This window comes from Castor canadensis, chromosome 2 (genome assembly GCF_047511655.1).
Source record: "Castor canadensis chromosome 2, mCasCan1.hap1v2, whole genome shotgun sequence".
NCBI lineage: Eukaryota > Metazoa > Chordata > Mammalia > Rodentia > Castoridae > Castor > Castor canadensis.
This window is the reverse complement of record NC_133387.1, coordinates 112,012,226-112,084,314: the sequence shown is the minus strand read 5'-3', so window position 1 is coordinate 112,084,314 and position 72,089 is coordinate 112,012,226.

Here is a 72,089-nt window from a genome sequence, read left to right as displayed (position 1 = left end):
ATGTCAGTGAGAGCTAAACTCGGACCTTTTTTTTGCGCAGGAGAAAAGACAGTAAATTCTGTTCCTTTGATGGCTGACAACTTAGGGCCCATGGATCCCATTTCAGATATGTTGATAGTTGGTTGAGGATTTTCAACATTGCCAAGGAAACATCCGTTCCTATTTCTAGAGTCGAATTTTGGCCTGTTTGGTTGCTATGGGAAAGATAGGCATGTCAGTTATACATTGGTATTTCCTCAACATAAAATTTCAAGAAAATCCAGCAAGTAAGAGAGGGAGGTTAGAACAGTAACATTAACGGTGAAAGTACAGTAAGTTGTCACATTAGACATGGAACAAGCAGAGTGTGGTGTCCACACACCTAGAACCCTGTACACAGGAGGCTGAGGAGTGATCATGGGGCGATCCAGCCAGCCGTTTGAATTACAATATATTTTAGGCCATAATGAGAAAGGTAATCTTTCTATATTAATTATTGTTCTGTTTAATAAAAAGCACTTTCTCATCGGCTTCTGGGGAGCTCATTGGATAATGGTAATGAAGGGTGGTAACATGACTATTGAGGTTTTATTTTCCTGAAATTTTATATTCTTACATGTAAGTGGGTTTGATTTCGAGGCGTTAGATGAAATCACTTCCCATGTCCTCACTTGCACATCATTGAAGACAGAAGTAAGTACACACATGAAAAGTAAGGAAAAGCAAAGTGTGGCCCTGCTAAGTACACAAAGTGGCCTTCTAATAGTCAGATGGGGATGTGGAATATAACATTTATTCACAGAGGAAATGGAAGATGGCTAAGAGAAGGCAAACACCAGGGATGCCAGGGAGAGACTCACCCTCAAATCATCACAGGACTCTGTCACATTTGTCCAGTTGTACACCTACCTCCCTTGGCGGTTTCTGGGAAATTTCTGGACCAGCGCCTTCCTCGGCTGCTCCTTTTGCCTGAGGAAGAAACAATGTTAAGTGGCTATGCCCTGATTATGCATGACACGGACAGAAATGTTTCTGGGTTCCATGCTATTGGGTGTTTCTTTTGACTGAGGCAGGGCATCACCATGACCTGTACTGAGTCTGCCCCATCCCTCAGCCTCCCCATAATTTCTGACCTTTCCCTTATTTCTCAAAGTAAGGTTCAAGCAGATTCCAGTCTTTTGTGTGTCTTCCTAGACCCCTGCCACTTACTGTGTGAATGTGGACTTATTTCTGTGGTACTGAAGGACGGGCAGATGGGGTCTATTTGTTTGAATGTTCTCTATTATCTAATTTGCCTGGGCAGAGCTTTACAAATGGTGGAGGCATGGAGAGACACCTTGTGCTCAGCCTTAGCACCTGAAGTTTAGTTTACAGCTGCCCCATTTCTCACCCCGCTCCCTGCTCCTTTTGTCTATCAGCCTGTTGAAATGCCCCCGCCTTCTGACAATATGGGGGCTTCCAGGATTGCTGCTTCTCTTTTTGCTTCTTTGTGTTCATGGGCAGTGGGACCATGGTCCCGGCCCAGCACTTGATGGGACATCTCCTGCTTCTTGCAGTGTGCCCAAAGGCTCCACATTCCTTGCACTTCACCTGCATGTGGAAAAGGAGAACTGCTATTGACCTGAAAAATTTCCTCAGAAGTCTCAAATGACAATAAAAAAAGAGATTTTCAAATCTTACTTTCTTACTGAATTCAGACAAGACACAGTGGTGTTTGGCCTATTTACTGCTAGATTTTAAAACGATAATATGGTCTTCCCAAAGTCCTTGTTAGGAAGGATATAGGAAGGGGGTTTGCAGCCTGAAAATGTGATAATGATCCAGAAGTAAGCAATAGGAATAATGTTTCTGAAAGATGACCTGCCATAAAAGGGAAAATTGCCCCTCAAGGTTTCTGTATGTTTCTGTCTCCCTGTGAGGAGTTTCCAAGTAGGGAAACTGGACATAAGAAGGAAGAACTGATTCAAGAGACAATCACCTATGACCCCACCCAAGCTGTGTGATTTATGGAGCCCCATGGTTGCAGAGACACCCAAGCCTCCACTTACTCTCGGATCTTCCTCTTCTGGTGGGGGAACCCTAGGCCTGTCTAGTCCCCTCAGCTCCTCCTTCCCATTCATTGCTGGAGAGAGTCTGTGGGGCTCACTGGTAGGGAAAAGATCTGCCACCTTCCTTGTCTCCTTACAGTCAGCTCAGACATCCTCAGTTTCTGATTTTGGATTTCCTGAAGCACGAGAAAAAATATGTGCTCTACAATTTAAATGAACAATAAAATAATACAAGCTTTCAGATACCATTGCAAAATCTCTAGGTTTCAAACCAGCTCATCACTACCCTAGAAAGATCACAGCATTCTAGAACATTTCTTTGCAATTTGAACCATCCTGACTCAGAAAGATTGCTTTTCTGGGTCTCCCTTCATGGAATTCCCACTGAAGTTGAAATGATCATTTCTTTTCTTTCAGTGTTGAGGTAGAACAGCAGATCTTGTCTACATTAGGCAAGAGCTCTACAAATGAACTTTACCTACTCCCTTTTTTATTTTTTGTCATTTTTGGTGTGTTTGTTTTCATAGAGGGTCTCCATTATGAACAACAATGTTTTTGTGCAGTCCCTACAGAGCACAGGTGTATCTGTCCCTCTCTCCTCTACCTGCCACAATCTCTTTGGAACTGGAATTTCAGCCTTGCACTATCAAGCAGAAAGAGTATAATTTTTGCCTAAGACCCAAATATGCTTTCCTCCATGTTTCTTAAATGGTAGTAATTTCTGAACCACAATCTGAACAACAAATGGGAAATAGAAACAAACCTGAAATTCAGTTGTCTTCACTTTGAGTGTCACAAAGTTTCCACACACATGGGTCTAGGACAACAGCCCTTGGCGTGATGCAGCTTCCAGGATGCTCCTAGAAGGGCAAGTGAGAAGGGTTGGCTCCCAAAGGCGTTTTGTGTAGACGCCAACGTCACGTGATTGCACACGTCACGTAATCCAATTACTTTCACCCAATCACAGCAAATCTCATAATGTCTCAGCAGGAAAGCTGTGGGACTACTTCCTGTTTTCTGTTTTCTAGACACACCACTGCCCCCTATTACATTGCGTTTGCAAGATCACATTCTTGCTTTCACTGTTTCTGTTTTGGTAAACCTAAAATGAGACAACTGGACAAAATTACTTTCAAGTATATTTGGTTTCTTAAAGGTTTGAACACTTTACCACTATTTTTTTGTGAAGTCCCTATAGAGCCCAGGTGCACCTGCCCCTCTCCTCCACCTGCGACAAAATCCTTGAAGATGGGATCCTAGCCTTGCACTATCAGGCATAATAGTGTAATTTTTCCCTAATACTCAAACAGGCAATTTTGTGTCATTTTCCTTCCAGAGTTGCAATGTCTAAACAACAGTCTGTACAACACATTGGAAACAGAATCAGACTTAAAATTCAGTTGTCTTCCTTTTGTGTGTGAGAATGTTTCTACAAGGATTAGTCGAGAGCAACAGCCCAGGAACTGAGGCAGTATCCAGGACACTGGAGAAAGGGCAGGGAGGAAATGTCTCTCCCAAAACCTGGTATATAGAAGCCAAGGTCAGGTGATTGCACACGTCACTTAATCCAATTATTTTAGCCCAATCACACTGAATCACATAATCTCTCAAAAGGAAAGTTCAGAGACTGATTCCTAGCCACTTGCAACCATTTGATGAAATTTATCTACTTCCAATCTTTCGCAATACTCTTTTTTGGAGAATGAATACCACAGACCGCATTTTTAGAAACACACTTAAATAGTAACACATGAATCATACATTACACATATCTCCCAAGGAGAGCAAATGCTAATGGGCAGACGATCCATAAATTGTTTAGACCAATAAAAGCACCTATGAAGGGTATGAAATTTCTCAAGATAAAACTTACTTACCGATATCCCTGAGGATAAAGAACCGGGGAGGGGGTTTGGAGGTTTAGCTCAAGAAAAAGGGTATAATGAAGCCATGAGATGAATCTCCAGTTGTGCAAAAGAAATCCCAAGACAAATCATCTATTACTACCTATTTTGAAATCGTTGATGCATAGGAGAATTATACATACCCTTGCACTATTTTTGCTTTTGATTTAATTTAAATATACAAATAATAATTATACATATTCCTGGGCTCCTTGATAACATACCTGTGTCTAATATCCACTGGGCAAAAGATATCTGGATAATCATCCTTTCTACCTTAAAGATTTACACTTTCCTTGTGGTAATGGTATTGAAGATCCTTTCTTCTTTTTGTTCTGAAATATACAATACATGACGATTCAGTGCCAGGGATCTCGATGGAATTGGAGACCACTATGCTCAATGAAATAAATCAAGCACTGAAACTGTTCTCATTCTTGTGAAAGAGTGCCTCAGCACGTGGATTCAGTGCACAGGTCATTCCCAGAGAAGTCCAGGAGCAGAATCAATGATGTCTGCGGCTTGTAGTGAAGGCGAAAAGAAATGAAACCTCTTTGACTTGTTGTTGGCCATGTGTACTTGTATGTAGCATCTTGCTTGTGTCATGTTTCAGATTATTGGCTCAATGCTGAAAATGAATCAAAAAGTAGGATACATTTTCATGGTCTGATCCACAGAGAGATTGATGAGAGTCCATAACCTTCTCACTCAATTCCTTCATAAGGGAGACCAGTGTCAATGAGAGATGCTCCATGGAGAGGAGACCCTCTGAGGGTGTCCAGCTCAGTTTCTGGTAAGAAGCACTGGAGGTCACCACTGCCAGGTCTTTCTGCTATTGGTAGTATGCACACATTCCCTTCTGATCCCCATGCAGTGGTCCCTTTGGGAGGTGGGTTCTGCTTCCTTTAGGCCACTGGCTGGGTTTCCCCTGTCCTTGAATCCTCCATGCCTTGGTCCACTGCTGGGAGCTTCCTTCTATCCTGAATCTCCCAGGACCTGATCCTGCTGCACCTCTGCTTCTCCTTCAGTGTCATTCTCAGGAAGGCCTCTGACAGCACACACCTGGGAGATCACCAGCAATTGCCCTGTTCTCATTCCTGTACCACCAGCTGTGCTTGCCTGCTCTGTTCACCTTCATGGTGCTGAACAGAAGGAGTAGCAGGCCCAGCAGGAGGCAGGAGTAAGAGAGTGGTTGTGTGGGGAGCCAGGGACTCGGATTTCTTCCCTTGCCCCATTGAGTATCCTCATGCCTTTGGAGGGATCCCTCAGCTTATCTGTATGTCCAAGACCCTGCCTTGCACCTCTGTAACTTCCCAAGCCTTCCCTCTTGTTCTTTGAACTCCTATCAGAGTATCTTCATTTTGTATGGAGCACAGCAAACATGCAACAGGAATCCATAGAGACACAATAAATAAAGGGAGTCTGGTGGTTTCTCTTTCCATTTTATTCAGCATCTCACCCGATTCATATGGAAAAGCCTTGAGCAAACATGTGTGACACTTGTTAGACAGCATTGCATTCTTTGACCCATTCTGTGTTGCACATAAAATATTCAGGAATTTTTTGGAAGAGAGAATTAAGTAGGGTGACTCAGGAAAAGGTTAAATATATTCTTAATGTTTCTATAATTTTGTGTAACATCTTACCACCAACCCAATACTGAAAACAGAAAAAGGCCTTAACTCACACATTTTGTGGATAAGGAATTGAAGGAAAGGCTGCCAGTGTCCACTGCACAACCTCCACAGGTTGCAATGCAGGTGCTCACCTGGGCTTTGAATCTCAGAAGAGGCTTTTGGGGGATTGAGTTACTTCAAGATGATATGTCTCTGACCCTCTGTTTAAACACCATGATGACTATTTCCTCTCGCAAGTCATTTCAAATCTCTGAAACTTTACTACATCAACACTTATAGGAATCCATCTTGGACTTCTGATTTGTGCCTTGAGTCTTCTTATCACTATGAGCAATTTATGAGGAGGAGATGATTTGATCTATATATTCCTCAGAAGTGGATTGTTCAAAGAAGTGAAAGGCTCAGTGTGTGGATTAGAATGTAAGACAAGGAACTGAAAGTAGCACAGCATATTGCTGGGGAACTGGTCCACCCAGGAGGACCCACCATCCTTTGAGAGCTGCTAATTCAGGTGCTAGGTGGTGGTGACTCATGCCTATAAGGAGGCTGCTCCCAGGAGGATTGTGGTTCAAAGCCAGCCCAGGCAAAGAGTCAAAAGGACCCCATGTCAAAAAGAAAAAAAAAATCAAATTAAAGGCTAGTTGGAATGGCTCAAGGTGTAGGCTCTGATTTCAACTCAAAGTGCCACCAAAAACAAAAAAACAAAAACAAAACCACAAAACAAAAAGATGCAGAGGTTTGAGAAGCACCAATCCAGGCAACAAAAGTTGTTTGGGCCTTAAGAGTGGTGGGGGATCTTCTTTTTTTCTTTTATTATTCACATGTGCATACAAGGATTGGGTCATTTCTCACGTCTGCACCCACCCGCTACCTTACCACATAATCTGTCCCCACCCTCTGCCCCCCACACCCTCCATACCCAGCAGAAACTATTTTGCCCTTATCTCTAATTTTGTTGTAGAGAGAATATAAGCTATAATAGGAAGGAACAAGGGTTTTTGCTGGTTGAGATAAGGATAGCTATACTGGGCATTGACTCACATTGATTTCCTGTGCATGTGTGTTACCTTCTAGGTTAATTCTTTTTGATCTAAGCTTTTCTCTAGTTCCTGGTCCCCTTTTCCTATTGGCCTCAGTTGCTTTTATGGTATCTGCTTTATTTTGTCTACATTAAGGGCAACAAATGCTAGCTCATTTTTTACGTGTCTTACCTATCCTCACCCCTCCCTTGTGTGCTCTCGCTTTTATCATGTGCTCAGTATAAAAGCATCAAGAGTTAGCGTCTTATTGTCAAATTCCAGGATGAGCAAAATGTCCTAGAATATCCCTACTGAGTGACCACTTAATCCTCCAAATGCTGAGGATTCAAGAAGTAGAAACTGAAAGGCAAACTAAGGGCAAGGAATCACTGCCCTTTGGGGTTATGGAAACATAGCCTAATGGACATGTTTGAGATAGCTGATTTGCATTGCTAGTTAGAAATTAAAATGTGCATCCACCTTGTTATGTTTAAAAGTATCTTATTGGTATTGAAAGAAAATTATCAGTACACTTAATGATGTTTGAAAAGAACAAAGACATGTCAAGTAGATCATGTGTCACAGTGATTGCTGTTGACATCATTGGAGTCACACAATTAAATCTCATGTAGGTCAAAGGAAAACTGCACATGTCGGGGACTGAGTAGACTTTTCCTGTAATATTGTCCTTTAGATACCAAGCACAGATTCATTTTTAATTACCTTATAATGTAAACTATTCACAGGTGTGCCAATCCTATTTCCTGTAACATTGAGTAGGTAGAAACACTTCATATTGCACATAGTCAATTCCTTTTTATGTATAACTTAAGGTTACGTCCTCTAAACCATCCGTGCCTGCCTGTGTTTCAGCAGCACTATAGAGACATCCCTCACAAAAACTCTGGATTTTCCGAGTGCAGTTCACTGGAGGACATGTAAATGAAATGTGTACAAGTAAGGAAGTTGTAGCCACCAGGTATACTCAGCTTTAGCATCAGCAGGAAACTGCTTTCTGGTGAGAGACAGAGAGAACAGATGTTGTGGGTCCTACTGGGAGGGCACTAAGCCTATTTTTGCTCTGTACCCTGGGTACTCGGAAACCTTTCTGCCCTTCTGCCCCGTGAACATGACTCTCCACAAAGACTTCCTTGGGAACAAGTTGTGTGTCATATTTATCTTGGCCATATGGCACAGGCTGGAAGTCAAAGAACTCACAGAGTTGGAAGTAAGACTTTAGAGTAGTTAAGACACCTACATTTCGTTAGAAATGAATTTTAATAATTACACATTTAAATGAATATGTGTATAATTTAAAAATATGATTCTTATTGGCATTGAAAAATCACCTAATGTTCACGGGATGTTAGAAAGGGAAAACAAGCACATAGTTTAGTGAATACCCAGGGGTGTCCACTTTAGCTCCAATGAAATTGTCTTGGTGGAAATGTCTTCCTGTGGTACTCTATTAAAGTCCATTTTAACTTCAACTTGAGGATGCATCATTTAGACACTCAGTGTCTGTGTGACTGCTCCCAGAAGTCTCTTGAGAGCAATCATTGCACAAGTTTCACCCAAGGTGAGGTGATTAAGCAAAAAGAGCCTGTACCCTTGACCAGCCCTGCTCAGTTCAGCAATCCCCTCAAAGTCACTGACACTGGACGTGAGTCTTCCCTTCAGGAGTTGTCTCACTCCAAATCACTCTCCTCAGAGGAAGAGGAGACCCATAGATCCTCATAGAGGACACTCAGTGGCACATGGCTGCCATGACACTCAGGCATCTCTGGGCTGGCAGGCCTGGTGTCAGGAAGGCTTGTCTTCTCAGGAGTTTGGGATGACAGAGGTGTCACCAACCTGGAGCTCCAGTTGTCACTGTACAACCTCTTGAAGATCATTCTGAGGGGTTGGCCTGGAACATGGCTTGACAGTGGGTTATTGGACTCAGTGTAGGACATGGCAAAATCCATCCGAGCTTGGTTGTTTGCAGCCTGTAGGTCATCACTGGGTCCCTGTGCTGATATTTTCTCAGTCTCTTGACATGATACTTTCAAACCACGTCTATTTTTATTTTGTGGAGGAGGCACAGCCTGGAGATGTTTCAGGACAGCTTTTCCAGGGTGCGCCTGGGTGATATCAGAGGGTTTGAGTCTTGCTTTCTTTGGGGGATTCTGGTCATTGTGCACAGGGACGTGGGCAGGTCTCTTGTTTGATGCCCTAAAGCTGATTTGGGACTTCTGCACAGATGTATGAGATGCAACTCGCAAGCAGGACTGCTTCTTTGCATCAGTTAACTGTGTTGGTAGCAGAAGTTTGAGCATTTGGCCAGTGCCATGCCTTGTAGAGACAGCCTCGTAAAAACTGGGGGAGCCATCATCTGGACATCGGAGGGTGTTCTTCATAAGGAGGGCACTGTCTTGAAGAGAGTTTCTCAATGCCGGCCTGGTGATGTCAGTGAGAGCTAAACTCGGACCTTTATTTTGCGCAGGAGAAAAGACAGTAAATTCTGTTCCTTTGATGGCTGACAACTTAGGGCCCATGGATCCCATTTCAGATATGTTGATAGTTGGTTGAGGATTTTCAACATTGCCAAGGAAACATCCGTTCCTATTTCTAGAGTCGAATTTTGGCCTGTTTGGTTGCTATGGGAAAGATAGGCATGTCAGTTATACATTGGTATTTCCTCAACATAAAATTTCAAGAAAATACAGCAAGTAAGAGAGGGAGGTTAGAACACTAACATTAATGGTGAAAGTACACTAAGTTGTCACGTTAGACATGGAACAAGCAGAGTGTGGTGTCCACGCACCTAGAACCCTGTACACAGGAGGCTGAGGAGTGATCATGGGGCGATCCAGCCAGCCCTTCGAATTACATTATATTTTAGGCCATAATGAGAAAGGTAATTTTTCTACATTAATTATTGTTCTGTTTAATAAAAAGCACTTTCTCATCGGCTTCTGGGGAGCTCATTGGGTAATGCTAATGAAGGGTGGTAACGTGACTATTGAGGTTTTATTTTCCTGAAATTTTATATTCTTCCATGTAACTGGGTTTGATTTTGAGGCGTTAGATGAAATCACTTCCCATGTCCTCACTTGCACATCATTGAAGACAGAAGTAAGTACACACATGAAAAGTAAAGAAAAGCAAAGTGTGGCCCTGCTAAGTACACAAAGTGGCCTTCTAGTAGTCAGATGGGGATGTGGAATATAACATTTATTCACAGAGGAAATGGAAGATGGCTAAGAGAAGGCAAACAGCAGGGACGCCAGGGAGAGACTCACCCTCAAATCATCACAGGACTCTGCCACATTTGTCCAGTTGTACACCTGCCTCCCTTGGCGATTTCTGGGAAATTTCTGGACCAGCGCCTTCCTCGGCTGCTCCTTTTGCCTGAGGAAGAAACAATGTTAAGTGGCTATGCCCTGATTATGCATGACACGGACAGAAATGTTTCTGGGTTCCATGCTATTGGGTGTTTCTTTTGACTGAGGCAGGGCATCACCATGACCTGTACTGAGTCTGCCCCATCCCTCAGCCTCCCCATAATTTCTGACATTTCCCTTATTTCTCAAAGTAAGGTTCAAGCAGATTCCAGTCTTTTGTGTGTCTTCCTAGACCCCTGCCACTTACTGTGTGAATGTGGACTTATTTCTGTGGTACTGAAGGACGGGCAGATGGGGTCTATTTGTTTGAATGTTCTCTATTATCTAATTTGCCTGGGCAGAGCTTTACAAATGGTGGAGGCATGGACAGACACCATGTGCTCAGCCTTAGCACCTGAAGTTTAGTTTACAGCTGCCCCATTTCTCACCCCGCTCCCTGCTCCTTTTGTCTATCAGCCTGTTGAAATGCCCCGGCCTTCTGACAATATGGGGGCTTCCAGGATTGCTGCTTCTCTTTCTGCTTTTTTGTGTTCATGGGCAGTGGGACCATGGTCCCGACCCAGCACTTGATGGGACATCTCCTGCTTCTTGCAGTGTGCCCAAAGGCTCCACATTCCTTGCACTTCACCTGCATGTGGAAAAGGAGAACTGCTATTGACCTGAAAAATTTCCTCAGAAGTCTCAAATGACAATAAAAAAAGAGATTTTCAAGTCTTACTTTCTTAGTGTATTCAGACAAGACCCAGTGGTGTTTGGCCTATTTACTTCTAGATTTTTAAACGATAATATGGTCTTCCCAATGTCCTTGTTAGGAAGGATATAGGAAGGGGGTTTGCAACCTGAAAATGTGATAATGCTCCAGAGGTAAGCAACAGGAATAATGTTTCTGAAAGATGACCTGCCATAAAAGGGAAAATTGGCCCTCAAGGTGTCTGTATGTTTCTGTCTCCCTGTGAGGAGTTTCCAAGTAGGGAAACTGGACATAAGAAGGAAGAATTGATTCAAGACACAATCACCTATGACCCCACCCAAGCTGTGTGATTTATGGAGCCCCCTGGTTGCAGAGACACCCAAGCCTCCACTTACTCTCGGATCTTCCTCTTCTGGTGGGGGAACCCTAGGCCTGTCTCGTCCCCTCAGCTCCTTCTTCCCATTCATTGCTGGAGAGAGTCTGTGGGGCTCACTGGTAGGGAAAAGACCTGCCACCTTCCTTGTCTCCTTACAGTCAGCTCAGACGTCCTCAGTTTCTGATTTTGGATTTCCTGAAGCATGAGAAAAAAATATGTGCTCTACAATTTAAATGAACAATAAAATAATACAAGCTTTCAGTTACCATTGCAAAATCTCTAGGTTTCAAACCAGCTCATCACTACCCTAGAAGGATCACAGCATTCTAGAACATTTCCTTGCAATTTGAACCATCTTGACTAAGAATGACTGCTTTTCTGGGTCTCCCTTCACGGAATTCCCACTGAAGTTGAAATGATCCCTTCTTTTCTTTCAGTGCTTTGGTAGAACAGCACATCTTGTCTACATTTGGTAAGAGCTCTACAAATGAACTTTACCTACTCCCTTTTTTATTTTTTGTCATTTTTGGTGTGTTTGTTTTCATAGAGAGTCTCCATTATGAACAACAATGTTTTTGTGCAGTCCCTATAGAGCACAGTGGTATCTGTCCCTCTCTCCTCTACCTGCCACAATCTCCTTGGAACTGGAATTTCAGCCTTGCACTATCAAGCAGAAAGAGTATAATTTTTGCCTGAGACCCAAATATGCTTTCCTCCATGTTTCTTAAATTGTAGTAATTTCTGAACCACAATCTGAACAACAAATGGGAAATAGAAACAAACCTGAAATTCAGTTGTCTTCACTTTGAGTGTCACAAAGTTTCCACACACATGGGTCTAGGACAACAGCCCTTGGCGTGATGCAGCTTCCAGGATGCTCCTAGAAGGGCAAGTGAGAAGGGTTGGCTCCCAAAGGCGTTTTGTGTAGACGCCAACGTCACGTGATTGCACACGTCACGTAATCCAATTACTTTCACCCAATCACAGCAAATCTCATAATGTCTCAGCAGGAAAGCTGTGGGACTACTTCCTGTTTTCTGTTTTCTAGACACACCACTGCCCCCTATTACATGGCGTTTGCAAGATCTCTTTCTTGCTTTCACTGATTCTGTTTTGGTAAACCTAAAATGAGACAACTGGACAAAATTACTTTCAAGTATATTTGGTTTCTTAAAGGGTTTGAACAATTTACTACTATTTTTTTGTGAAGTCCCTATAGAGCCCAGGTGCACCTGCCCCTCTCCTCCACCTGCGACAAAATCCTTGAAGATGGGATCCTAGCCTTGCACTATCAGGCATAATAGTGTAATGTTTCCCTAATACTCAAACAGGCATTTTGGGGTCATTTTCCTTCCAGAGTTGCAATGTCTAAACAACAGTCTGTACAACACATTGGAAACAGAATCAGACTTAAAACTCAGTTGTCTTCCTTTTGTGTGTGAGAATGTTTCTACAAGGATTAGTCGAGAGCAACAGCCCAGGAACTGAGGCAGTATCCAGGACACTGGAGAAAGGGCAGGGAGGAAATGTCTCTTCCAAAACCTGGTATATAGATGCCAAGGTCAGGTGATTGCACACGTCACTTAATCCAATTATTTTAGCCCAATCACACTGAATCACATAATCTCTCAAAAGGAAAGTTCAGTGACTGATTCCTAGCCACTTGCAACCATTTGATGAAATTTATCTACTTCCAATCTTTCGCAATACTCTTTTTTGGAGAATGAATACCACAGACCGCATTTTTAGAAACACACTTAAATAGTAACACATGAATCATACATTACACATATCTCCCAAGGAGAGCAAATGCTAATGGGCAGATGATCCATAAATTGTTTAGACCAATAAAAGCACCTATGAAGGGTATGAAATTTCTCAAGATAAAACTTACTTACCGATATCCCTGAGGATAAAGAACCGGGGTGGGGGTTTGGAGGTTTAGCTCAAGAAAAGGGGTATAATGAAGCCATGAGATGAATCTCCAGTTCTGCAAAAGAAATCCCAAGACCAATCATCTATTACTACCTATTTTGAAATCGTTGATGCACAGGAGAATTATACATACCCTTGCACTATTTTTGCTTTTGATTTAATTTAAATTTACAAATAATAATTATACATATTCCTGGGCTCCGTGATTCCATACCTGTGTCTACCATCCACTGGGCAAAAGATATCTGGATAATCAACCTTTCTACCTCAAAGATTTACACTTTCCTTGTGGTAATGGTATTGAAGATCCTTTCTTCTTTTTGTTCTGAAATATAAAATACATGACGATTTAGTGCCAGGGATCTGGATGGAATTGGAGACCACTATGCTCAATGAAATAAATCAAGCACTGAAACTGTTCTCATTCTTGTGAAAGAGTGCCTCAGCACGTGGATTCAGTGCACAGGTCATTCCCAGAGAAGTCCAGGAGCAGAATCAATGATGTCTGCGGCTTGTAGTGAAGGCGAAAGAAATGAAACCTCTTTGACTTGTTGTTGGCCGTGTGTACTTGTATGTAGCATCTTGCTTGTGTCATGTTTCAGATTATTGGCTCAATGCTGAAAATGAATCAAAAAGTAGGATACGTTTTCATGGTCTGATCCACAGAGAGATTGATGAGAGTCCATAACCTTCCCACTCAGTTCCTTCATAAGGGAGACCAGTGTCAATGAGTGATGTGCCACAGAGAGGAGACCCTCTGAGGGTGTCCAGCTCAGTTTCTGGTAAGAAACACTGGAGGTCACCACCGCCAGGTCTTTCTGCTATTGGTAGTATGCACACATTCCCTTCTGATCCCCATGCAGTGGTCCCTTTGGGAGGTGGGTTCTGCTCCCTTTAGGCCACTGGCTGGGTCTACCCTGTCCTTGAATCCTCCATGCCTTAGTCCACTGTTGGGAGCTTCCTTCTATCCTGAATCTCCCAGGACCTGATCCTGCTGCACCTCTGCTTCTCCTTCAGTGTCATTCTCAGGAAGGCCTCTGACAGCACACACCTGGGAGATCACCAGCAATTGCCCTGTTCTCATTCCCGTACCACTAGCTGTGCTTGCCTGGTCTGTTCACCTTCATGGTGCTGAACAGAAGGAGTAGCAGGCCCAGCAGGAGGCAGGAGTAAGAGAGTGGTTGTGTGGGGAGCCAGGGACTCGGATTTCTTCCCTTGCCCCATTGAGTATCCTCATGCCTTTGGAGGGATCCCTCAGCTTATCTGTATGTCCAAGACCCTGCCTTGCACCTCTGTAACTTCCCAAGCCTTACCTCTTGTTCTTTGAACTCCTATCAGAGTATCTTCATTTTGTATGGAGCACAGCAAACATGCAACAGGAATCCATAGAGACACAATAAATAAAGGGAGTCTGGTGGTTTCTCTTTCCATTTTATTCAGCATCTCACCCGATTCATATGGAAAAGCCTTGAGCAAACATGTGTGACACTTGTTAGACAGCATTGCATTCTTTGACCCATTCTGTGTTGCACATAAAATATTCAGGAATTTTTTGGAGGAGAAAATTAGGTAGGGCGACTCAGGAAATGGTTAAATATATTCTTAATGTTTCTATAATTTTGTGTAACATCTTACCACCAACCCAATACTGAAAACAGAAAAAGGCCTTAACTCAAACATCTTGTGGATCAGGAATTGAAGGAAAGGCTGCCAGTGTCCACTGCACAACCTCCACAGGTGGCAATGCAGGTACTCACCTGGGCTTTGAATCTCAGAAGAGGCTTTTGGGGGATTGAGTTACTTCAAGATGATATGTCTCTGACCCTCTGTTTAAACACCATGATGACTATTTCCTCTCGCAAGTCATTTCAAATCTCTGAAACTTTACTACATCAACACTTATAGGAATCCATCTTGGACTTCTGATTTGTGCCTTGAGTCTTCTTATCACTATGAGCAATTTATGAGGAGGAGATGATTTGATCTATATATTCCTCAGAAGTGGATTGTTCAAAGAAGTGAAAGGCTCAGTGTGTGGATTAGAATGTAAGACAAGGAACTGAAAGTAGCACAGCATATTGCTGGGGAACTGGTCCACCCAGGAGGACCCACCATCCTTTGAGAGCTGCTAATTCAGGTGCTGGGTGGTGGTGACTCATGCCTATAAGGAGGCTGCTCCCAGGAGGATTGTGGTTCAAAGCCAGCCCAGGCAAAGAGTCAAAAGGACCCCATGTCAAAAAGAAAAAAAATATCAAATTAAAGGCTAGTTGGAATGGCTCAAGGTGTAGGCTCTGATTTCAACTCAAAGTGCCACCAGAAACAAAAAAACAAAAACAAAACCACAAAACAAAAAGATGCAGAGGTTTGAGAAGCACCAATCCAGGCAACAAAAGTTGTGTGGGCCTTAAGAGTGGTGGGGGATCTTCTTTTTTTCTTTTATTATTCACATGTGCATACAAGGATTGGGTCATTTCTCACGTCTGCACCCACCCCCTACCTTACCACATAATCCGTCCCCACTCTCTGCCCCCCACCGCCTCCATACCCAGCAGAAGCTACTTTGCCCTTATCTCTAATTTTGTTTTAGAGAGAATATAAGCTGTAATAGGAAGGAACAAGGGTTTTTGCTGGTTGAGATAAGGATAGCTATACTGGGCATTGACTCACATTGATTTCCTGTGCATGTGTGTTACCTTCTAGGTTAATTCTTTTTGATCTAAGCTTTTCTCTAGTTCCTGGTCCCCTTTTCCTATTGGCCTCGGTTGCTTTTATGGTATCTGCTTTATTTTGTCTACATTAAGGGCAACAAATGCTAGCTCATTTTTTACGTGTCTTACCTATCCTCACCCCTCCCTTGTGTGCTCTCACTTTTATCATGTGCTCAGTATAAAAGCATCAAGAGTTAGCGTCTTATTGTCAAATTCCAGGATGAGCAAAATGTCCTAGAATATCCCTACTGAGTGACCACTTCATCCTCCAAATGCTGAGGATTCAAGAAGTAGAAACTGAAAGGCAAACTAAGGGCAAGGAATCCCTGCCCTTTGGGGTTATGGAAACATAGCCTAATGGACATGTTTGAGATAGCTGATTTGCATTGCTAGTTAGAAATTAAAATGTGCATCCACCTTGTTATGTTTAAAAGTATCTTATTGGTATTGAAAGAAAATTATCAGTACACTTAATGATGTTTGAAAAGAACAAAGACATGTCAAGTAGATCATGTGTCACTGTGATTGCTGTTGACATCATTGGAGTCACACAATTAAATCTCATGTAGGTCAAAGGAAAACTGCACATGTCAGGGACTGAGTAGACTTTTCCTGTAATATTGTCCTTTAGATACCAAGCACAGATTCATTTTTAATTACCTTATAATGTAAACTATTCACAGGTGTGCCAATCCTATTTCCTGTAACATTGAGTAGGTAGAAACACTTCATATTGCACATAGTCAATTCCTTTTTATGTATAACTTAAGGTTCCGTCCTCTAAACCATCAGTGCCTGCCTGTGTTTCAGCAGCACTATAGAGACATCCCTCACAAAAACTCTGGATTTTCCGAGTGCAGTTCACTGGAGGACATGTAAATGAAATGTGTACAAGAAGTAAGGAAGTTGTAGCCACCAGGTATACTCAGCTTTAGCATCAGCAGGAAACTGCTTTCTGGTGAGAGACAGAGAGAACAGATGTTGTGGGTCGTACTGGGAGGGCACTAAGCCTATTTTTGCTCTGTACCCTGGGTACTCGGAAACCTTTCTGCCCTTCTGCCCCGTGAACATGACTCTCCACAAAGACTTCCTTGGGAACAAGTTCTGTGTCATATTTATCTTGGCCATATGGCACAGGCTGGAAGTCAAAGACCTCACAGAGTTGGAAGTAAGAGTTTAGAGTAGTTAAGACACCTACATTTCGTTAGAAAGGAATTTTAATAATTACACATTTAAATGAATATGTGTATAATTTAAAAATATGATTCTTATTGGCATTGAAAAATCACCTAATGTTCACGGGATGTTAGAAAGGGAAAACAAGCACATAGTTTAGTGAATACCCAGGGGTGTCCACTTTAGCTCCAATGAAATTGTCTTGGTGGAAATGTCTTCCTGTGGTACTCTATTAAAGTCCATTTTAACTTCAACTTGAGGATGCATCATTTAGACACTCAGTGTCTGTGTGACTGCTCCCAGAAGTCTCTTGAGAGCAATCATTGCACAAGTTTCACCCAAGGTGAGGTGATTAAGCAAAAAGAGCCTGTACCCTTGACCAGCCCTGCTCAGTTCAGCAATCCCCTCAAAGTCACTGACACTGGACGTGAGTCTTCCCTTCAGGAGTTGTCTCACTCCAAATCACTCTCCTCAGAGGAAGAGGAGACCCATAGATCCTCATAGAGGACACTCAGTGGCACATGGCTGCCATGACACTCAGGCATCTCTGGGCTGGCAGGCCTGTTGTCAGGAAGGCTTGTCTTCTCAGGAGTTTGGGATGACAGAGGTGTCACCAACCTGGAGCTCCAGTTGTCACTGTACAACCTCTTGAAGATCATTCTGAGGGGTTGGCCTGGAACATGGCTTGACAGTGGGTTATTGGACTCAGTGTAGGACATGGCAAAATCCATCCGAGCTTGGTTGTTTGCAGCCTGTAGGTCATCACTGGGTCCCTGTGCTGATATTTTCTCAGTCTCTTGACATGATACTTTCAAACCACGTCTATTTTTATTTTTGGAGGAGGCACAGCCTGGAGATGTTTCAGGACAGCTTTTCCAGGGTGCGCCTGGGTGATATCAGAGGGTTTGAGTCTTGCTTTCTTTGGGGGATTCTGGTCATTGTGCACAGGGACGTGGGCAGGTCTCTTGTTTGATGCTCTAAAGCTGATTTGGGACTTCTGCACAGATGTATGAGATGCAACTCGCAAGCAGGACTGCTTCTTTGCATCAGTTAACTGTGTTGGTAGCAGAAGTTTGAGCATTTGGCCAGTGCCATGCCTTGTAGAGACAGCCTCGTAAAATCTGGGGGAGCCATCATCTGGACATCGGAGGGTGTTCTTCATAAGGAGGGCACTGTCTTGAAGAGAGTTTCTCAATGCCGGCCTGGTGATGTCAGTGAGAGCTAAACTCGGACCTTTATTTTGCGCAGGAGAAAAGACAGTAAATTCTGTTCCTTTGATGGCTGACAACTTAGGGCCCATGGATCCCATTTCAGATATGTTGATAGTTGGTTGAGGATTTTCAACATTGCAAAGGAAACATCCGTTCCTATTTCTAGAGTCGAATTTTGGCCTGTTTGGTTGCTATGGGAAAGATAGGCATGTCAGTTATACATTGGTATTTCCTCAACATAAAATTTCAAGAAAATCCAGCAAGTAAGAGAGGGAGGTTAGAACACTAACATTAATGGTGAAAGTACAGTAAGTTGTCACGTTAGACATGGAACAAGCAGAGTGTGGTGTCCACGCACCTAGAACCCTGTACACAGGAGGCTGAGGAGTGATCATGGGGTGATCCAGCCAGCCCTTCGAATTACATTATATTTTAGGCCATAATGAGAAAGGTAATTTTTCTACATTAATTATTGTTCTGTTTAATAAAAAGCACTTTCTCATCGGCTTCTGGGGAGCTCATTGGGTAATGCTAATGAAGGGTGGTAACGTGACTATTGAGGTTTTATTTTCCTGAAATTTTATATTCTTCCATGTAACTGGGTTTGATTTCGAGGCGTTAGATGAAATCACTTCCCATGTCCTCACTTGCACATCATTGAAGACAGAAGTAAGTACACACATGAAAAGTAAAGAAAAGCAAAGTGTGGCCCTGCTAAGTACACAAAGTGGCCTTCTAGTAGTCAGATGGGGATGTGGAATATAACATTTATTCACAGAGGAAATGGAAGATGGCTAAGAGAAGGCAAACAGCAGGGACGCCAGGGAGAGACTCACCCTCAAATCATCACAGGACTCTGCCACATTTGTCCAGTTGTACACCTGCCTCCCTTGGCGATTTCTGGGAAATTTCTGGACCAGCGCCTTCCTCGGCTGCTCCTTTTGCCTGAGGAAGAAACAATGTTAAGTGGCTATGCCCTGATTATGCATGACACGGACAGAAATGTTTCTGGGTTCCATGCTATTGGGTGTTTCTTTTGACTGAGGCAGGGCATCACCATGACCTGTACTGAGTCTGCCCCATCCCTCAGCCTCCCCATAATTTCTGACCTTTCCCTTATTTCTCAAAGTAAGGTTCAAGCAGATTCCAGTCTTTTGTGTGTCTTCCTAGACCCCTGCCACTTACTGTGTGAATGTGGACTTATTTCTGTGGTACTGAAGGACAGGCAGATGGGGTCTATTTGTTTGAATGTTCTCTGTTATCTAATTTGCCTGGGCAGAGCTTTACAAATGGTGGAGGCATGGACAGACACCATGTGCTCAGCCTTAGCACCTGAAGTTTAGTTTACAGCTGCCCCATTTCTCACCCCGCTCCCTGCTCCTTTTGTCTATCAGCCTGTTGAAACGCCCCGGCCTTCTGACAATATGGGGGCTTCCAGGATTGCTGCTTCTCTTTCTGCTTTTTTGTGTTCATGGGCAGTGGGACCATGGTCCCGACCCAGCACTTGATGGGACATCTCCTGCTTCTTGCAGTGTGCCCAAAGGCTCCACATTCCTTGCACTTCACCTGCATGTGGAAAAGGAGAACTGCTATTGACCTGAAAAATTTCCTCAGAAGTCTCAAATGACAATAAAAAAAGAGATTTTCAAGTCTTACTTTCTTAGTGTATTCAGACAAGACCCAGTGGTGTTTGGCCTATTTACTTCTAGATTTTTAAACGATAATATGGTCTTCCCAATGTCCTTGTTAGGAAGGATATAGGAAGGGGGTTTGCAGCCTGAAAATGTGATAATGCTCCAGAGGTAAGCAATAGGAATAATGTTTCTGAAAGATGACCTGCCATAAAAGGGAAAATTGCCCCTCAAGGTGTCTGTATGTTTCTGTCTCCCTGTGAGGAGTTTCCAAGTAGGGAAACTGGACATAAGAAGGAAGAATTGATTCAAGACACAATCACCTATGACCCCAACCAAGCTGTGTGATTTATGGAGCCCCCTGGTTGCAGAGACACCCAAGCCTCCACTTACTCTCGGATCTTCCTCTTCTGGTGGGGGAACACTAGTCCTGTCTCGTCCCCTCAGCTCCTTCTTCCCATTCATTGCTGGAGAGAGTCTGTGGGGCTCACTGGTAGGGAAAAGACCTGCCACCTTCCTTGTCTCCTTACAGTCAGCTCAGACGTCCTCAGTTTCTCATTTTGGATTTCCTGAAGCATGAGAAAAAAATATGTGCTCTACAATTTAAATGAACAATAAAATAATACAAGCTTTCAGTTACCATTGCAAAATCTCTAGGTTTCAAACCAGCTCATCACTACCCTAGAAGGATCACAGCATTCTAGAACATTTCCTTGCAATTTGAACCATCTTGACTAAGAATGACTGCTTTTCTGGGTCTCCCTTCACGGAATTCCCACTGAAGTTGAAATGATCCCTTCTTTTCTTTCAGTGCTGTGGTAGAACAGCACATCTTGTCTACATTTGGTAAGAGCTCTACAAATGAACTTTACCTACTCCCTTTTTTATTTTTTGTCATTTTTGGTGTGTTTGTTTTCATAGAGAGTCTCCATTATGAACAACAATGTTTTTGTGCAGTCCCTATAGAGCACAGGGGTATCTTTCCCTCTCTCCTCTACCTGCCACAATCTCCTTGGAACTGGAATTTCAGCCTTGCACTATCAAGCAGAAAGAGTATAATTTTTGCCTGAGACCCAAATATGCTTTCCTCCATGTTTCTTAAATTGTAGTAATTTCTGAACCACAATCTGAACAACAAATGGGAAATAGAAACAAACCTGAAATTCAGTTGTCTTCACTTTGAGTGTCACAAAGTTTCCACACACATGGGTCTAGGACAACAGCCCTTGGCGTGATGCAGCTTCCAGGATGCTCCTAGAAGGGCAAGTGAGAAGGGTTGGCTCCCAAAGGCGTTTTGTGTAGACGCCAACGTCACGTGATTGCACACGTCACGTAATCCAATTACTTTCACCCAATCACAGCAAATCTCATAATGTCTCAGCAGGAAAGCTGTGGGACTACTTCCTGTTTTCTGTTTTCTAGACACACCACTGCCCCCTATTACATGGCGTTTGCAAGATCTCTTTCTTGCTTTCACTGATTCTGTTTTGGTAAACCTAAAATGAGACAACTGGACAAAATTACTTTCAAGTATATTTGGTTTCTTAAAGGGTTTGAACAATTTACTACTATTTTTTTGTGAAGTCCCTATAGAGCCCAGGTGCACCTGCCCCTCTCCTCCACCTGCGACAAAATCCTTGAAGATGGGATCCTAGCCTTGCACTATCAGGCATAATAGTGTAATGTTTCCCTAATACTCAAACAGGCATTTTGGGGTCATTTTCCTTCCAGAGTTGCAATGTCTAAACAACAGTCTGTACAACACATTGGAAACAGAATCAGACTTAAAACTCAGTTGTCTTCCTTTTGTGTGTGAGAATGTTTCTACAAGGATTAGTCGAGAGCAACAGCCCAGGAACTGAGGCAGTATCCAGGACACTGGAGAAAGGGCAGGGAGGAAATGTCTCTTCCAAAACCTGGTATATAGATGCCAAGGTCAGGTGATTGCACACGTCACTTAATCCAATTATTTTAGCCCAATCACACTGAATCACATAATCTCTCAAAAGGAAAGTTCAGTGACTGATTCCTAGCCACTTGCAACCATTTGATGAAATTTATCTACTTCCAATCTTTCGAAATACTCTTTTTTGGAGAATGAATACCACAGACCGCATTTTTAGAAACACACTTAAATAGTAACACATGAATCATACATTACACATATCTCCCAAGGAGAGCAAATGCTAATGGGCAGATGATCCATAAATTGTTTAGACCAATAAAAGCACCTATGAAGGGTATGAAATTTCTCAAGATAAAACTTACTTACCGATATCCCTGAGGATAAAGAACCGGGGTGGGGGTTTGGAGGTTTAGCTCAAGAAAAGGGGTATAATGAAGCCATGAGATGAATCTCCAGTTCTGCAAAAGAAATCCCAAGACCAATCATCTATTACTACCTATTTTGAAATCGTTGATGCACAGGAGAATTATACATACCCTTGCACTATTTTTGCTTTTGATTTAATTTAAATTTACAAATAATAATTATACATATTCCTGGACTCCGTGATTCCATACCTGTGTCTACCATCCACTGGGCAAAAGATATCTGGATAATCAACCTTTCTACCTCAAAGATTTACACTTTCCTTGTGGTAATGGTATTGAAGATCCTTTCTTCTTTTTGTTCTCAAATATAAAATACATGACGATTTAGTGCCAGGGATCTGGATGGAATTGGAGACCACTATGCTCAATGAAATAAATCAAGCACTGAAACTGTTCTCATTCTTGTGAAAGAGTGCCTCAGCACGTGGATTCAGTGCACAGGTCATTCCCAGAGAAGTCCAGGAGCAGAATCAATGATGTCTGCGGCTTGTAGTGAAGGCGAAAAGAAATGAAACCTCTTTGACTTGTTGTTGGCCGTGTGTACTTGTATGTAGCATCTTGCTTGTGTCATGTTTCAGATTATTGGCTCAATGCTGAAAATGAATCAAAAAGTAGGATACGTTTTCATGGTCTGATCCACAGAGAGATTGATGAGAGTCCATAACCTTCCCACTCAGTTCCTTCATAAGGGAGACCAGTGTCAATGAGTGATGTGCCACAGAGAGGAGACCCTCTGAGGGTGTCCAGCTCAGATTCTGGTAAGAAGCACTGGAGGTCACCACCGCCAGGTCTTTCTGCTATTGGTAGTATGCACACATTCCCTTCTGATCCCCATGCAGTGGTCCCTTTGGGAGGTGGGTTCTGCTCCCTTTAGGCCACTGGCTGGGTCTCCCCTGTCCTTGAATCCTCCATGCCTTAGTCCACTGTTGGGAGCTTCCTTCTATCCTGAATCTCCCAGGACCTGATCCTGCTGCACCTCTGCTTCTCCTTCAGTGTCATTCTCAGGAAGGCCTCTGACAGCACACAACTGGGAGATCACCAGCAATTGCCCTGTTCTCATTCCCGTACCACTAGCTGTGCTTGCCTGGTCTGTTCACCTTCATGGTGCTGAACAGAAGGAGTAGCAGGCCCAGCAGGAGGCAGGAGTAAGAGAGTGGTTGTGTGGGGAGCCAGGGACTCGGATTTCTTCCCTTGCCCCATTGAGTATCCTCATGCCTTTGGAGAGATCCCTCAGCTTATCTGTATGTCCAAGACCCTGCCTTGCACCTCTGTAACTTCCCAAGCCTTACCTCTTGTTCTTTGAACTCCTATCAGAGTATCTTCATTTTGTAAGGAGCACAGCAAACATGCAACAGGAATCCATAGAGACACAATAAATAAAGGGAGTCTGGTGGTTTCTCTTTCCATTTTATTCAGCATCTCACCCGATTCATATGGAAAAGCCTTGAGCAAACATGTGTGACACTTGTTAGACAGCATTGCATTCTTTGACCCATTCTGTGTTGCACATAAAATATTCAGGAATTTTTTGGAGGAGAAATTTAAGTAGGGCGACTCAGGAAAAGGTTAAATATATTCTTAATGTTTCTATAATTTTGTGTAACATCTTACCACCAACCCAATACTGAAAACAGAAAAAGGCCTTAACTCAAACATCTTGTGGATCAGGAATTGAAGGAAAGGCTGCCAGTGTCCACTGCACAACCTCCACAGGTGGCAATGCAGGTACTCACCTGGGCTTTGAATCACAGAAGAGGCTTTTGGGGGATTGAGTTACTTCAAGATGATATGTCTCTGACCCTCTGTTTAAACACCATGATGACTATTTCCTCTCGCAAGTCATTTCAAATCTCTGAAACTTTACTACATCAACACTTATAGGAATCCATCTTGGACTTCTGATTTGTGCCTTGAGTCTTCTTATCACTATGAGCAATTTATGAGGAGGAGATGATTTGATCTATATATTCCTCAGAAGTGGATTGTTCAAAGAGGTGAAAGGCTCAGTGTGTGGATTAGAATGTAAGACATGGAACTGAAAGTAGCACAGCATATTGCTGGGGAACTGGTCCACCCAGGAGGACCCACCATCCTTTGAGAGCTGCTAATTCAGGTGCTGGGTGGTGGTGACTCATGCCTATAAGGAGGCTGCTCCCAGGAGGATTGTGGTTCAAAGCCAGCCCAGGCAAAGAGTCAAAAGGCCCCCATGTCAAAAAGAAAAAAAAATATCAAATTAAAGGCTAGTTGGAATGGCTCAAGGTGTAGGCTCTGATTTCAACTCAAAGTGCCACCAAAAACAAAAAAACAAAAACAAAACCACAAAACAAAAAGATGCAGAGGTTTGAGAAGCACCAATCCAGGCAACAAAAGTTGTGTGGGCCTTAAGAGTGGTGGGGGATCTTCTTTTTTTCTTTTATTATTCACATGTGCATACAAGGATTGGGTCATTTCTCACGTCTGCAACCACCCCCTACCTTACCACATAATCCGTCCCCACCCTCTGCCCCCCACCGCCTCCATACCCACCAGAAGCTATTTTGCCCTTATCTCTAATTTTGTTGTAGAGAGAATATAAGCTGTAATAGGAAGGAACAAGGGTTTTTGCTGGTTGAGATAAGGATAGCTATACTGGGCATTGACTCACATTGATTTCCTGTGCATGTGTGTTACCTTCTAGGTTAATTCTTTTTGATCTAAGCTTTTCTCTAGTTCCTGGTCCCCTTTTCCTATTGGCCTCGGTTGCTTTTATGGTATCTGCTTTATTTTGTCTACATTAAGGGCAACAAATGCTAGCTCATTTTTTACGTGTCTTACCTATCCTCACCCCTCCCTTGTGTGCTCTCACTTTTATCATGTACTCAGTATAAAAGCATCAAGAGTTAGCGTCTTATTGTCAAATTCCAGGATGAGCAAAATGTCCTAGAATATCCCTCCTGAGTGACCACTTCATCCTCCAAATGCTGAGGATTCAAGAAGTAGAAACTGAAAGGCAAACTAAGGGCAAGGAATCCCTGCCCTTTGGGGTTATGGAAACATAGGCTAATGGACATGTTTGAGATAGCTGATTTGCATTGCTAGTTAGAAATTAAAATGTGCATCCACCTTGTTATGTTTAAAAGTATCTTATTGGTATTGAAAGAAAATTATCAGTACACTTAATGATGTTTGAAAAGAACAAAGACATGTCAAGTAGATCATGTGTCACTGTGATTGCTGTTGACATCATTGGAGTCACACAATTAAATCTCATGTAGGTCAAAGGAAAACTGCACATGTCGGGGACTGAGTAGACTTTTCCTATAATATTGTCCTTTAGATACCAAGCACAGATTCATTTTTAATTACCTTATAATGTAAACTATTCACAGGTGTGCCAATCCTATTTCCTGTAACATTGAGTAGGTAGAAACACTTCATATTGCACATAGTCAATTCCTTTTTATGTATAACTTAAGGTTCCGTCCTCTAAACCATCAGTGCCTGCCTGTGTTTCAGCAGCACTATAGAGACATCCCTCACAAAATCTCTGGATTTTCCGAGTGCAGTTCACTGGAGGACATGTAAACGAAATGTGTACAAGAAGTAAGGAAGTTGTAGCCACCAGGTATACTCAGCTTTAGCATCAGCAGGAAACTGCTTTCTGGTGAGAGACAGAGAGAACAGATGTTGTGGGTCCTACTGGGAGGGCACTAAGCCTATTTTTGCTCTGTACCCTGGGTACTCGGAAACCTTTCTGCCCTTCTGCCCCGTGAACATGACTCTCCACAAAGACTTCCTTGGGAACAAGTTGTGTGTCATATTTATCTTGGCCATATGGCACAGGCTGGAAGTCAAAGACCTCACAGAGTTGGAAGTAAGAGTTTAGAGTAGTTAAGACACCTACATTTCGTTAGAAATGAATTTTAATAATTACACATTTAAATGAATATGTGTATAATTTAAAAATATGATTCTTATTGGCATTGAAAAATCACCTAATGTTCACGGGATGTTAGAAAGGGAAAACAAGCACATAGTTTAGTGAATACCCAGGGGTGTCCACTTTAGCTCCAATGAAATTGTCTTGGTGGAAATGTCTTCCTGTGGTACTCTATTAAAGTCCATTTTAACTTCAACTTGAGGATGCATCATGTAGACACTCAGTGTCTGTGTGACTGCTCCCAGAAGTCTCTTGAGAGCAATCATTGCACAAGTTTCACCCAAGGTGAGGTGATTAAGCAAAAAGAGCCTGTACCATTGACCAGCCCTGCTCAGTTCAGCAATCCCCTCAAAGTCACTGACACTGGACGTGAGTCTTCCCTTCAGGAGTTGTCTCACTCCAAATCACTCTCCTCAGAGGAAGAGGAGACCCATAGATCCTCATAGAGGACACTCAGTGGCACATGGCTGCCATGACACTCAGGCATCTCTGGGCTGGCAGGCCTGGTGTCAGGAAGGCTTGTCTTCTCAGGAGTTTGGGATGACAGAGGTGTCACCAACCTGGAGCTCCAGTTGTCACTGTACAACCTCTTGAAGATCATTCTGAGGGGTTGGCCTGGAACATGGCTTGACAGTGGGTTATTGGACTCAGTGTAGGACATGGCAAAATCCATCCGAGCTTGGTTGTTTGCAGCCTGTAGGTCATCACTGGGTCCCTGTGCTGATATTTTCTCAGTCTCTTGACATGATACTTTCAAACCACGTCTATTTTTATTTTGTGGAGGAGGCACAGCCTGGAGATGTTTCAGGACAGCTTTTCCAGGGTGCGCCTGGGTGATATCAGAGGGTTTGAGTCTTGCTTTCTTTGGGGGATTCTGGTCATTGTGCACAGGGACGTGGGCAGGTCTCTTGTTTGATGCCCTAAAGCTGATTTGGGACTTCTGCACAGATGTATGAGATGCAACTCGCAAGCAGGACTGCTTCTTTGCATCAGTTAACTGTGTTGGTAGCAGAAGTTTGAGCATTTGGCCAGTGCCATGCCTTGTAGAGACAGCCTCGTAAAATCTGGGGGAGCCATCATCTGGACATCGGAGGGTGTTCTTCATAAGGAGGGCACTGTCTTGAAGAGAGTTTCTCAATGCCGGCCTGGTGATGTCAGTGAGAGCTAAACTCGGACCTTTATTTTGCGCAGGAGAAAAGACAGTAAATTCTGTTCCTTTGATGGCTGACAACTTAGGGCCCATGGATCCCATTTCAGATATGTTGATAGTTGGTTGAGGATTTTCAACATTGCAAAGGAAACATCCGTTCCTATTTCTAGAGTCGAATTTTGGCCTGTTTGGTTGCTATGGGAAAGATAGGCATGTCAGTTATACATTGGTATTTCCTCAACATAAAATTTCAAGAAAATCCAGCAAGTAAGAGAGGGAGGTTAGAACACTAACATTAATGGTGAAAGTACAGTAAGTTGTCACGTTAGACATGGAACAAGCAGAGTGTGGTGTCCACGCACCTAGAACCCTGTACACAGGAGGCTGAGGAGTGATCATGGGGTGATCCAGCCAGCCCTTCGAATTACATTATATTTTAGGCCATAATGAGAAAGGTAATTTTTCTACATTAATTATTGTTCTGTTTAATAAAAAGCACTTTCTCATCGGCTTCTGGGGAGCTCATTGGGTAATGCTAATGAAGGGTGGTAACGTGACTATTGAGGTTTTATTTTCCTGAAATTTTATATTCTTCCATGTAACTGGGTTTGATTTCGAGGCGTTAGATGAAATCACTTCCCATGTCCTCACTTGCACATCATTGAAGACAGAAGTAAGTACACACATGAAAAGTAAAGAAAAGCAAAGTGTGGCCCTGCTAAGTACACAAAGTGGCCTTCTAGTAGTCAGATGGGGATGTGGAATATAACATTTATTCACAGAGGAAATGGAAGATGGCTAAGAGAAGGCAAACAGCAGGGACGCCAGGGAGAGACTCACCCTCAAATCATCACAGGACTCTGCCACATTTGTCCAGTTGTACACCTGCCTCCCTTGGCGATTTCTGGGAAATTTCTGGACCAGCGCCTTCCTCGGCTGCTCCTTTTGCCTGAGGAAGAAACAATGTTAAGTGGCTATGCCCTGATTATGCATGACACGGACAGAAATGTTTCTGGGTTCCATGCTATTGGGTGTTTCTTTTGACTGAGGCAGGGCATCACCATGACCTGTACTGAGTCTGCCCCATCCCTCAGCCTCCCCATAATTTCTGACCTTTCCCTTATTTCTCAAAGTAAGGTTCAAGCAGATTCCAGTCTTTTGTGTGTCTTCCTAGACCCCTGCCACTTACTGTGTGAATGTGGACTTATTTCTGTGGTACTGAAGGACGGGCAGATGGGGTCTATTTGTTTGAATGTTCTCTGTTATCTAATTTGCCTGGGCAGAGCTTTACAAATGGTGGAGGCATGGACAGACACCATGTGCTCAGCCTTAGCACCTGAAGTTTAGTTTACAGCTGCCCCATTTCTCACCCCGCTCCCTGCTCCTTTTGTCTATCAGCCTGTTGAAATGCCCCGGCCTTCTGACAATATGGGGGCTTCCAGGATTGCTGCTTCTCTTTCTGCTTTTTTGTGTTCATGGGCAGTGGGACCATGGTCCCTACCCAGCACTTGATGGGACATCTCCTGCTTCTTGCAGTGTGCCCAAAGGCTCCACATTCCTTGCACTTCACCTGCATGTGGAAAAGGAGAACTGCTATTGACCTGAAAAATTTCCTCAGAAGTCTCAAATGACAATAAAAAAGAGATTTTCAAGTCTTACTTTCTTAGTGTATTCAGACAAGACCCAGTGGTGTTTGGCCTATTTACTTCTAGATTTTTAAACGATAATATGGTCTTCCCAATGTCCTTGTTAGGAAGGATATAGGAAGGGGGTTTGCAGCCTGAAAATGTGATAATGCTCCAGAGGTAAGCAATAGGAATAATGTTTCTGAAAGATGACCTGCCATAAAAGGGAAAATTGCCCCTCAAGGTGTCTGTATGTTTCTGTCTCCCTGTGAGGAGTTTCCAAGTAGGGAAACTGGACATAAGAAGGAAGAATTGATTCAAGACACAATCACCTATGACCCCAACCAAGCTGTGTGATTTATGGAGCCCCCTGGTTGCAGAGACACCCAAGCCTCCACTTACTCTCGGATCTTCCTCTTCTGGTGGGGGAACCCTAGGCCTGTCTCGTCCCCTCAGCTCCTTCTTCCCATTCATTGCTGGAGAGAGTCTGTGGGGCTCACTGGTAGGGAAAAGACCTGCCACCTTCCTTGTCTCCTTACAGTCAGCTCAGACGTCCTCAGTTTCTCATTTTGGATTTCCTGAAGCATGAGAAAAAAATATGTGCTCTACAATTTAAATGAACAATAAAATAATACAAGCTTTCAGTTACCATTGCAAAATCTCTAGGTTTCAAACCAGCTCATCACTACCCTAGAAGGATCACAGCATTCTAGAACATTTCCTTGCAATTTGAACCATCTTGACTAAGAATGACTGCTTTTCTGGGTCTCCCTTCACGGAATTCCCACTGAAGTTGAAATGATCACTTCTTTTCTTTCAGTGCTGTGGTAAAACAGCAGATCTTGTCTACATTAGGCAAGAGCTCTACAAATGAACTTTACCTACTCCCTTTTTTATTTTTTGTCATTTTTGGTGCGTTTGTTTTCATAGAGGGTCTCCATTATGAATAACAATGTTTTTGTGCAGTCCCTATAGAGCACAGGTGTATCTGTCCCTCTCTCCTCTACCTGCCACAATCTCCTTGGAACTGGAATTTCAGCCTTGCACTATCAAGCAGAAAGAGTATAATTTTTGCCTGAGACCCAAATATGCTTTCCTCCATGTTTCTTAAATTGTAGTAATTTCTGAACCACAATCTGAACAACAAATGGGAAATAGAAACAAACCTGAAATTCAGTTGTCTTCACTTTGAGTGTCACAAAGTTTCCACACACATGGGTCTAGGACAACAGCCCTTGGCGTGATGCAGCTTCCAGGATGCTCCTAGAAGGGCAAGTGAGAAGGGTTGGCTCCCAAAGGCGTTTTGTGTAGACGCCAACGTCACGTGATTGCACACGTCGCGTAATCCAATTACTTTCACCCAATCACAGCAAATCTCATAATGTCTCAGCAGGAAAGCTGTGGGACTACTTCCTGTTTTCTGTTTTCTAGACACACCACTGCCCCCTATTACATGGCGTTTGCAAGATCTCTTTCTTGCTTTCACTGATTCTGTTTTGGTAAACCTAAAATGAGACAACTGGACAAAATTACTTTCAAGGATATTTGGTTTCTTAAAGGGTTTGAACAATTTACTACTATTTTTTTGTGAAGTCCCTATAGAGCCCAGGTGCACCTGCCCCTCTCCTCCACCTGCGACAAAATCCTTGAAGATGGGATCCTAGCCTTGCACTATCAGGCATAATAGTGTAATGTTTCCCTAATACTCAAACAGGCATTTTGGGGTCATTTTCCTTCCAGAGTTGCAATGTCTAAACAACAGTCTGTACAACACATTGGAAACAGAATCAGACTTAAAACTCAGTTGTCTTCCTTTTGTGTGTGAGAATGTTTCTACAAGGATTAGTCGAGAGCAACAGCCCAGGAACTGAGGCAGTATCCAGGACACTGGAGAAAGGGCAGGGAGGAAATGTCTCTTCCAAAACCTGGTATATAGATGCCAAGGTCTGTTGATTGCACACGTCACTTAATCCAATTATTTTAGCCCAATCACACTGAATCACATAATCTCTCAAAAGGAAAGTTCAGTGACTGATTCCTAGCCACTTGCAACCATTTGATGAAATTTATCTACTTCCAATCTTTCGCAATACTCTTTTTTGGAGAATGAATACCACAGACCGCATTTTTAGAAACACACTTAAATAGTAACACATGAATCATACATTACACATATCTCCCAAGGAGAGCAAATGCTAATGGGCAGATGATCCATAAATTGTTTAGACCAATAAAAGCACCTATGAAGGGTATGAAATTTCTCAAGATAAAACTTACTTACCGATATCCCTGAGGATAAAGAACCGGGGTGGGGGTTTGGAGGTTTAGCTCAAGAAAAGGGGTATAATGAAGCCATGAGATGAATCTCCAGTTCTGCAAAAGAAATCCCAAGACCAATCATCTATTACTACCTATTTTGAAATCGTTGATGCACAGGAGAATTATACATACCCTTGCACTATTTTTGCTTTTGATTTAATTTAAATTTACAAATAATAATTATACATATTCCTGGGCTCCGTGATTCCATACCTGTGTCTACCATCCACTGGGCAAAAGATATCTGGATAATCAACCTTTCTACCTCAAAGATTTACACTTTCCTTGTGGTAATGGTATTGAAGATCCTTTCTTCTTTTTGTTCTGAAATATAAAATACATGACGATTTAGTGCCAGGGATCTGGATGGAATTGGAGACCACTATGCTCAATGAAATAAATCAAGCACTGAAACTGTTCTCATTCTTGTGAAAGAGTGCCTCAGCACGTGGATTCAGTGCACAGGTCATTCCCAGAGAAGTCCAGGAGCAGAATCAATGATGTCTGCGGCTTGTAGTGAAGGCGAAAGAAATGAAACCTCTTTGACTTGTTGTTGGCCGTGTGTACTTGTATGTAGCATCTTGCTTGTGTCATGTTTCAGATTATTGGCTCAATGCTGAAAATGAATCAAAAAGTAGGATACGTTTTCATGGTCTGATCCACAGAGAGATTGATGAGAGTCCATAACCTTCCCACTCAGTTCCTTCATAAGGGAGACCAGTGTCAATGAGTGATGTGCCACAGAGAGGAGACCCTCTGAGGGTGTCCAGCTCAGTTTCTGGTAAGAAGCACTGGAGGTCACCACCGCCAGGTCTTTCTGCTATTGGTAGTATGCACACATTCCCTTCTGATCCCCATGCAGTGGTCCCTTTGGGAGGTGGGTTCTGCTCCCTTTAGGCCACTGGCTGGGTCTCCCCTGTCCTTGAATCCTCCATGCCTTAGTCCACTGTTGGGAGCTTCCTTCTATCCTGAATCTCCCAGGACCTGATCCTGCTGCACCTCTGCTTCTCCTTCAGTGTCATTCTCAGGAAGGCCTCTGACAGCACACACCTGGGAGATCACCAGCAATTGCCCTGTTCTCATTCCCGTACTACTAGCTGTGCTTGCCTGGTCTGTTCACCTTCATGGTGCTGAACAGAAGGAGTAGCAGGCCCAGCAGGAGGCAGGAGTAAGAGAGTGGTTGTGTGGGGAGCCAGGGACTCGGATTTCTTCCCTTGCCCCATTGAGTATCCTCATGCCTTTGGAGGGATCCCTCAGCTTATCTGTATTTCCAAGACCCTGCCTTGCACCTCTGTAACTTCCCAAGCCTTACCTCTTGTTCTTTGAACTCCTATCAGAGTATCTTCATTTTGTATGGAGCACAGCAAACATGCAACAGGAATCCATAGAGACACAATAAATAAAGGGAGTCTGGTGGTTTCTCTTTCCATTTTATTCAGCATCTCACCCGATTCATATGGAAAAGCCTTGAGCAAACATGTGTGACACTTGTTAGACAGCATTGCATTCTTTGGCCCATTCTGTGTTGCACATAAAATATTCAGGAATTTTTTGGAGGAGAAAATTAAGTAGGGCGACTCAGGAAAAGGTTAAATATATTCTTAATGTTTCTATAATTTTGTGTAACATCTTACCACCAACCCAATACTGAAAACAGAAAAAGGCCTTAACTCAAACATCTTGTGGATCAGGAATTGAAGGAAAGGCTGCCAGTGTCCACTGCACAACCTCCACAGGTGGCAATGCAGGTACTCACCTGGGCTTTGAATCACAGAAGAGGCTTTTGGGGCATTGAGTTACTTCAAGATGATATGTCTCTGACCCTCTGTTTAAACACCATGATGACTATTTCCTCTCGCAAGTCATTTCAAATCTCTGAAACTTTACTACATCAACACTTATAGGAATCCATCTTGGACTTCTGATTTGTGCCTTGAGTCTTCTTATCACTATGAGCAATTTATGAGGAGGAGATGATTTGATCTATATATTCCTCAGAAGTGGATTGTTCAAAGAGGTGAAAGGCTCAGTGTGTGGATTAGAATGTAAGACATGGAACTGAAAGTAGCACAGCATATTGCTGGGGAACTGGTCCACCCAGGAGGACCCACCATCCTTTGAGAGCTGCTAATTCAGGTGCTGGGTGGTGGTGACTCATGCCTATAAGGAGGCTGCTCCCAGGAGGATTGTGGTTCAAAGCCAGCCCAGGCAAAGAGTCAAAAGGACCCCATGTCAAAAAGAAAAAAAATATCAAATTAAAGGCTAGTTGGAATGGCTCAAGGTGTAGGCTCTGATTTCAACTCAAAGTGCCACCAAAAACAAAAAAACAAAAACAAAACCACAAAACAAAAAGATGCAGAGGTTTGAGAAGCACCAATCCAGGCAACAAAAGTTGTGTGGGCCTTAAGAGTGGTGGGGGATCTTCTTTTTTTCTTTTATTATTCACATGTGCATACAAGGATTGGGTCATTTCTCACGTCTGCAACCACCCCCTACCTTACCACATAATCCGTCCCCACCCTCTGCCCCCCACTGCCTCCATACCCAGCAGAAGCTATTTTGCCCTTATCTCTAATTTTGTTGTAGAGAGAATATAAGCTGTAATAGGAAGGAACAAGGGTTTTTGCTGGTTGAGATAAGGATAGCTATACTGGGCATTGACTCACATTGATTTCCTGTGCATGTGTGTTACCTTCTAGGTTAATTCTTTTTGATCTAAGCTTTTCTCTAGTTCCTGGTCCCCTTTTCCTATTGGCCTCGGTTGCTTTTATGGTATCTGCTTTATTTTGTCTACATTAAGGGCAACAAATGCTAGCTCATTTTTTACGTGTCTTACCTATCCTCACCCCTCCCTTGTGTGCTCTCGCTTTTATCATGTACTCAGTATAAAAGCATCAAGAGTTAGCGTCTTATTGTCAAATTCCAGGATGAGCAAAATGTCCTAGAATATCCCTACTGAGTGACCACTTCATCCTCCAAATGCTGAGGATTCAAGAAGTAGAAACTGAAAGGCAAACTAAGGGCAAGGAATCCCTGCCCTTTGGGGTTATGGAAACATAGGCTAATGGACATGTTTGAGATAGCTGATTTGCATTGCTAGTTAGAAATTAAAATGTGCATCCACCTTGTTATGTTTAAAAGTATCTTATTGGTATTGAAAGAAAATTATCAGTACACTTAATGATGTTTGAAAAGAACAAAGACATGTCAAGTAGATCATGTGTCACTGTGATTGCTGTTGACATCATTGGAGTCACACAATTAAATCTCATGTAGGTCAAAGGAAAACTGCACATGTCGGGGACTGAGTAGACTTTTCCTGTAATATTGTCCTTTAGATACCAAGCACAGATTCATTTTTAATTACCTTATAATGTAAACTATTCACAGGTGTGCCAATCCTATTTCCTGTAACATTGAGTAGGTAGAAACACTTCATATTGCACATAGTCAATTCCTTTTTATGTATAACTTAAGGTTCCGTCCTCTAAACCATCAGTGCCTGCCTGTGTTTCAGCAGCACTATAGAGACATCCCTCACAAAAACTCTGGATTTTCCGAGTGCAGTTTACTGGAGGACATGTAAATGAAATGTGTACAAGAAGTAAGGAAGTTGTAGCCACCAGGTATACTCAGCTTTAGCATCAGCAGGAAACTGCTTTCTGGTGAGAGACAGAGAGAACAGATGTTGTGGGTCCTACTGGGAGGGCACTAAGCCTATTTTTGCTCTGTACCCTGGGTACTCGGAAACCTTTCTGCCCTTCTGCCCCGTGAACATGACTCTCCACAAAGACTTCCTTGGGAACAAGTTGTGTGTCATATTTATCTTGGCCATATGGCACAGGCTGGAAGTCAAAGACCTCACAGAGTTGGAAGTAAGAGTTTAGAGTAGTTAAGACACCTACATTTCGTTAGAAATGAATTTTAATAATTACACATTTAAATGAATATGTGTATAATTTAAAAATATGATTCTTATTGGCATTGAAAAATCACCTAATGTTCACGGGATGTTAGAAAGGGAAAACAAGCACATAGTTTAGTGAATACCCAGGGGTGTCCACTTTAGCTCCAATGAAATTGTCTTGGTGGAAATGTCTTCCTGTGGTACTCTATTAAAGTCCATTTTAACTTCAACTTGAGGATGCATCATGTAGACACTCAGTGTCTGTGTGACTGCTCCCAGAAGTCTCTTGAGAGCAATCATTGCACAAGTTTCACCCAAGGTGAGGTGATTAAGCAAAAAGAGCCTGTACCCTTGACCAGCCCTGCTCAGTTCAGCAATCCCCTCAAAGTCACTGACACTGGACGTGAGTCTTCCCTTCAGGAGTTGTCTCACTCCAAATCACTCTCCTCAGAGGAAGAGGAGACCCATAGATCCTCATAGAGGACACTCAGTGGCACATGGCTGCCATGACACTCAGGCATCTCTGGGCTGGCAGGCCTGGTGTCAGGAAGGCTTGTCTTCTCAGGAGTTTGGGATGACAGAGGTGTCACCAACCTGGAGCTCCAGTTGTCACTGTACAACCTCTTGAAGATCATTCTGAGGGGTTGGCCTGGAACATGGCTTGACAGTGGGTTATTGGACTCAGTGTAGGACATGGCAAAATCCATCCGAGCTTGGTTGTTTGCAGCCTGTAGGTCATCACTGGGTCCCTGTGCTGATATTTTCTCAGTCTCTTGACATGATACTTTCAAACCACGTCTATTTTTATTTTGTGGAGGAGGCACAGCCTGGAGATGTTTCAGGACAGCTTTTCCAGGGTGCGCCTGGGTGATATCAGAGGGTTTGAGTCTTGCTTTCTTTGGGGGATTCTGGTCATTGTGCACAGGGACGTGGGCAGGTCTCTTGTTTGATGCCCTAAAGCTGATTTGGGACTTCTGCACAGATGTATGAGATGCAACTCGCAAGCAGGACTGCTTCTTTGCATCAGTTAACTGTGTTGGTAGCAGAAGTTTGAGCATTTGGCCAGTGCCATGCCTTGTAGAGACAGCCTCGTAAAATCTGGGGGAGCCATCATCTGGACATCGGAGGGTGTTCTTCATAAGGAGGGCACTGTCTTGAAGAGAGTTTCTCAATGCCGGCCTGGTGATGTCAGTGAGAGCTAAACTCGGACCTTTATTTTGCGCAGGAGAAAAGACAGTAAATTCTGTTCCTTTGATGGCTGACAACTTAGGGCCCATGGATCCCATTTCAGATATGTTGATAGTTGGTTGAGGATTTTCAACATTGCAAAGGAAACATTCGTTCCTATTTCTAGAGTCGAATTTTGGCCTGTTTGGTTGCTATGGGAAAGATAGGCATGTCAGTTATACATTGGTATTTCCTCAACATAAAATTTCAAGAAAATCCAGCAAGTAAGAGAGGGAGGTTAGAACACTAACATTAATGGTGAAAGTACAGTAAGTTGTCACGTTAGACATGGAACAAGCAGAGTGTGGTGTCCACGCACCTAGAACCCTGTACACAGGAGGCTGAGGAGTGATCATGGGGTGATCCAGCCAGCCCTTCGAATTACATTATATTTTAGGCCATAATGAGAAAGGTAATTTTTCTACATTAATTATTGTTCTGTTTAATAAAAAGCACTTTCTCATCGGCTTCTGGGGAGCTCATTGGGTAATGCTAATGAAGGGTGGTAACGTGACTATTGAGGTTTTATTTTCCTGAAATTTTATATTCTTCCATGTAACTGGGTTTGATTTCGAGGCGTTAGATGAAATCACTTCCCATGTCCTCACTTGCACATCATTGAAGACAGAAGTAAGTACACACATGAAAAGTAAAGAAAAGCAAAGTGTGGCCCTGCTAAGTACACAAAGTGGCCTTCTAGTAGTCAGATGGGGATGTGGAATATAACATTTATTCACAGAGGAAATGGAAGATGGCTAAGAGAAGGCAAACAGCAGGGACGCCAGGGAGAGACTCACCCTCAAATCATCACAGGACTCTGCCACATTTGTCCAGTTGTACACCTGCCTCCCTTGGCGATTTCTGGGAAATTTCTGGACCAGCGCCTTCCTCGGCTGCTCCTTTTGCCTGAGGAAGAAACAATGTTAAGTGGCTATGCCCTGATTATGCATGACACGGACAGAAATGTTTCTGGGTTCCATGCTATTGGGTGTTTCTTTTGACTGAGGCAGGGCATCACCATGACCTGTACTGAGTCTGCCCCATCCCTCAGCCTCCCCATAATTTCTGACCTTTCCCTTATTTCTCAAAGTAAGGTTCAAGCAGATTCCAGTCTTTTGTGTGTCTTCCTAGACCCCTGCCACTTACTGTGTGAATGTGGACTTATTTCTGTGGTACTGAAGGACGGGCAGATGGGGTCTATTTGTTTGAATGTTCTCTATTATCTAATTTGCCTGGGCAGAGCTTTACAAATGGTGGAGGCATGGACAGACACCATGTGCTCAGCCTTAGCACCTGAAGTTTAGTTTACAGCTGCCCCATTTCTCACCCCGCTCCCTGCTCCTTTTGTCTATCAGCCTGTTGAAACGCCCCGGCCTTCTGACAATATGGGGGCTTCCAGGATTGCTGCTTCTCTTTCTGCTTTTTTGTGTTCATGGGCAGTGGGACCATGGTCCCGACCCAGCACTTGATGGGACATCTCCTGCTTCTTGCAGTGTGCCCAAAGGCTCCACATTCCTTGCACTTCACCTGCATGTGGAAAAGGAGAACTGCTATTGACCTGAAAAATTTCCTCAGAAGTCTCAAATGACAATAAAAAAAGAGATTTTCAAGTCTTACTTTCTTAGTGTATTCAGACAAGACCCAGTGGTGTTTGGCCTATTTACTTCTAGATTTTTAAACGATAATATGGTCTTCCCAATGTCCTTGTTAGGAAGGATATAGGAAGGGGGTTTGCAGCCTGAAAATGTGATAATGCTCCAGAGGTAAGCAATAGGAATAATGTTTCTGAAAGATGACCTGCCATAAAAGGGAAAATTGCCCCTCAAGGTGTCTGTATGTTTCTGTCTCCCTGTGAGGAGTTTCCAAGTAGGGAAACTGGACATAAGAAGGAAGAATTGATTCAAGACACAATCACCTATGACCCCAACCAAGCTGTGTGATTTATGGAGCCCCCTTTTTGCAGAGACACCCAAGCCTCCACTTACTCTCGGATCTTCCTCTTCTGGTGGGGGAACACTAGGCCTGTCTCGTCCCCTCAGCTCCTTCTTCCCATTCATTGCTGGAGAGAGTCTGTGGGGCTCACTGGTAGGGAAAAGACCTGCCACCTTCCTTGTCTCCTTACAGTCAGCTCAGACGTCCTCAGTTTCTCATTTTGGATTTCCTGAAGCATGAGAAAAAAATATGTGCTCTACAATTTAAATGAACAATAAAATAATACAAGCTTTCAGTTACCATTGCAAAATCTCTAGGTTTCAAACCAGCTCATCACTACCCTAGAAGGATCACAGCATTCTAGAACATTTCCTTGCAATTTGAACCATCTTGACTAAGAATGACTGCTTTTCTGGGTCTCCCTTCACGGAATTCCCACTGAAGTTGAAATGATCCCTTCTTTTCTTTCAGTGCTGTGGTAGAACAGCACATCTTGTCTACATTTGGTAAGAGCTCTACAAATGAACTTTACCTACTCCCTTTTTTATTTTTTGTCATTTTTGGTGTGTTTGTTTTCATAGAGAGTCTCCATTATGAACAACAATGTTTTTGTGCAGTCCCTATAGAGCACAGTGGTATCTGTCCCTCTCTCCTCTACCTGCCACAATCTCCTTGGAACTGGAATTTCAGCCTTGCACTATCAAGCAGAAAGAGTATAATTTTTGCCTGAGACCCAAATATGCTTTCCTCCATGTTTCTTAAATTGTAGTAATTTCTGAACCACAATCTGAACAACAAATGGGAAATAGAAACAAACCTGAAATTCAGTTGTCTTCACTTTGAGTGTCGCAAAGTTTCCACACACATGGGTCTAGGACAACAGCCCTTGGCGTGATGCAGCTTCCAGGATGCTCCTAGAAGGGCAAGTGAGAAGGGTTGGCTCCCAAAGGCGTTTTGTGTAGACGCCAACGTCACGTGATTGCACACGTCACGTAATCCAATTACTTTCACCCAATCACAGCAAATCTCATAATGTCTCAGCAGGAAAGCTGTGGGACTACTTCCTGTTTTCTGTTTTCTAGACACACCACTGCCCCCTATTACATGGCGTTTGCAAGATCTCTTTCTTGCTTTCACTGATTCTGTTTTGGTAAACCTAAAATGAGACAACTGGACAAAATTACTTTCAAGTATATTTGGTTTCTTAAAGGGTTTGAACAATTTACTACTATTTTTTTGTGAAGTCCCTATAGAGCCCAGGTGCACCTGCCCCTCTCCTCCACCTGCGACAAAATCCTTGAAGATGGGATCCTAGCCTTGCACTATCAGGCATAATAGTGTAATGTTTCCCTAATACTCAAACAGGCATTTTGGGGTCATTTTCCTTCCAGAGTTGCAATGTCTAAACAACAGTCTGTACAACACATTGGAAACAGAATCAGACTTAAAACTCAGTTGTCTTCCTTTTGTGTGTGAGAATGTTTCTACAAGGATTAGTCGAGAGCAACAGCCCAGGAACTGAGGCAGTATCCAGGACACTGGAGAAAGGGCAGGGAGGAAATGTCTCTTCCAAAACCTGGTATATAGATGCCAAGGTCAGGTGATTGCACACGTCACTTAATCCAATTATTTTAGCCCAATCACACTGAATCACATAATCTCTCAAAAGGAAAGTTCAGTGACTGATTCCTAGCCACTTGCAACCATTTGATGAAATTTATCTACTTCCAATCTTTCGCAATACTCTTTTTTGGAGAATGAATACCACAGACCGCATTTTTAGAAACACACTTAAATAGTAACACATGAATCATACATTACACATATCTCCCAAGGAGAGCAAATGCTAATGGGCAGATGATCCATAAATTGTTTAGACCAATAAAAGCACCTATGAAGGGTATGAAATTTCTCAAGATAAAACTTACTTACCGATATCCCTGAGGATAAAGAACCGGGGTGGGGGTTTGGAGGTTTAGCTCAAGAAAAGGGGTATAATGAAGCCATGAGATGAATCTCCAGTTCTGCAAAAGAAATCCCAAGACCAATCATCTATTACTACCTATTTTGAAATCGTTGATGCACAGGAGAATTATACATACCCTTGCACTATTTTTGCTTTTGATTTAATTTAAATTTACAAATAATAATTATACATATTCCTGGACTCCGTGATTCCATACCTGTGTCTACCATCCACTGGGCAAAAGATATCTGGATAATCAACCTTTCTACCTCAAAGATTTACACTTTCCTTGTGGTAATGGTATTGAAGATCCTTTCTTCTTTTTGTTCTGAAATATAAAATACATGACGATTTAGTGCCAGGGATCTCGATGGAATTGGAGACCACTATGCTCAATGAAATAAATCAAGCACTGAAACTGTTCTCATTCTTGTGAAAGAGTGCCTCAGCACGTGGATTCAGTGCACAGGTCATTCCCAGAGAAGTCCAGGAGCAGAATCAATGATGTCTGCGGCTTGTAGTGAAGGCGAAAAGAAATGAAACCTCTTTGACTTGTTGTTGGCCGTGTGTACTTGTATGTAGCATCTTGCTTGTGTCATGTTTCAGATTATTGGCTCAATGCTGAAAATGAATCAAAAAGTAGGATACGTTTTCATGGTCTGATCCACAGAGAGATTGATGAGAGTCCATAACCTTCCCACTCAGTTCCTTCATAAGGGAGACCAGTGTCAATGAGTGATGTGCCACAGAGAGGAGAACCTCTGAGGGTGTCCAGCTCAGTTTCTGGTAAGAAGCACTGGAGGTCACCACTGCCAGGTCTTTCTGCTATTGGTAGTATGCACACATTCCCTTCTGATCCCCATGCAGTGGTCCCTTTGGGAGGTGGGTTCTGCTCCCTTTAGGCCACTGGCTGGGTCTCCCCTGTCCTTGAATCCTCCATGCCTTAGTCCACTGTTGGGAGCTTCCTTCTATCCTGAATCTCCCAGGACCTGATCCTGCTGCACCTCTGCTTCTCCTTCAGTGTCATTCTCAGGAAGGCCTCTGACAGCACACACCTGGGAGATCACCAGCAATTGCCCTGTTCTCATTCCCGTACCACTAGCTGTGCTTGCCTGGTCTGTTCACCTTCATGGTGCTGAACAGAAGGAGTAGCAGGCCCAGCAGGAGGCAGGAGTAAGAGAGTGGTTGTGTGGGGAGCCAGGGACTCGGATTTCTTCCCTTGCCCCATTGAGTATCCTCATGCCTTTGGAGGGATCCCTCAGCTTATCTGTATGTCCAAGACCCTGCCTTGCACCTCTGTAACTTCCCAAGCCTTACCTCTTGTTCTTTGAACTCCTATCAGAGTATCTTCATTTTGTATGGAGCACAGCAAACATGCAACAGGAATCCATAGAGACACAATAAATAAAGGGAGTCTGGTGGTTTCTCTTTCCATTTTATTCAGCATCTCACCCGATTCATATGGAAAAGCCTTGAGCAAACATGTGTGACACTTGTTAGACAGCATTGCATTCTTTGACCCATTCTGTGTTGCACATAAAATATTCAGGAATTTTTTGGAGGAGAAAATTAAGTAGGGCGACTCAGGAAAAGGTTAAATATATTCTTAATGTTTCTATAATTTTGTGTAACATCTTACCACCAACCCAATACTGAAAACAGAAAAAGGCCTTAACTCAAACATCTTGTGGATCAGGAATTGAAGGAAAGGCTGCCAGTGTCCACTGCACAACCTCCACAGGTGGCAATGCAGGTACTCACCTGGGCTTTGAATCACAGAAGAGGCTTTTGGGGGATTGAGTTACTTCAAGATGATATGTCTCTGACCCTCTGTTTAAACACCATGATGACTATTTCCTCTCGCAAGTCATTTCAAATCTCTGAAACTTTACTACATCAACACTTATAGGAATCCATCTTGGACTTCTGATTTGTGCCTTGAGTCTTCTTATCACTATGAGCAATTTATGAGGAGGAGATGATTTGATCTATATATTCCTCAGAAGTGGATTGTTCAAAGAGGTGAAAGGCTCAGTGTGTGGATTAGAATGTAAGACATGGAACTGAAAGTAGCACAGCATATTGCTGGGGAACTGGTCCACCCAGGAGGACCCACCATCCTTTGAGAGCTGCTAATTCAGGTGCTGGGTGGTGGTGACTCATGCCTATAAGGAGGCTGCTCCCAGGAGGATTGTGGTTCAAAGCCAGCCCAGGCAAAGAGTCAAAAGGACCCCATGTCAAAAAGAAAAAAAAATATCAAATTAAAGGCTAGTTGGAATGGCTCAAGGTGTAGGCTCTGATTTCAACTCAAAGTGCCACCAAAAACAAAAAAACAAAAACAAAACCACAAAACAAAAAGATGCAGAGGTTTGAGAAGCACCAATCCAGGCAACAAAAGTTGTGTGGGCCTTAAGAGTGGTGGGGGATCTTCTTTTTTTCTTTTATTATTCACATGTGCATACAAGGATTGGGTCATTTCTCACGTCTGCAACCACCCCCTACCTTACCACATAATCTGTCCCCACCCTCTGCCCCCCACCGCCTCCATACCCACCAGAAGCTATTTTGCCCTTATCTCTAATTTTGTTGTAGAGAGAATATAAGCTGTAATAGGAAGGAACAAGGGTTTTTGCTGGTTGAGATAAGGATAGCTATACTGGGCATTGACTCACATTGATTTCCTGTGCATGTGTGTTACCTTCTAGGTTAATTCTTTTTGATCTAAGCTTTTCTCTAGTTCCTGGTCCCCTTTTCCTATTGGCCTCGGTTGCTTTTATGGTATCTGCTTTATTTTGTCTACATTAAGGGCAACAAATGCTAGCTCATTTTTTACGTGTCTTACCTATCCTCACCCCTCCCTTGTGTGCTCTCACTTTTATCATGTACTCAGTATAAAAGCATCAAGAGTTAGCGTCTTATTGTCAAATTCCAGGATGAGCAAAATGTCCTAGAATATCCCTACTGAGTGACCACTTCATCCTCCAAATGCTGAGGATTCAAGAAGTAGAAACTGAAAGGCAAACTAAGGGCAAGGAATCCCTGCCCTTTGGGGTTATGGAAACATAGGCTAATGGACATGTTTGAGATAGCTGATTTGCATTGCTAGTTAGAAATTAAAATGTGCATCCACCTTGTTATGTTTAAAAGTATCTTATTGGTATTGAAAGAAAATTATCAGTACACTTAATGATGTTTGAAAAGAACAAAGACATGTCAAGTAGATCATGTGTCACTGTGATTGCTGTTGACATCATTGGAGTCACACAATTAAATCTCATGTAGGTCAAAGGAAAACTGCACATGTCGGGGACTGAGTAGACTTTTCCTGTAATATTGTCCTTTAGATACCAAGCACAGATTCATTTTTAATTACCTTATAATGTAAACTATTCACAGGTGTGCCAATCCTATTTCCTGTAACATTGAGTAGGTAGAAACACTTCATATTGCACATAGTCAATTCCTTTTTATGTATAACTTAAGGTTCCGTCCTCTAAACCATCAGTGCCTGCCTGTGTTTCAGCAGCACTATAGAGACATCCCTCACAAAATCTCTGGATTTTCCGAGTGCAGTTCACTGGAGGACATGTAAATGAAATGTGTACAAGAAGTAAGGAAGTTGTAGCCACCAGGTATACTCAGCTTTAGCATCAGCAGGAAACTGCTTTCTGGTGAGAGACAGAGAGAACAGATGTTGTGGGTCCTACTGGGAGGGCACTAAGCCTATTTTTGCTCTGTACCCTGGGTACTCGGAAACCTTTCTGCCCTTCTGCCCCGTGAACATGACTCTCCACAAAGACTTCCTTGGGAACAAGTTGTGTGTCATATTTATCTTGGCCATATGGCACAGGCTGGAAGTCAAAGACCTCACAGAGTTGGAAGTAAGAGTTTAGAGTAGTTAAGACACCTACATTTCGTTAGAAATGAATTTTAATAATTACACATTTAAATGAATATGTGTATAATTTAAAAATATGATTCTTATTGGCATTGAAAAATCACCTAATGTTCACGGGATGTTAGAAAGGGAAAACAAGCACATAGTTTAGTGAATACCCAGGGGTGTCCACTTTAGCTCCAATGAAATTGTCTTGGTGGAAATGTCTTCCTGTGGTACTCTATTAAAGTCCATTTTAACTTCAACTTGAGGATGCATCATGTAGACACTCAGTGTCTGTGTGACTGCTCCCAGAAGTCTCTTGAGAGCAATCATTGCACAAGTTTCACCCAAGGTGAGGTGATTAAGCAAAAAGAGCCTGTACCATTGACCAGCCCTGCTCAGTTCAGCAATCCCCTCAAAGTCACTGACACTGGACGTGAGTCTTCCCTTCAGGAGTTGTCTCACTCCAAATCACTCTCCTCAGAGGAAGAGGAGACCCATAGATCCTCATAGAGGACACTCAGTGGCACATGGCTGCCATGACACTCAGGCATCTCTGGGCTGGCAGGCCTGGTGTCAGGAAGGCTTGTCTTCTCAGGAGTTTGGGATGACAGAGGTGTCACCAACCTGGAGCTCCAGTTGTCACTGTACAACCTCTTGAAGATCATTCTGAGGGGTTGGCCTGGAACATGGCTTGACAGTGGGTTATTGGACTCAGTGTAGGACATGGCAAAATCCATCCGAGCTTGGTTGTTTGCAGCCTGTAGGTCATCACTGGGTCCCTGTGCTGATATTTTCTCAGTCTCTTGACATGATACTTTCAAACCACGTCTATTTTTATTTTGTGGAGGAGGCACAGCCTGGAGATGTTTCAGGACAGCTTTTCCAGGGTGCGCCTGGGTGATATCAGAGGGTTTGAGTCTTGCTTTCTTTGGGGGATTCTGGTCATTGTGCACAGGGACGTGGGCAGGTCTCTTGTTTGATGCCCTAAAGCTGATTTGGGACTTCTGCACAGATGTATGAGATGCAACTCGCAAGCAGGACTGCTTCTTTGCATCAGTTAACTGTGTTGGTAGCAGAAGTTTGAGCATTTGGCCAGTGCCATGCCTTGTAGAGACAGCCTCGTAAAATCTGGGGGAGCCATCATCTGGACATCGGAGGGTGTTCTTCATAAGGAGGGCACTGTCTTGAAGAGAGTTTCTCAATGCCGGCCTGGTGATGTCAGTGAGAGCTAAACTCGGACCTTTATTTTGCGCAGGAGAAAAGACAGTAAATTCTGTTCCTTTGATGGCTGACAACTTAGGGCCCATGGATCCCATTTCAGATATGTTGATAGTTGGTTGAGGATTTTCAACATTGCAAAGGAAACATCCGTTCCTATTTCTAGAGTCGAATTTTGGCCTGTTTGGTTGCTGTGGGAAAGATAGGCATGTCAGTTATACATTGGTATTTCCTCAACATAAAATTTCAAGAAAATCCAGCAAGTAAGAGAGGGAGGTTAGAACACTAACATTAATGGTGAAAGTACAGTAAGTTGTCACGTTAGACATGGAACAAGCAGAGTGTGGTGTCCACGCACCTAGAACCCTGTACACAGGAGGCTGAGGAGTGATCATGGGGTGATCCAGCCAGCCCTTCGAATTACATTATATTTTAGGCCATAATGAGAAAGGTAATTTTTCTACATTAATTATTGTTCTGTTTAATAAAAAGCACTTTCTCATCGGCTTCTGGGGAGCTCATTGGGTAATGCTAATGAAGGGTGGTAACGTGACTATTGAGGTTTTATTTTCCTGAAATTTTATATTCTTCCATGTAACTGGGTTTGATTTCGAGGCGTTAGATGAAATCACTTCCCATGTCCTCACTTGCACATCATTGAAGACAGAAGTAAGTACACACATGAAAAGTAAAGAAAAGCAAAGTGTGGCCCTGCTAAGTACACAAAGTGGCCTTCTAGTAGTCAGATGGGGATGTGGAATATAACATTTATTCACAGAGGAAATGGAAGATGGCTAAGAGAAGGCAAACAGCAGGGACGCCAGGGAGAGACTCACCCTCAAATCATCACAGGACTCTGCCACATTTGTCCAGTTGTACACCTGCCTCCCTTGGCGATTTCTGGGAAATTTCTGGACCAGCGCCTTCCTCGGCTGCTCCTTTTGCCTGAGGAAGAAACAATGTTAAGTGGCTATGCCCTGATTATGCATGACACGGACAGAAATGTTTCTGGGTTCCATGCTATTGGGTGTTTCTTTTGACTGAGGCAGGGCATCACCATGACCTGTACTGAGTCTGCCCCATCCCTCAGCCTCCCCATAATTTCTGACCTTTCCCTTATTTCTCAAAGTAAGGTTCAAGCAGATTCCAGTCTTTTGTGTGTCTTCCTAGACCCCTGCCACTTACTGTGTGAATGTGGACTTATTTCTGTGGTACTGAAGGACGGGCAGATGGGGTCTATTTGTTTGAATGTTCTCTATTATCTAATTTGCCTGGGCAGAGCTTTACAAATGGTGGAGGCATGGACAGACACCATGTGCTCAGCCTTAGCACCTGAAGTTTAGTTTACAGCTGCCCCATTTCTCACCCCGCTCCCTGCTCCTTTTGTCTATCAGCCTGTTGAAACGCCCCGGCCTTCTGACAATATGGGGGCTTCCAGGATTTCTGCTTCTCTTTCTGCTTTTTTGTGTTCATGGGCAGTGGGACCATGGTCCCGACCCAGCACTTGATGGGACATCTCCTGCTTCTTGCAGTGTGCCCAAAGGCTCCACATTCCTTGCACTTCACCTGCATGTGGAAAAGGAGAACTGCTATTGACCTGAAAAATTTCCTCAGAAGTCTCAAATGACAATAAAAAAAGAGATTTTCAAGTCTTACTTTCTTAGTGTATTCAGACAAGACCCAGTGGTGTTTGGCCTATTTACTTCTAGATTTTTAAACGATAATATGGTCTTCCCAATGTCCTTGTTAGGAAGGATATAGGAAGGGGGTTTGCAGCCTGAAAATGTGATAATGCTCCAGAGGTAAGCAATAGGAATAATGTTTCTGAAAGATGACCTGCCATAAAAGGGAAAATTGCCCCTCAAGGTGTCTGTATGTTTCTGTCTCCCTGTGAGGAGTTTCCAAGTAGGGAAACTGGACATAAGAAGGAAGAATTGATTCAAGACACAATCACCTATGACCCCAACCAAGCTGTGTGATTTATGGAGCCCCCTGTTTGCAGAGACACCCAAGCCTCCACTTACTCTCGGATCTTCCTCTTCTGGTGGGGGAACACTAGGCCTGTCTCGTCCCCTCAGCTCCTTCTTCCCATTCATTGCTGGAGAGAGTCTGTGGGGCTCACTGGTAGGGAAAAGACCTGCCACCTTCCTTGTCTCCTTACAGTCAGCTCAGACGTCCTCAGTTTCTCATTTTGGATTTCCTGAAGCATGAGAAAAAAATATGTGCTCTACAATTTAAATGAACAATAAAATAATACAAGCTTTCAGTTACCATTGCAAAATCTCTAGGTTTCAAACCAGCTCATCACTACCCTAGAAGGATCACAGCATTCTAGAACATTTCCTTGCAATTTGAACCATCTTGACTAAGAATGACTGCTTTTCTGGGTCTCCCTTCACGGAATTCCCACTGAAGTTGAAATGATCACTTCTTTTCTTTCAGTGCTGTGGTAGAACAGCACATCTTGTCTACATTTGGTAAGAGCTCTACAAATGAACTTTACCTACTCCCTTTTTTATTTTTTGTCATTTTTGGTGTGTTTGTTTTCATAGAGAGTCTCCATTATGAACAACAATGTTTTTGTGCATTCTCTATAGAGCACAGGGGTATCTGTCCCTCTCTCCTCTACCTGCCACAATCTCCTTGGAACTGGAATTTCAGCCTTGCACTATCAAGCAGAAAGAGTATAATTTTTGCCTGAGACCCAAATATGCTTTCCTCCATGTTTCTTAAATTGTAGTAATTTCTGAACCACAATCTGAACAACAAATGGGAAATAGAAACAAACCTGAAATTCAGTTGTCTTCACTTTGAGTGTCACAAAGTTTCCACACACATGGGTCTAGGACAACAGCCCTTGGCGTGATGCAGCTTCCAGGATGCTCCTAGAAGGGCAAGTGAGAAGGGTTGGCTCCCAAAGGCATTTTGTGTAGACGCCAACGTCACGTGATTGCACACGTCACGTAATCCAATTACTTTCACCCAATCACAGCAAATCTCATAATGTCTCAGCAGGAAAGCTGTGGGACTACTTCCTGTTTTCTGTTTTCTAGACACACCACTGCCCCCTATTACATGGCGTTTGCAAGATCTCTTTCTTGCTTTCACTGATTCTGTTTTGGTAAACCTAAAATGAGACAACTGGACAAAATTACTTTCAAGTATATTTGGTTTCTTAAAGGGTTTGAACAATTTACTACTATTTTTTTGTGAAGTCCCTATAGAGCCCAGGTGCACCTGCCCCTCTCCTCCACCTGCGACAAAATCCTTGAAGATGGGATCCTAGCCTTGCACTATCAGGCATAATAGTGTAATGTTTCCCTAATACTCAAACAGGCATTTTGGGGTCATTTTCCTTCCAGAGTTGCAATGTCTAAACAACAGTCTGTACAACACATTGGAAACAGAATCAGACTTAAAACTCAGTTGTCTTCCTTTTGTGTGTGAGAATGTTTCTACAAGGATTAGTCGAGAGCAACAGCCCAGGAACTGAGGCAGTATCCAGGACACTGGAGAAAGGGCAGGGAGGAAATGTCTCTTCCAAAACCTGGTATATAGATGCCAAGGTCAGGTGATTGCACACGTCACTTAATCCAATTATTTTAGCCCAATCACACTGAATCACATAATCTCTCAAAAGGAAAGTTCAGTGACTGATTCCTAGCCACTTGCAACCATTTGATGAAATTTATCTACTTCCAATCTTTCGCAATACTCTTTTTTGGAGAATGAATACCACAGACCGCATTTTTAGAAACACACTTAAATAGTAACACATGAATCATACATTACACATATCTCCCAAGGAGAGCAAATGCTAATGGGCAGATGATCCATAAATTGTTTAGACCAATAAAAGCACCTATGAAGGGTATGAAATTTCTCAAGATAAAACTTACTTACCGATATCCCTGAGGATAAAGAACCGGGGTGGGGGTTTGGAGGTTTAGCTCAAGAAAAGGGGTATAATGAAGCCATGAGATGAATCTCCAGTTCTGCAAAAGAAATCCCAAGACCAATCATCTATTACTACCTATTTTGAAATCGTTGATGCACAGGAGAATTATACATACCCTTGCACTATTTTTGCTTTTGATTTAATTTAAATTTACAAATAATAATTATACATATTCCTGGACTCCGTGATTCCATACCTGTGTCTACCATCCACTGGGCAAAAGATATCTGGATAATCAACCTTTCTACCTCAAAGATTTACACTTTCCTTGTGGTAATGGTATTGAAGATCCTTTCTTCTTTTTGTTCTGAAATATAAAATACATGACGATTTAGTGCCAGGGATCTCGATGGAATTGGAGACCACTATGCTCAATGAAATAAATCAAGCACTGAAACTGTTCTCATTCTTGTGAAAGAGTGCCTCAGCACGTGGATTCAGTGCACAGGTCATTCCCAGAGAAGTCCAGGAGCAGAATCAATGATGTCTGCGGCTTGTAGTGAAGGCGAAAAGAAATGAAACCTCTTTGACTTGTTGTTGGCCGTGTGTACTTGTATGTAGCATCTTGCTTGTGTCATGTTTCAGATTATTGGCTCAATGCTGAAAATGAATCAAAAAGTAGGATACGTTTTCATGGTCTGATCCACAGAGAGATTGATGAGAGTCCATAACCTTCCCACTCAGTTCCTTCATAAGGGAGACCAGTGTCAATGAGTGATGTGCCACAGAGAGGAGACCCTCTGAGGGTGTCTAGCTCAGTTTCTGGTAAGAAGCACTGGAGGTCACCACTGCCAGGTCTTTCTGCTATTGGTAGTATGCACACATTCCCTTCTGATCCCCATGCAGTGGTCCCTTTGGGAGGTGGGTTCTGCTCCCTTTAGGCCACTGGCTGGGTCTCCCCTGTCCTTGAATCCTCCATGCCTTAGTCCACTGTTGGGAGCTTCCTTCTATCCTGAATCTCCCAGGACCTGATCCTGCTGCACCTCTGCTTCTCCTTCAGTGTCATTCTCAGGAAGGCCTCTGACAGCACACACCTGGGAGATCACCAGCAATTGCCCTGTTCTCATTCCCGTACCACTAGCTGTGCTTGCCTGGTCTGTTCACCTTCATGGTGCTGAACAGAAGGAGTAGCAGGCCCAGCAGGAGGCAGGAGTAAGAGAGTGGTTGTGTGGGGAGCCAGGGACTCGGATTTCTTCCCTTGCCCCATTGAGTATCCTCATGCCTTTGGAGGGATCCCTCAGCTTATCTGTATGTCCAAGACCCTGCCTTGCACCTCTGTAACTTCCCAAGCCTTACCTCTTGTTCTTTGAACTCCTATCAGAGTATCTTCATTTTGTATGGAGCACAGCAAACATGCAACAGGAATCCATAGAGACACAATAAATAAAGGGAGTCTGGTGGTTTCTCTTTCCATTTTATTCAGCATCTCACCCGATTCATATGGAAAAGCCTTGAGCAAACATGTGTGACACTTGTTAGACAGCATTGCATTCTTTGACCCATTCTGTGTTGCACATAAAATATTCAGGAATTTTTTGGAGGAGAAAATTAAGTAGGGCGACTCAGGAAAAGGTTAAATATATTCTTAATGTTTCTATAATTTTGTGTAACATCTTACCACCAACCCAATACTGAAAACAGAAAAAGGCCTTAACTCAAACATCTTGTGGATCAGGAATTGAAGGAAAGGCTGCCAGTGTCCACTGCACAACCTCCACAGGTGGCAATGCAGGTACTCACCTGGGCTTTGAATCACAGAAGAGGCTTTTGGGGGATTGAGTTACTTCAAGATGATATGTCTCTGACCCTCTGTTTAAACACCATGATGACTATTTCCTCTCGCAAGTCATTTCAAATCTCTGAAACTTTACTACATCAACACTTATAGGAATCCATCTTGGACTTCTGATTTGTGCCTTGAGTCTTCTTATCACTATGAGCAATTTATGAGGAGGAGATGATTTGATCTATATATTCCTCAGAAGTGGATTGTTCAAAGAGGTGAAAGGCTCAGTGTGTGGATTAGAATGTAAGACATGGAACTGAAAGTAGCACAGCATATTGCTGGGGAACTGGTCCACCCAGGAGGACCCACCATCCTTTGAGAGCTGCTAATTCAGGTGCTGGGTGGTGGTGACTCATGCCTATAAGGAGGCTGCTCCCAGGAGGATTGTGGTTCAAAGCCAGCCCAGGCAAAGAGTCAAAAGGACCCCATGTCAAAAAGAAAAAAAAATATCAAATTAAAGGCTAGTTGGAATGGCTCAAGGTGTAGGCTCTGATTTCAACTCAAAGTGCCACCAAAAACAAAAAAACAAAAACAAAACCACAAAACAAAAAGATGCAGAGGTTTGAGAAGCACCAATCCAGGCAACAAAAGTTGTGTGGGCCTTAAGAGTGGTGGGGGATCTTCTTTTTTTCTTTTATTATTCACATGTGCATACAAGGATTGGGTCATTTCTCACGTCTGCACCCACCCCCTACCTTACCACATAATCCGTCCCCACCCTCTGCCCCCCACCGCCTCCATACCCAGCAGAAGCTATTTTGCCCTTATCTCTAATTTTGTTGTAGAGAGAATATAAGCTGTAATAGGAAGGAACAAGGGTTTTTGCTGGTTGAGATAAGGATAGCTATACTGGGCATTGACTCACATTGATTTCCTGTGCATGTGTGTTACCTTCTAGGTTAATTCTTTTTGATCTAAGCTTTTCTCTAGTTCCTGGTCCCCTTTTCCTATTGGCCTCGGTTGCTTTTATGGTATCTGCTTTATTTTGTCTACATTAAGGGCAACAAATGCTAGCTCATTTTTTACGTGTCTTACCTATCCTCACCCCTCCCTTGTGTGCTCTCACTTTTATCATGTGCTCAGTATAAAAGCATCAAGAGTTAGCGTCTTATTGTCAAATTCCAGGATGAGCAAAATGTCCTAGAATATCCCTACTGAGTGACCACTTCATCCTCCAAATGCTGAGGATTCAAGAAGTAGAAACTGAAAGGCAAACTAAGGGCAAGGAATCCCTGCCCTTTGGGGTTATGGAAACATAGGCTAATGGACATGTTTGAGATAGCTGATTTGCATTGCTAGTTAGAAATTAAAATGTGCATCCACCTTGTTATGTTTAAAAGTATCTTATTGGTATTGAAAGAAAATTATCAGTACACTTAATGATGTTTGAAAAGAACAAAGACATGTCAAGTAGATCATGTGTCACGGTGATTGCTGTTGACATCATTGGAGTCACACAATTAAATCTCATGTAGGTCAAAGGAAAACTGCACATGTCAGGGACTGAGTAGACTTTTCCTGTAATATTGTCCTTTAGATACCAAGCACAGATTCATTTTTAATTACCTTATAATGTAAACTATTCACAGGTGTGCCAATCCTATTTCCTGTAACATTGAGTAGGTAGAAACACTTCATATTGCACATAGTCAATTCCTTTTTATGTATAACTTAAGGTTCCGTCCTCTAAACCATCAGTGCCTGCCTGTGTTTCAGCAGCACTATAGAGACATCCCTCACAAAAACTCTGGATTTTCCGAGTGCAGTTCACTGGAGGACATGTAAATGAAATGTGTACAAGAAGTAAGGAAGTTGTAGCCACCAGGTATACTCAGCTTTAGCATCAGCAGGAAACTGCTTTCTGGTGAGAGACAGAGAGAACAGATGTTGTGGGTCGTACTGGGAGGGCACTAAGCCTATTTTTGCTCTGTACCCTGGGTACTCGGAAACCTTTCTGCCCTTCTGCCCCGTGAACATGACTCTCCACAAAGACTTCCTTGGGAACAAGTTGTGTGTCATATTTATCTTGGCCATATGGCACAGGCTGGAAGTCAAAGACCTCACAGAGTTGGAAGTAAGAGTTTAGAGTAGTTAAGACACCTACATTTCGTTAGAAATGAATTTTAATAATTACACATTTAAATGAATATGTGTATAATTTAAAAATATGATTCTTATTGGCATTGAAAAATCACCTAATGTTCACGGGATGTTAGAAAGGGAAAACAAGCACATAGTTTAGTGAATACCCAGGGGTGTCCACTTTAGCTCCAATGAAATTGTCTTGGTGGAAATGTCTTCCTGTGGTACTCTATTAAAGTCCATTTTAACTTCAACTTGAGGATGCATCATGTAGACACTCAGTGTCTGTGTGACTGCTCCCAGAAGTCTCTTGAGAGCAATCATTGCACAAGTTTCACCCAAGGTGAGGTGATTAAGCAAAAAGAGCCTGTACCATTGACCAGCCCTGCTCAGTTCAGCAATCCCCTCAAAGTCACTGACACTGGACGTGAGTCTTCCCTTCAGGAGTTGTCTCACTCCAAATCACTCTCCTCAGAGGAAGAGGAGACCCATAGATCCTCATAGAGGACACTCAGTGGCACATGGCTGCCATGACACTCAGGCATCTCTGGGCTGGCAGGCCTGGTGTCAGGAAGGCTTGTCTTCTCAGGAGTTTGGGATGACAGAGGTGTCACCAACCTGGAGCTCCAGTTGTCACTGTACAACCTCTTGAAGATCATTCTGAGGGGTTGGCCTGGAACATGGCTTGACAGTGGGTTATTGGACTCAGTGTAGGACATGGCAAAATCCATCCGAGCTTGGTTGTTTGCAGCCTGTAGGTCATCACTGGGTCCCTGTGCTGATATTTTCTCAGTCTCTTGACATGATACTTTCAAACCACGTCTATTTTTATTTTGTGGAGGAGGCACAGCCTGGAGATGTTTCAGGACAGCTTTTCCAGGGTGCGCCTGGGTGATATCAGAGGGTTTGAGTCTTGCTTTCTTTGGGGGATTCTGGTCATTGTGCACAGGGACGTGGGCAGGTCTCTTGTTTGATGCCCTAAAGCTGATTTGGGACTTCTGCACAGATGTATGAGATGCAACTCGCAAGCAGGACTGCTTCTTTGCATCAGTTAACTGTGTTGGTAGCAGAAGTTTGAGCATTTGGCCAGTGCCATGCCTTGTAGAGACAGCCTCGTAAAATCTGGGGGAGCCATCATCTGGACATCGGAGGGTGTTCTTCATAAGGAGGGCACTGTCTTGAAGAGAGTTTCTCAATGCCGGCCTGGTGATGTCAGTGAGAGCTAAACTCGGACCTTTATTTTGCGCAGGAGAAAAGACAGTAAATTCTGTTCCTTTGATGGCTGACAACTTAGGGCCCATGGATCCCATTTCAGATATGTTGATAGTTGGTTGAGGATTTTCAACATTGCAAAGGAAACATCCGTTCCTATTTCTAGAGTCGAATTTTGGCCTGTTTGGTTGCTATGGGAAAGATAGGCATGTCAGTTATACATTGGTATTTCCTCAACATAAAATTTCAAGAAAATCCAGCAAGTAAGAGAGGGAGGTTAGAACACTAACATTAATGGTGAAAGTACAGTAAGTTGTCACGTTAGACATGGAACAAGCAGAGTGTGGTGTCCACGCACCTAGAACCCTGTACACAGGAGGCTGAGGAGTGATCATGGGGTGATCCAGCCAGCCCTTCGAATTACATTATATTTTAGGCCATAATGAGAAAGGTAATTTTTCTACATTAATTATTGTTCTGTTTAATAAAAAGCACTTTCTCATCGGCTTCTGGGGAGCTCATTGGGTAATGCTAATGAAGGGTGGTAACGTGACTATTGAGGTTTTATTTTCCTGAAATTTTATATTCTTCCATGTAACTGGGTTTGATTTCGAGGCGTTAGATGAAATCACTTCCCATGTCCTCACTTGCACATCATTGAAGACAGAAGTAAGTACACACATGAAAAGTAAAGAAAAGCAAAGTGTGGCCCTGCTAAGTACACAAAGTGGCCTTCTAGTAGTCAGATGGGGATGTGGAATATAACATTTATTCACAGAGGAAATGGAAGATGGCTAAGAGAAGGCAAACAGCAGGGACGCCAGGGAGAGACTCACCCTCAAATCATCACAGGACTCTGCCACATTTGTCCAGTTGTACACCTGCCTCCCTTGGCGATTTCTGGGAAATTTCTGGACCAGCGCCTTCCTCGGCTGCTCCTTTTGCCTGAGGAAGAAACAATGTTAAGTGGCTATGCCCTGATTATGCATGACACGGACAGAAATGTTTCTGGGTTCCATGCTATTGGGTGTTTCTTTTGACTGAGGCAGGGCATCACCATGACCTGTACTGAGTCTGCCCCATCCCTCAGCCTCCCCATAATTTCTGACCTTTCCCTTATTTCTCAAAGTAAGGTTCAAGCAGATTCCAGTCTTTTGTGTGTCTTCCTAGACCCCTGCCACTTACTGTGTGAATGTGGACTTATTTCTGTGGTACTGAAGGACGGGCAGATGGGGTCTATTTGTTTGAATGTTCTCTATTATCTAATTTGCCTGGGCAGAGCTTTACAAATGGTGGAGGCATGGACAGACACCATGTGCTCAGCCTTAGCACCTGAAGTTTAGTTTACAGCTGCCCCATTTCTCACCCCGCTCCCTGCTCCTTTTGTCTATCAGCCTGTTGAAACGCCCCGGCCTTCTGACAATATGGGGGCTTCCAGGATTGCTGCTTCTCTTTCTGCTTTTTTGTGTTCATGGGCAGTGGGACCATGGTCCCGACCCAGCACTTGATGGGACATCTCCTGCTTCTTGCAGTGTGCCCAAAGGCTCCACATTCCTTGCACTTCACCTGCATGTGGAAAAGGAGAACTGCTATTGACCTGAAAAATTTCCTCAGAAGTCTCAAATGACAATAAAAAAAGAGATTTTCAAGTCTTACTTTCTTAGTGTATTCAGACAAGACCCAGTGGTGTTTGGCCTATTTACTTCTAGATTTTTAAACGATAATATGGTCTTCCCAATGTCCTTGTTAGGAAGGATATAGGAAGGGGGTTTGCAGCCTGAAAATGTGATAATGCTCCAGAGGTAAGCAATAGGAATAATGTTTCTGAAAGATGACCTGCCATAAAAGGGAAAATTGCCCCTCAAGGTGTCTGTATGTTTCTGTCTCCCTGTGAGGAGTTTCCAAGTAGGGAAACTGGACATAAGAAGGAAGAATTGATTCAAGACACAATCACCTATGACCCCAACCAAGCTGTGTGATTTATGGAGCCCCCTGTTTGCAGAGACACCCAAGCCTCCACTTACTCTCGGATCTTCCTCTTCTGGTGGGGGAACACTAGGCCTGTCTCGTCCCCTCAGCTCCTTCTTCCCATTCATTGCTGGAGAGAGTCTGTGGGGCTCACTGGTAGGGAAAAGACCTGCCACCTTCCTTGTCTCCTTACAGTCAGCTCAGACGTCCTCAGTTTCTCATTTTGGATTTCCTGAAGCATGAGAAAAAAATATGTGCTCTACAATTTAAATGAACAATAAAATAATACAAGCTTTCAGTTACCATTGCAAAATCTCTAGGTTTCAAACCAGCTCATCACTACCCTAGAAGGATCACAGCATTCTAGAACATTTCCTTGCAATTTGAACCATCTTGACTAAGAATGACTGCTTTTCTGGGTCTCCCTTCACGGAATTCCCACTGAAGTTGAAATGATCACTTCTTTTCTTTCAGTGCTGTGGTAGAACAGCACATCTTGTCTACATTTGGTAAGAGCTCTACAAATGAACTTTACCTACTCCCTTTTTTATTTTTTGTCATTTTTGGTGTGTTTGTTTTCATAGAGAGTCTCCATTATGAACAACAATGTTTTTGTGCATTCTCTATAGAGCACAGGGGTATCTGTCCCTCTCTCCTCTACCTGCCACAATCTCCTTGGAACTGGAATTTCAGCCTTGCACTATCAAGCAGAAAGAGTATAATTTTTGCCTGAGACCCAAATATGCTTTCCTCCATGTTTCTTAAATTGTAGTAATTTCTGAACCACAATCTGAACAACAAATGGGAAATAGAAACAAACCTGAAATTCAGTTGTCTTCACTTTGAGTGTCACAAAGTTTCCACACACATGGGTCTAGGACAACAGCCCTTGGCGTGATGCAGCTTCCAGGATGCTCCTAGAAGGGCAAGTGAGAAGGGTTGGCTCCCAAAGGCGTTTTGTGTAGACGCCAACGTCACGTGATTGCACACGTCACGTAATCCAATTACTTTCACCCAATCACAGCAAATGTCATAATGTCTCAGCAGGAAAGCTGTGGGACTACTTCCTGTTTTCTGTTTTCTAGACACACCACTGCCCCCTATTACATGGCGTTTGCAAGATCTCTTTCTTGCTTTCACTGATTCTGTTTTGGTAAACCTAAAATGAGACAACTGGACAAAATTACTTTCAAGTATATTTGGTTTCTTAAAGGGTTTGAACAATTTACTACTATTTTTTTGTGAAGTCCCTATAGAGCCCAGGTGCACCTGCCCCTCTCCTCCACCTGCGACAAAATCCTTGAAGATGGGATCCTAGCCTTGCACTATCAGGCATAATAGTGTAATGTTTCCCTAATACTCAAACAGGCATTTTGGGGTCATTTTCCTTCCAGAGTTGCAATGTCTAAACAACAGTCTGTACAACACATTGGAAACAGAATCAGACTTAAAACTCAGTTGTCTTCCTTTTGTGTGTGAGAATGTTTCTACAAGGATTAGTCGAGAGCAACAGCCCAGGAACTGAGGCAGTATCCAGGACACTGGAGAAAGGGCAGGGAGGAAATGTCTCTTCCAAAACCTGGTATATAGATGCCAAGGTCAGGTGATTGCACACGTCACTTAATCCAATTATTTTAGCCCAATCACACTGAATCACATAATCTCTCAAAAGGAAAGTTCAGTGACTGATTCCTAGCCACTTGCAACCATTTGATGAAATTTATCTACTTCCAATCTTTCGCAATACTCTTTTTTGGAGAATGAATACCACAGACCGCATTTTTAGAAACACACTTAAATAGTAACACATGAATCATACATTACACATATCTCCCAAGGAGAGCAAATGCTAATGGGCAGATGATCCATAAATTGTTTAGACCAATAAAAGCACCTATGAAGGGTATGAAATTTCTCAAGATAAAACTTACTTACCAATATCCCTGAGGATAAAGAACCGGGGTGGGGGTTTGGAGGTTTAGCTCAAGAAAAGGGGTATAATGAAGCCATGAGATGAATCTCCAGTTCTGCAAAAGAAATCCCAAGACCAATCATCTATTACTACCTATTTTGAAATCGTTGATGCACAGGAGAATTATACATACCCTTGCACTATTTTTGCTTTTGATTTAATTTAAATTTACAAATAATAATTATACATATTCCTGGACTCCGTGATTCCATACCTGTGTCTACCATCCACTGGGCAAAAGATATCTGGATAATCAACCTTTCTACCTCAAAGATTTACACTTTCCTTGTGGTAATGGTATTGAAGATCCTTTCTTCTTTTTGTTCTGAAATATAAAATACATGACGATTTAGTGCCAGGGATCTCGATGGAATTGGAGACCACTATGCTCAATGAAATAAATCAAGCACTGAAACTGTTCTCATTCTTGTGAAAGAGTGCCTCAGCACGTGGATTCAGTGCACAGGTCATTCCCAGAGAAGTCCAGGAGCAGAATCAATGATGTCTGCGGCTTGTAGTGAAGGCGAAAAGAAATGAAACCTCTTTGACTTGTTGTTGGCCGTGTGTACTTGTATGTAGCATCTTGCTTGTGTCATGTTTCAGATTATTGGCTCAATGCTGAAAATGAATCAAAAAGTAGGATACGTTTTCATGGTCTGATCCACAGAGAGATTGATGAGAGTCCATAACCTTCCCACTCAGTTCCTTCATAAGGGAGACCAGTGTCAATGAGTGATGTGCCACAGAGAGGAGAACCTCTGAGGGTGTCCAGCTCAGTTTCTGGTAAGAAGCACTGGAGGTCACCACTGCCAGGTCTTTCTGCTATTGGTAGTATGCACACATTCCCTTCTGATCCCCATGCAGTGGTCCCTTTGGGAGGTGGGTTCTGCTCCCTTTAGGCCACTGGCTGGGTCTCCCCTGTCCTTGAATCCTCCATGCCTTAGTCCACTGTTGGGAGCTTCCTTCTATCCTGAATCTCCCAGGACCTGATCCTGCTGCACCTCTGCTTCTCCTTCAGTGTCATTCTCAGGAAGGCCTCTGACAGCACACACCTGGGAGATCACCAGCAATTGCCCTGTTCTCATTCCCGTACCACTAGCTGTGCTTGCCTGGTCTGTTCACCTTCATGGTGCTGAACAGAAGGAGTAGCAGGCCCAGCAGGAGGCAGGAGTAAGAGAGTGGTTGTGTGGGGAGCCAGGGACTCGGATTTCTTCCCTTGCCCCATTGAGTATCCTCATGCCTTTGGAGGGATCCCTCAGCTTATCTGTATGTCCAAGACCCTGCCTTGCACCTCTGTAACTTCCCAAGCCTTACCTCTTGTTCTTTGAACTCCTATCAGAGTATCTTCATTTTGTATGGAGCACAGCAAACATGCAACAGGAATCCATAGAGACACAATAAATAAAGGGAGTCTGGTGGTTTCTCTTTCCATTTTATTCAGCATCTCACCCGATTCATATGGAAAAGCCTTGAGCAAACATGTGTGACACTTGTTAGACAGCATTGCATTCTTTGACCCATTCTGTGTTGCACATAAAATATTCAGGAATTTTTTGGAGGAGAAAATTAAGTAGGGCGACTCAGGAAAAGGTTAAATATATTCTTAATGTTTCTATAATTTTGTGTAACATCTTACCACCAACCCAATACTGAAAACAGAAAAAGGCCTTAACTCAAACATCTTGTGGATCAGGAATTGAAGGAAAGGCTGCCAGTGTCCACTGCACAACCTCCACAGGTGGCAATGCAGGTACTCACCTGGGCTTTGAATCACAGAAGAGGCTTTTGGGGGATTGAGTTACTTCAAGATGATATGTCTCTGACCCTCTGTTTAAACACCATGATGACTATTTCCTCTCGCAAGTCATTTCAAATCTCTGAAACTTTACTACATCAACACTTATAGGAATCCATCTTGGACTTCTGATTTGTGCCTTGAGTCTTCTTATCACTATGAGCAATTTATGAGGAGGAGATGATTTGATCTATATATTCCTCAGAAGTGGATTGTTCAAAGAGGTGAAAGGCTCAGTGTGTGGATTAGAATGTAAGACATGGAACTGAAAGTAGCACAGCATATTGCTGGGGAACTGGTCCACCCAGGAGGACCCACCATCCTTTGAGAGCTGCTAATTCAGGTGCTGGGTGGTGGTGACTCATGCCTATAAGGAGGCTGCTCCCAGGAGGATTGTGGTTCAAAGCCAGCCCAGGCAAAGAGTCAAAAGGACCCCATGTCAAAAAGAAAAAAAAATATCAAATTAAAGGCTAGTTGGAATGGCTCAAGGTGTAGGCTCTGATTTCAACTCAAAGTGCCACCAAAAACAAAAAAACAAAAACAAAACCACAAAACAAAAAGATGCAGAGGTTTGAGAAGCACCAATCCAGGCAACAAAAGTTGTGTGGGCCTTAAGAGTGGTGGGGGATCTTCTTTTTTTCTTTTATTATTCACATGTGCATACAAGGATTGGGTCATTTCTCACGTCTGCACCCACCCCCTACCTTACCACATAATCCGTCCCCACCCTCTGCCCCCCACCGCCTCCATACCCAGCAGAAGCTATTTTGCCCTTATCTCTAATTTTGTTGTAGAGAGAATATAAGCTGTAATAGGAAGGAACAAGGGTTTTTGCTGGTTGAGATAAGGATAGCTATACTGGGCATTGACTCACATTGATTTCCTGTGCATGTGTGTTACCTTCTAGGTTAATTCTTTTTGATCTAAGCTTTTCTCTAGTTCCTGGTCCCCTTTTCCTATTGGCCTCGGTTGCTTTTATGGTATCTGCTTTATTTTGTCTACATTAAGGGCAACAAATGCTAGCTCATTTTTTACGTGTCTTACCTATCCTCACCCCTCCCTTGTGTGCTCTCACTTTTATCATGTGCTCAGTATAAAAGCATCAAGAGTTAGCGTCTTATTGTCAAATTCCAGGATGAGCAAAATGTCCTAGAATATCCCTCCTGAGTGACCACTTCATCCTCCAAATGCTGAGGATTCAAGAAGTAGAAACTGAAAGGCAAACTAAGGGCAAGGAATCCCTGCCCTTTGGGGTTATGGAAACATAGCCTAATGGACATGTTTGAGATAGCTGATTTGCATTGCTAGTTAGAAATTAAAATGTGCATCCACCTTGTTATGTTTAAAAGTATCTTATTGGTATTGAAAGAAAATTATCAGTACACTTAATGATGTTTGAAAAGAACAAAGACATGTCAAGTAGATCATGTGTCACTGTGATTGCTGTTGACATCATTGGAGTCACACAATTAAATCTCATGTAGGTCAAAGGAAAACTGCACATGTCAGGGACTGAGTAGACTTTTCCTGTAATATTGTCCTTTAGATACCAAGCACAGATTCATTTTTAATTACCTTATAATGTAAACTATTCACAGGTGTGCCAATCCTATTTCCTGTAACATTGAGTAGGTAGAAACACTTCATATTGCACATAGTCAATTCCTTTTTATGTATAACTTAAGGTTCCGTCCTCTAAACCATCAGTGCCTGCCTGTGTTTCAGCAGCACTATAGAGACATCCCTCACAAAAACTCTGGATTTTCCGAGTGCAGTTCACTGGAGGACATGTAAATGAAATGTGTACAAGAAGTAAGGAAGTTGTAGCCACCAGGTATACTCAGCTTTAGCATCAGCAGGAAACTGCTTTCTGGTGAGAGACAGAGAGAACAGATGTTGTGGGTCGTACTGGGAGGGCACTAAGCCTATTTTTGCTCTGTACCCTGGGTACTCGGAAACCTTTCTGCCCTTCTGCCCCGTGAACATGACTCTCCACAAAGACTTCCTTGGGAACAAGTTGTGTGTCATATTTATCTTGGCCATATGGCACAGGCTGGAAGTCAAAGACCTCACAGAGTTGGAAGTAAGAGTTTAGAGTAGTTAAGACACCTACATTTCGTTAGAAATGAATTTTAATAATTACACATTTAAATGAATATGTGTATAATTTAAAAATATGATTCTTATTGGCATTGAAAAATCACCTAATGTTCACGGGATGTTAGAAAGGGAAAACAAGCACATAGTTTAGTGAATACCCAGGGGTGTCCACTTTAGCTCCAATGAAATTGTCTTGGTGGAAATGTCTTCCTGTGGTACTCTATTAAAGTCCATTTTAACTTCAACTTGAGGATGCATCATGTAGACACTCAGTGTCTGTGTGACTGCTCCCAGAAGTCTCTTGAGAGCAATCATTGCACAAGTTTCACCCAAGGTGAGGTGATTAAGCAAAAAGAGCCTGTACCCTTGACCAGCCCTGCTCAGTTCAGCAATCCCCTCAAAGTCATTGACACTGGACGTGAGTCTTCCCTTCAGGAGTTGTCTCACTCCAAATCACTCTCCTCAGAGGAAGAGGAGACCCATAGATCCTCATAGAGGACACTCAGTGGCACATGGCTGCCATGACACTCAGGCATCTCTGGGCTGGCAGGCCTGTTGTCAGGAAGGCTTGTCTTCTCAGGAGTTTGGGATGACAGAGGTGTCACCAACCTGGAGCTCCAGTTGTCACTGTACAACCTCTTGAAGATCATTCTGAGGGGTTGGCCTGGAACATGGCTTGACAGTGGGTTATTGGACTCAGTGTAGGACATGGCAAAATCCATCCGAGCTTGGTTGTTTGCAGCCTGTAGGTCATCACTGGGTCCCTGTGCTGATATTTTCTCAGTCTCTTGACATGATACTTTCAAACCACGTCTATTTTTATTTTTGGAGGAGGCACAGCCTGGAGATGTTTCAGGACAGCTTTTCCAGGGTGCGCCTGGGTGATATCAGAGGGTTTGAGTCTTGCTTTCTTTGGGGGATTCTGGTCATTGTGCACAGGGACGTGGGCAGGTCTCTTGTTTGATGCTCTAAAGCTGATTTGGGACTTCTGCACAGATGTATGAGATGCAACTCGCAAGCAGGACTGCTTCTTTGCATCAGTTAACTGTGTTGGTAGCAGAAGTTTGAGCATTTGGCCAGTGCCATGCCTTGTAGAGACAGCCTCGTAAAATCTGGGGGAGCCATCATCTGGACATCGGAGGGTGTTCTTCATAAGGAGGGCACCGTCTTGAAGAGAGTTTCTCAATGCCAGCCTGGTGATGTCAGTGAGAGCTAAACTCGGACCTTTATTTTGCGCAGGAGAAAAGACAGTAAATTCTGTTCCTTTGATGGCTGACAACTTAGGGCCCATGGATCCCATTTCAGATATGTTGATAGTTGGTTGAGGATTTTCAACATTGCAAAGGAAACATCCGTTCCTATTTCTAGAGTCGAATTTTGGCCTGTTTGGTTGCTATGGGAAAGATAGGCATGTCAGTTATACATTGGTATTTCCTCAACATAAAATTTCAAGAAAATCCAGCAAGTAAGAGAGGGAGGTTAGAACACTAACATTAATGGTGAAAGTACAGTAAGTTGTCACGTTAGACATGGAACAAGCAGAGTGTGGTGTCCACGCACCTAGAACCCTGTACACAGGAGGCTGAGGAGTGATCATGGGGTGATCCAGCCAGCCCTTCGAATTACATTATATTTTAGGCCATAATGAGAAAGGTAATTTTTCTACATTAATTATTGTTCTGTTTAATAAAAAGCACTTTCTCATCGGCTTCTGGGGAGCTCATTGGGTAATGCTAATGAAGGGTGGTAACGTGACTATTGAGGTTTTATTTTCCTGAAATTTTATATTCTTCCATGTAACTGGGTTTGATTTCGAGGCGTTAGATGAAATCACTTCCCATGTCCTCACTTGCACATCATTGAAGACAGAAGTAAGTACACACATGAAAAGTAAAGAAAAGCAAAGTGTGGCCCTGCTAAGTACACAAAGTGGCCTTCTAGTAGTCAGATGGGGATGTGGAATATAACATTTATTCACAGAGGAAATGGAAGATGGCTAAGAGAAGGCAAACAGCAGGGACGCCAGGGAGAGACTCACCCTCAAATCATCACAGGACTCTGCCACATTTGTCCAGTTGTACACCTGCCTCCCTTGGCGATTTCTGGGAAATTTCTGGACCAGCGCCTTCCTCGGCTGCTCCTTTTGCCTGAGGAAGAAACAATGTTAAGTGGCTATGCCCTGATTATGCATGACACGGACAGAAATGTTTCTGGGTTCCATGCTATTGGGTGTTTCTTTTGACTGAGGCAGGGCATCACCATGACCTGTACTGAGTCTGCCCCATCCCTCAGCCTCCCCATAATTTCTGACCTTTCCCTTATTTCTCAAAGTAAGGTTCAAGCAGATTCCAGTCTTTTATGTGTCTTCCTAGACCCCTGCCACTTACTGTGTGAATGTGGACTTATTTCTGTGGTACTGAAGGACAGGCAGATGGGGTCTATTTGTTTGAATGTTCTCTATTATCTAATTTGCCTGGGCAGAGCTTTACAAATGGTGGAGGCATGGACAGACACCATGTGCTCAGCCTTAGCACCTGAAGTTTAGTTTACAGCTGCCCCATTTCTCACCCCGCTCCCTGCTCCTTTTGTCTATCAGCCTGTTGAAACGCCCCGGCCTTCTGACAATATGGGGGCTTCCAGGATTGCTGCTTCTCTTTCTGCTTTTTTGTGTTCATGGGCAGTGGGACCATGGTCCCCACCCAGCACTTGATGGGACATCTCCTGCTTCTTGCAGTGTGCCCAAAGGCTCCACATTCCTTGCACTTCACCTGCATGTGGAAAAGGAGAACTGCTATTGACCTGAAAAATTTCCTCAGAAGTCTCAAATGACAATAAAAAAAGAGATTTTCAAGTCTTACTTTCTTAGTGTATTCAGACAAGACCCAGTGGTGTTTGGCCTATTTACTTCTAGATTTTTAAACGATAATATGGTCTTCCCAATGTCCTTGTTAGGAAGGATATAGGAAGGGGGTTTGCAGCCTGAAAATGTGATAATGCTCCAGAGGTAAGCAATAGGAATAATGTTTCTGAAAGATGACCTGCCATAAAAGGGAAAATTGCCCCTCAAGGTGTCTGTATGTTTCTGTCTCCCTGTGAGGAGTTTCCAAGTAGGGAAACTGGACATAAGAAGGAAGAATTGATTCAAGACACAATCACCTATGACCCCAAACAAGCTGTGTGATTTATGGAGCCCCCTGGTTGCAGAGACACCCAAGCCTCCACTTACTCTCGGATCTTCCTCTTCTGGTGGGGGAACACTAGTCCTGTCTCGTCCCCTCAGCTCCTTCTTCCCATTCATTGCTGGAGAGAGTCTGTGGGGCTCACTGGTAGGGAAAAGACCTGCCACCTTCCTTGTCTCCTTACAGTCAGCTCAGACGTCCTCAGTTTCTCATTTTGGATTTCCTGAAGCATGAGAAAAAAATATGTGCTCTACAATTTAAATGAACAATAAAATAATACAAGCTTTCAGTTACCATTGCAAAATCTCTAGGTTTCAAACCAGCTCATCACTACCCTAGAAGGATCACAGCATTCTAGAACATTTCCTTGCAATTTGAACCATCTTGACTAAGAATGACTGCTTTTCTGGGTCTCCCTTCACGGAATTCCCACTGAAGTTGAAATGATCCCTTCTTTTCTTTCAGTGCTGTGGTAGAACAGCACATCTTGTCTACATTTGGTAAGAGCTCTACAAATGAACTTTACCTACTCCCTTTTTTATTTTTTGTCATTTTTGGTGTGTTTGTTTTCATAGAGAGTCTCCATTATGAACAACAATGTTTTTGTGCAGTCCCTATAGAGCACAGGGGTATCTTTCCCTCTCTCCTCTACCTGCCACAATCTCCTTGGAACTGGAATTTCAGCCTTGCACTATCAAGCAGAAAGAGTATAATTTTTGCCTGAGACCCAAATATGCTTTCCTCCATGTTTCTTAAATTGTAGTAATTTCTGAACCACAATCTGAACAACAAATGGGAAATAGAAACAAACCTGAAATTCAGTTGTCTTCACTTTGAGTGTCACAAAGTTTCCACACACATGGGTCTAGGACAACAGCCCTTGGCGTGATGCAGCTTCCAGGATGCTCCTAGAAGGGCAAGTGAGAAGGGTTGGCTCCCAAAGGCGTTTTGTGTAGACGCCAACGTCACGTGATTGCACACGTCACGTAATCCAATTACTTTCACCCAATCACAGCAAATGTCATAATGTCTCAGCAGGAAAGCTGTGGGACTACTTCCTGTTTTCTGTTTTCTAGACACACCACTGCCCCCTATTACATGGCGTTTGCAAGATCTCTTTCTTGCTTTCACTGATTCTGTTTTGGTAAACCTAAAATGAGACAACTGGACAAAATTACTTTCAAGTATATTTGGTTTCTTAAAGGGTTTGAACAATTTACTACTATTTTTTTGTGAAGTCCCTATAGAGCCCAGGTGCACCTGCCCCTCTCCTCCACCTGCGACAAAATCCTTGAAGATGGGATCCTAGCCTTGCACTATCAGGCATAATAGTGTAATGTTTCCCTAATACTCAAACAGGCATTTTGGGGTCATTTTCCTTCCAGAGTTGCAATGTCTAAACAACAGTCTGTACAACACATTGGAAACAGAATCAGACTTAAAACTCAGTTGTCTTCCTTTTGTGTGTGAGAATGTTTCTACAAGGATTAGTCGAGAGCAACAGCCCAGGAACTGAGGCAGTATCCAGGACACTGGAGAAAGGGCAGGGAGGAAATGTCTCTTCCAAAACCTGGTATATAGATGCCAAGGTCAGGTGATTGCACACGTCACTTAATCCAATTATTTTAGCCCAATCACACTGAATCACATAATCTCTCAAAAGGAAAGTTCAGTGACTGATTCCTAGCCACTTGCAACCATTTGATGAAATTTATCTACTTCCAATCTTTCGCAATACTCTTTTTTGGAGAATGAATACCACAGACCGCATTTTTAGAAACACACTTAAATAGTAACACATGAATCATACATTACACATATCTCCCAAGGAGAGCAAATGCTAATGGGCAGATGATCCATAAATTGTTTAGACCAATAAAAGCACCTATGAAGGGTATGAAATTTCTCAAGATAAAACTTACTTACCGATATCCCTGAGGATAAAGAACCGGGGTGGGGGTTTGGAGGTTTAGCTCAAGAAAAGGGGTATAATGAAGCCATGAGATGAATCTCCAGTTCTGCAAAAGAAATCCCAAGACCAATCATCTATTACTACCTATTTTGAAATCGTTGATGCACAGGAGAATTATACATACCCTTGCACTATTTTTGCTTTTGATTTAATTTAAATTTACAAATAATAATTATACATATTCCTGGACTCCGTGATTCCATACCTGTGTCTACCATCCACTGGGCAAAAGATATCTGGATAATCAACCTTTCTACCTCAAAGATTTACACTTTCCTTGTGGTAATGGTATTGAAGATCCTTTCTTCTTTTTGTTCTGAAATATAAAATACATGACGATTTAGTGCCAGGGATCTCGATGGAATTGGAGACCACTATGCTCAATGAAATAAATCAAGCACTGAAACTGTTCTCATTCTTGTGAAAGAGTGCCTCAGCACGTGGATTCAGTGCACAGGTCATTCCCAGAGAAGTCCAGGAGCAGAATCAATGATGTCTGCGGCTTGTAGTGAAGGCGAAAAGAAATGAAACCTCTTTGACTTGTTGTTGGCCGTGTGTACTTGTATGTAGCATCTTGCTTGTGTCATGTTTCAGATTATTGGCTCAATGCTGAAAATGAATCAAAAAGTAGGATACGTTTTCATGGTCTGATCCACAGAGAGATTGATGAGAGTCCATAACCTTCCCACTCAGTTCCTTCATAAGGGAGACCAGTGTCAATGAGTGATGTGCCACAGAGAGGAGAACCTCTGAGGGTGTCCAGCTCAGTTTCTGGTAAGAAGCACTGGAGGTCACCACTGCCAGGTCTTTCTGCTATTGGTAGTATGCACACATTCCCTTCTGATCCCCATGCAGTGGTCCCTTTGGGAGGTGGGTTCTGCTCCCTTTAGGCCACTGGCTGGGTCTCCCCTGTCCTTGAATCCTCCATGCCTTAGTCCACTGTTGGGAGCTTCCTTCTATCCTGAATCTCCCAGGACCTGATCCTGCTGCACCTCTGCTTCTCCTTCAGTGTCATTCTCAGGAAGGCCTCTGACAGCACACACCTGGGAGATCACCAGCAATTGCCCTGTTCTCATTCCCGTACCACTAGCTGTGCTTGCCTGGTCTGTTCACCTTCATGGTGCTGAACAGAAGGAGTAGCAGGCCCAGCAGGAGGCAGGAGTAAGAGAGTGGTTGTGTGGGGAGCCAGGGACTCGGATTTCTTCCCTTGCCCCATTGAGTATCCTCATGCCTTTGGAGGGATCCCTCAGCTTATCTGTATGTCCAAGACCCTGCCTTGCACCTCTGTAACTTCCCAAGCCTTACCTCTTGTTCTTTGAACTCCTATCAGAGTATCTTCATTTTGTATGGAGCACAGCAAACATGCAACAGGAATCCATAGAGACACAATAAATAAAGGGAGTCTGGTGGTTTCTCTTTCCATTTTATTCAGCATCTCACCCGATTCATATGGAAAAGCCTTGAGCAAACATGTGTGACACTTGTTAGACAGCATTGCATTCTTTGACCCATTCTGTGTTGCACATAAAATATTCAGGAATTTTTTGGAGGAGAAAATTAAGTAGGGCGACTCAGGAAAAGGTTAAATATATTCTTAATGTTTCTATAATTTTGTGTAACATCTTACCACCAACCCAATACTGAAAACAGAAAAAGGCCTTAACTCAAACATCTTGTGGATCAGGAATTGAAGGAAAGGCTGCCAGTGTCCACTGCACAACCTCCACAGGTGGCAATGCAGGTACTCACCTGGGCTTTGAATCACAGAAGAGGCTTTTGGGGGATTGAGTTACTTCAAGATGATATGTCTCTGACCCTCTGTTTAAACACCATGATGACTATTTCCTCTCGCAAGTCATTTCAAATCTCTGAAACTTTACTACATCAACACTTATAGGAATCCATCTTGGACTTCTGATTTGTGCCTTGAGTCTTCTTATCACTATGAGCAATTTATGAGGAGGAGATGATTTGATCTATATATTCCTCAGAAGTGGATTGTTCAAAGAGGTGAAAGGCTCAGTGTGTGGATTAGAATGTAAGACATGGAACTGAAAGTAGCACAGCATATTGCTGGGGAACTGGTCCACCCAGGAGGACCCACCATCCTTTGAGAGCTGCTAATTCAGGTGCTGGGTGGTGGTGACTCATGCCTATAAGGAGGCTGCTCCCAGGAGGATTGTGGTTCAAAGCCAGCCCAGGCAAAGAGTCAAAAGGCCCCCATGTCAAAAAGAAAAAAAAATATCAAATTAAAGGCTAGTTGGAATGGCTCAAGGTGTAGGCTCTGATTTCAACTCAAAGTGCCACCAAAAACAAAAAAACAAAAACAAAACCACAAAACAAAAAGATGCAGAGGTTTGAGAAGCACCAATCCAGGCAACAAAAGTTGTGTGGGCCTTAAGAGTGGTGGGGGATCTTCTTTTTTTCTTTTATTATTCACATGTGCATACAAGGATTGGGTCATTTCTCACGTCTGCACCCACCCCCTACCTTACCACATAATCCGTCCCCACCCTCTGCCCCCCACCGCCTCCATACCCAGCAGAAGCTATTTTGCCCTTATCTCTAATTTTGTTGTAGAGAGAATATAAGCTGTAATAGGAAGGAACAAGGGTTTTTGCTGGTTGAGATAAGGATAGCTATACTGGGCATTGACTCACATTGATTTCCTGTGCATGTGTGTTACCTTCTAGGTTAATTCTTTTTGATCTAAGCTTTTCTCTAGTTCCTGGTCCCCTTTTCCTATTGGCCTCGGTTGCTTTTATGGTATCTGCTTTATTTTGTCTACATTAAGGGCAACAAATGCTAGCTCATTTTTTACGTGTCTTACCTATCCTCACCCCTCCCTTGTGTGCTCTCACTTTTATCATGTACTCAGTATAAAAGCATCAAGAGTTAGCGTCTTATTGTCAAATTCCAGGATGAGCAAAATGTCCTAGAATATCCCTACTGAGTGACCACTTCATCCTCCAAATGCTGAGGATTCAAGAAGTAGAAACTGAAAGGCAAACTAAAGGCAAGGAATCCCTGCCCTTTGGGGTTATGGAAACATAGGCTAATGGACATGTTTGAGATAGCTGATTTGCATTGCTAGTTAGAAATTAAAATGTGCATCCACCTTGTTATGTTTAAAAGTATCTTATTGGTATTGAAAGAAAATTATCAGTACACTTAATGATGTTTGAAAAGAACAAAGACATGTCAAGTAGATCATGTGTCACTGTGATTGCTGTTGACATCATTGGAGTCACACAATTAAATCTCATGTAGGTCAAAGGAAAACTGCACATGTCGGGGACTGAGTAGACTTTTCCTGTAATATTGTCCTTTAGATACCAAGCACAGATTCATTTTTAATTACCTTATAATGTAAACTATTCACAGGTGTGCCAATCCTATTTCCTGTAACATTGAGTAGGTAGAAACACTTCATATTGCACATAGTCAATTCCTTTTTATGTATAACTTAAGGTTCCGTCCTCTAAACCATCAGTGCCTGCCTGTGTTTCAGCAGCACTATAGAGACATCCCTCACAAAATCTCTGGATTTTCCGAGTGCAGTTCACTGGAGGACATGTAAATGAAATGTGTACAAGAAGTAAGGAAGTTGTAGCCACCAGGTATACTCAGCTTTAGCATCAGCAGGAAACTGCTTTCTGGTGAGAGACAGAGAGAACAGATGTTGTGGGTCCTACTGGGAGGGCACTAAGCCTATTTTTGCTCTGTACCCTGGGTACTCGGAAACCTTTCTGCCCTTCTGCCCCGTGAACATGACTCTCCACAAAGACTTCCTTGGGAACAAGTTGTGTGTCATATTTATCTTGGCCATATGGCACAGGCTGGAAGTCAAAGACCTCACAGAGTTGGAAGTAAGAGTTTAGAGTAGTTAAGACACCTACATTTCGTTAGAAATGAATTTTAATAATTACACATTTAAATGAATATGTGTATAATTTAAAAATATGATTCTTATTGGCATTGAAAAATCACCTAATGTTCACGGGATGTTAGAAAGGGAAAACAAGCACATAGTTTAGTGAATACCCAGGGGTGTCCACTTTAGCTCCAATGAAATTGTCTTGGTGGAAATGTCTTCCTGTGGTACTCTATTAAAGTCCATTTTAACTTCAACTTGAGGATGCATCATGTAGACACTCAGTGTCTGTGTGACTGCTCCCAGAAGTCTCTTGAGAGCAATCATTGCACAAGTTTCACCCAAGGTGAGGTGATTAAGCAAAAAGAGCCTGTACCCTTGACCAGCCCTGCTCAGTTCAGCAATCCCCTCAAAGTCACTGACACTGGACGTGAGTCTTCCCTTCAGGAGTTGTCTCACTCCAAATCACTCTCCTCAGAGGAAGAGGAGACCCATAGATCCTCATAGAGGACACTCAGTGGCACATGGCTGCCATGACACTCAGGCATCTCTGGGCTGGCAGGCCTGGTGTCAGGAAGGCTTGTCTTCTCAGGAGTTTGGGATGACAGAGGTGTCACCAACCTGGAGCTCCAGTTGTCACTGTACAACCTCTTGAAGATCATTCTGAGGGGTTGGCCTGGAACATGGCTTGACAGTGGGTTATTGGACTCAGTGTAGGACATGGCAAAATCCATCCGAGCTTGGTTGTTTGCAGCCTGTAGGTCATCACTGGGTCCCTGTGCTGATATTTTCTCAGTCTCTTGACATGATACTTTCAAACCACGTCTATTTTTATTTTGTGGAGGAGGCACAGCCTGGAGATGTTTCAGGACAGCTTTTCCAGGGTGCGCCTGGGTGATATCAGAGGGTTTGAGTCTTGCTTTCTTTGGGGGATTCTGGTCATTGTGCACAGGGACGTGGGCAGGTCTCTTGTTTGATGCCCTAAAGCTGATTTGGGACTTCTGCACAGA